The sequence below is a fragment of the Lolium perenne genome, chromosome 4 (assembly GCF_019359855.2).
Source record: "Lolium perenne isolate Kyuss_39 chromosome 4, Kyuss_2.0, whole genome shotgun sequence".
NCBI lineage: Eukaryota > Viridiplantae > Streptophyta > Magnoliopsida > Poales > Poaceae > Lolium > Lolium perenne.
In genome coordinates this window covers 283,135,270-283,207,358 of record NC_067247.2, presented here as the reverse complement: position 1 = coordinate 283,207,358, position 72,089 = coordinate 283,135,270, and the positions used below count along the sequence as shown (strand labels likewise).

Below are 72,089 nucleotides of genomic sequence, written 5' to 3'. Positions count from 1 at the left end.
TTTCTGATTTGCAATCTCAGCAACCATATAAAATGGACAACCTTTCTTAGTGCAGTTAACAATTACTCTATCACCGAATTTTCGGTGATATGAAATTCCTCAAATAGGATACATTGGAAGCTCTAAGAGCTCTCCTGAATTGGTAGACATCAATGAATCGCACCTTGTTGCAAAGTTTCTAAAGTGGGACAACCCTTGCCTCATCAGACCGAATCCTTCAATGCCTCTTCTTTCTCATCCTTATGCAAATTGTCCTTGATGATCGTCTCCATCACTGTCACCCAAATCAGCATGTTTGTTGTAGATGTGATGGCATAAATTAGGCGCACTACCAACCAATTGATCATAATGTGATCTAATTGTTGGGTATTTTCTCTCTGGCTTGAAGTTCTTTCCAAAGTAGTCACGTTTAGACACACAATTAGATTGGGAATTTTCTTTATCATCATACATCTCTTTCACGTTTGTATGCCTTTCATAGTGCAGAAAATTATCGTCTCTATCCCTCTTGAAATCTTTAATATCCCGAATTAGCTCGAGTTGTTCTTCAATCCCTGTTGTCATGCTTGGAATGTTTGTAAGACCAAATTTCATAATCAAAGTTTTCTTCTTCAATATGATCTTCTGAGGGGTAGTTTCTCATTTGGTTGATGGGGGCTTATCTATCCTTCAATACGCCGATGACACAATTCTATTTATGGATCATGACTTGGACAACACAAGAAATCTGAAGTTAATTATCTCAGCATTAGAGCAGTTGTCAGGTCTTAAGATTAATTTCCATAAAAGTGAATTGTTCTGTTTCGGGGGAAGCCAAAAACGATGCTAACCTATATGCCGAGTTATTCGGATGTGGGCTCGGGAGTTTTCCAATTAGCTATCTAGGCATTCTGATCCATTATCGGAGGCTCGCATTGGCTGAATGGAAAATCGTTGAGGAAAGACTCCAAAATCGCCTGAGTAATTGGAAAGGAAAATTATTATCCCTCGGGGGAAGGTTAGTTCTCATAAATTTAGTACTTACAAACATAGTACTGTATATGATTTCTTTCTTCCAGTTTCCCAAAGAAGTCTTGCATAGATTGGATTATTTTCGATCAAGATTCTTCTGGCTAAGGGATAATGAGAAGAAAAAATATCGGTTGATGAAATAGAGTGTTGTTTGCAGTCTAAAAGAGCAAGGTGGACTAGGAGTTCATGATCTTGAAGTTAAAAATAGATCCTTGCTAGGAAAATGGCTGGCCAGGTTCTTAACTAAGGAGGGCCGATGGTAGCAACTATTGCGGAAAAAGTATGTGGGCTCAAATGCATTATCTCAAGGGAAACCAGGAGATTCACACTGTTGGGTTGGCATTATGGCTACTAAGAAGCACTTTTTCCCATTTGGTTTCTTCTCTGTTAGGAATGGGTCTGAGATAAGATTCTGGGAGGATAGGTGGTTGGGTACAACTAATCTTCGACAACAATATCCGGCTTTGTACAATATTGTTCGGCATAAGGGTGAAACCTTACATAAGGTGATGGAAATTTATCCACCCTCTATGTCGTTTAGGCGTGATCTTATTGGTCCCAGGCTAGCTTCATGGACTGAATTGCTACAGAAATTAGCTTCAATCCAGCTGGGTCAGGGAGTCGATTAATTCCGTTGGAGCCTTACAAAAAATGGTAAATTCTCGGTCAACTTCATGTACACACTTTAATTATACCCAGCCAACCAGTTGTTAATAATAAATTCATTTAGAATATGAAGATACCTCTGAAAACAAACATCTTTGCATGGTATCTTTGCCGGGGCATTTTTCTAAATAAAGATAACCTTGCCAAACGCAACTGATATGGTTGTACGAAATGTGTTTTCTATCATGAACAAGAGACAATAAAACACCTTTTCTTTAGCTGTCGGCTTGCATGGTTTATATGGTCAATCATTCAGATAGGTTCTACCTTATATCCACCTCGCAGCATTGCAAATATTTCTGGCAATTGGCTAAATGGGATCGAGTCTAGGTATAAAACGGTTATCAGGGTGGGAGCGATTGTTGTTGTTTGATCGCTTTGGCTATGTAGAAATGATAAGGTTTTAATGATAAAAATTCTTCTCTATTGCAGGTTGTTACCGTGCTACGGATTTGCTCCGTTCATGGTCGCCGCTCCAACGTTTGGAGGATCGCGACCTCTTTATAAAGGTGTCTACACGGTTGGAGAATACATCCAATGAGTTTATTTCCCAACATGGATAGTTGCATACTAGGCAGAAACTCAATTCGGCTCCCGGGTGCATATGATCCCTCTACCATAAAAATATATTTCCAAGTGTTAAAAAATTTTGACAAAAATTTTTACATGTACATCTCCATAATATATGTGTATTCGGTCAAGTTTCACGAAAAAATGATATTTTTTGTAGTCTAAGCAAAAAAGAGAAAATTTATCTTGTGATAAGTCTTTGTTTCAGCACCGAATTTTGTCTTTTTTACACACGCCACATGACATGTCGATTTTTCATGAAACGACTTTGTGAGCGCGTAGCACATGAAGATGTACGTGCAAAATTTTTGTTTCAATTTTTTTGAAATTTTAAAATGTGTCTAACATGTATTTCAAAATAAAGGGAGCATATGCTCCCATGTGCCAAAACATCACTCCCCATACTAGGTGTATTGAGTACCATGTTAAAGGATATTGATACTTGAATGGCTGTGTGCATCTTAGTTATGCAGAGGTTGTGTGTAATGCTTAAAACTTTTAAGTAAAAAAGTAGCCTTTATCGAAAAAATATGATCTTCTGAAAAATGTTCGACAACTTTTCCCTTCTATAAAGTGGTGCTCTGTTGTGTTCCAAGGTGAAGTACCTCCGAATAGTCAATAGCTTGTTGATAAAGTTCATGTTCACTATGTTCATTAGCAAAAAAATAGCATGCCATTAACATCAACCGTGTACATTAAAGGGTTACTACTTCACTAATAGGAACCTGCTCTTCACAAGTGTCCTTGTCTAAATCAGATGGCAGTGTTGCATTGTGCTTTAGAACAGTCCAATTCAGTACTTCAGCATGCTCAAATCTTCTATGCACCTGCTCCACCTTTGCCATGCTATCAAGTAGCTCCAGTTGTTTTAGGCCAGGAAAACAAAAACCGGTGGTGTTTGGTGAATTCGACACTATCCCAAGGAAAAAAAATTGGACTTTTTTGCGAAGTATTTTAAACGTCAGCAATGCTGGTCTTACAAACATTACCTCCATTACAAGGCTTAAAGCTTATATATTTTTTTGAAAAGTCAAACAAAGTAAAATTTGACCAAATTTTTAGAACAATCAATGAACAAATATGATATTTTGTAGATACCATATAAAAATATATTTCATTATCTATCTAATGATATTGATTTTGTACTTTTCATATTAATAGTTTTTGATAAAAACTTGGTCAAACTTGACATAGTTTGACTTTCTGAAAAATAATACATAGGCCTTAAGCTTTAGGATGGAGGTAGTAGATATTTCGCGGAGCTTCTGTAATCGTCAGCAGCTTCACATTTGCAGATCTGAATTCCAATGTATTTTTCCTATGATGAGAATTTTTGAATGATCTCTCTAAGTGTGCAGACACCATCATCCTCTATCCCCATCTACCCCAACTTGAGTTGGTCTCAGTCTCACAAAGTTTGCAACACAACTCAATTGGATAAGTCTTGCACCCACACCTCCTGCTCAGTACAAATTTAAGACGCCGCTAGCACGGCACCGTATCAGTTCATCAAAGAAAATGAGGCGCAAGTCACAACTCACGAGTAACTGCATCCAAACAGTGCGTGAAACATCAGCAGATCGCTTGCTCACTGAACCCACTGCTCTATGAATTGAATTTGCCTGCGCCAAAACGATGCAAAGCCCACCTGCGATTGGTCCTTTGGCTGGCCACCTCGTTGCTCTATTCGTGCATCAACCTCTCAACCTCTTCCGAGGAAAACAAAAGCCGATGATATCCTCGAGAACAGCTGAACGGATGATATTTCGTGCCAGCCTGACTTACCTTCAGAGTGACACGCATCCATTTATCATGGCGCAACTTGTGTCCATCCATCACGAGACCGATCGACCCTCATGCCGTGACGACACAGTGAATACCGTGACCCTAAAATGGCAACGATCTCTGCAAGATCCTGGTCTCTGTATCTGTGACTCCGTGGCGCGTTTGAGTTCCAAGGGAAGAGGTAAATGCAGTTGCAGCCTTCGACCTGCGACAGATACATTCAGTCAGAACTCATGCTGAGACTTGAGACGTTTCCTGGTACGATATGAATTCTCCTGTGTCCTGCCCTCGTACTGTGGATCAGATCGAATGCCATTCGCTGTACTCTGCGTCTCTGCCTGAAATGCAGGAGGATCTGTGGCTGGGCAGGGAGGGATTGGTCTCCCTTCCGGTGCCAAAGGTTCACGGGTAGCCGTAAGCCATGGGAGCTTGATAAACGAGTAACCATTCAATGCCAAGTGCAAGTGTATACAAACAACAATGTCATGTGAGGATTTTATATGTATCGCCGCAACAACCTTCACATACTGCTACCCGATCTTCTCTCGTTATTCTTGCTTCCTGCTGCTTTATTGCCCTTTCTACTCTCAGTAGATTCTACTGCTACCTCAATTATATAAGTAGGCAAAGGTTCTCTTGCCTCAGCATCCTCCTTGTGCAACACAGCATCTATAGCAGCACCGTCTCACGAGTGATCTGTTTGCACAAGATTTGTTTGCCCTCATATCTTGTCAGTTGAGAGTTGAGATTTTCCCAGTCCCAGTGTTGGCATCCTCTCAGACATGATCGCTTCACACGAGTGGCAATCGGAAATGGCATCTCATTTTACTCTATTAGCGTGCCTCGCCGTGCTGTTTACCAGCTCATGCCTAGCCGGTGCCGATGCTGTCCCGCCGGCGACATTCGTCTTCGGTGACTCGCTCGTCGACGCCGGCAACAACAACTACCTCGTCACCTTGTCCCGGGCCAACTATCCCCCCAACGGCATCGATTTCGACGGCCACCTGGCGACCGGCCGGTACACCAATGGCCGGACCATCATCGACATATTAGGTGAGTAAAAAGTAGGTTGTCGAACACACACACACACACATTGGTTGCTTACCTGAACTTCACTGTCACATTGCCTCGATGTTTCATCAAGAGCTTTGATGTTTCAGGGCAAGAGCTGGGGCTAGGAGGGTTTGTGCCTCCGTACATGGACCCAAACACCACCGGCGACGTCCTGTTCAGAGGCGTGAACTACGCATCCGGGGGCGGAGGCATCCTAAACCAGACCGGCAGCATCTTCGTCAGTACACTAAATTGCTCTTTTTTTTTTGTGTGTGTTCAGAGATCCTTCTCTGTTCTTCTTTTTTATCAGCCTGTTATCGAGTAATAAGATGAGAGTGAGATGATCGTCATTGCTTCTGCGTGTAGCTGTTTTCCCATAGCTTGTCTTTCGCGTGAGCGTCCAGCTAGTAGTAGAGGCTTGCTTCTAGTTTAGCCTCAAAGTTCCATTATCTGCGAGCCGATCGTGTTGTGAACTGGTCTTGCTGCAGGGTGGGCGTATAAACCTGGACGCGCAGATCGACGACTACGCGAGCAACCGGCGCGACATGATCACGCTGCAGGGGGAGGTGGCGGCGGTGAGCGTGCTGAGGGGAGCGCTCTTCTCGGTCACGATGGGCTCCAACGACTTCATCAACAACTACCTGGTGCCCATCCTGTCCGCGCCGGAGCGCGCCGTGACACCACCGGAGGCCTTCATCAACGGCATGATCGCCAAGTACCGGCAGCAGCTCATAGTAAGCCTAGCTAGCTAGTGCCATTCCAGCGCTCGTAGTGATCGGTGTTGACGACGGCACTATTAATTGTAGAGTTTGCGTTAATCGCAGAGGCTGTACCTTCTGGATGCCCGCAAGATCGTGGTGGTGAACGTCGGGCCCATCGGCTGCATCCCGTACCTGAGGGACATCATGACCACCGGGGCCGGCGCCGGCGCCGGCACGCCGTGCGCCGAGCTCCCGAACCAGCTCGCCCAGTCCTTCAACCGCAAGCTGCGTGCGCTGGTGAGCGAGCTGGGCGCCAGCCTCGGCGGCTCCCGCTTCCTCTACGCCGACGTCTACCGCATCTTCTCCGACATCATCGCCAACTACAAATCTCATGGTACCGCTCGCCCGCGTACATCAGCAGTCGTCGCATCGGCCCCGTGCGAGCTTATAACCAGATGGAGGATAAAATGTGTGTGATTCGTTGTGCGTTCTTGATGTTTCATGTAGGATTCGAGGTGATGGACTCGGCGTGCTGCTACGTAGGCGGGCGGTTCGGAGGGCTGGTTCCGTGCGGGCCGACGGCGCGGTACTGCGTGGACAGGTCCAAGTACGTGTTCTGGGACGCCTACCACCCCAGCGACGCCACCAACGCGCTCATAGCTCGCCGGATCCTCGACGGCGACCCGGAGGATATCTCCCCTGTAAACGTGCGCCAGCTCATCACGGATACTTAATAAAAAAAGGGCGTGACAGTTGAGAACTTAGTCGTCGTCAAATCTCAGTGCAACTCTCATTACTAGCACGAATCATGAAGCAAATCTAACGGTCTGAATAATTTTTCTTAGTTGCATTCCCACTTGCAACTGAGAAAGGATTTCAGTTGCAAATGAGAAAAACCAGTTCCAACTCAACTTACAACTTATATGCATGAATCACGAAGCAAACTAAACGGTGTAAGACTTATCGGAACACGAACTTAGCTCTCAGCTAGCTGAGAACTAAAAATCTCTAATAAAAATGACCCTAAACGGCAGGAGCTCTGCTTATATTTATTTAAAGAAGAGGAAATTTTGTACATGACTAAGGAAGACTGAGAGCGAACAAAAAAAAATCCTGACCACAAAAAGGAGAAAGGAAAGAGCCACTAACTGACCCCTATTTACAACAGATAGGCACTTGCAACCAAAAACCAAAGTGATATCGTCTCTAAATCCACAAGCCAGAAGCTCCTTGCCTTCAAAAATTCTTCTCCCTCGCTCCTTCCAAATATGCCACACAGTGTAGCAGGCCAGCCGGGTAGTTTTGCTTTTCTGCGCTTTAAGGATGTAGTTTGGAATCTTATTCCACCAAGTCAAAACCGACAAGGCCTGAGAGCTGAGCCGTACTAGAGGTGCATTTGATGTCGAGAATAAATCCCACACCTCTTTAGAGTAAGAGCATCCCACTGTCAGATGAGCAGCTGTCTCCGCGTTGCTCATTTCCCACCGCTATCTTTGTGCAACCTGCAAACAACTATATGTCTCTCTCGTCACACGACAACGCCATTCCCTTACATGGACAATCAGCCTCATCCCAAGCGCACCACGGCCAACAAAGTCAAAACGCTCGGCCATATATGCTTAAATCCTTAATTCCCAAGCCTCCATTTTTTTTTGGAGTGCAAACTGATTTCACTTGACCAAACAGTGCCCTCCTTTGGCTTCTTAATCTCCCCTCCACAAAAAATTCATTCGTATCTTATCAATCATTTTAATCTCCTAGGATGTGAGGTCGAATCTCGTGAGAAAGTAAGTTAAAGTTGAGGTGAGGACTGAGTTTATGAGAATCAACCGCCCCATCCTAGTCATCATTTTTCCCTTCCATGGTTTAAGCTTGCTGATGATTTTGTTGATGAGACTCTACTGATCAGCTTTCGTTGGCTTTCTGAGACCAAGGGGAAGGTCAAGGGAAAGCTTCCAGCTAGCATACCCACCAAACTCATTTAGAACCTCCAAAATATCGATGATACTGCATTGGATAGGGTATACCACACACTTGTTCTAATTCACTTTCAGCCCCGAAATGCCCCGTGAGAGTGAGGATGCTATGTGTGACAATCATATCCTCTCTTTTTTAAGGAATACGGTAGGGGAAGCCCCTACAATAATTTTGTTTTTAAATAATAAGAACCCAAATGTGCGGGTCCCTTAGAACTTGAACCTAGGTGGCTGGCTTGTACATCCACTTCCCTAACTAAGTGAGCTAGGCTCACTTCTTCATATGATCCTTTATTGGATTGAGGAAGATATTCACGTCATCATCATAAAATCTGCTCTAGTCTTAGCCGAACGATGCCCCATAGCGGAGAACATCCCTATTTCATTTTCCTTGAGGAGAAACTTATGCAGCGGCTCAATCATAAGAACAAAAGGGTCTCCCTGCCACAACCCACGATTATGCTTCAAAGGCCTACCGGGGATGCCATTTCGTAGCACCTTCGAAGAGGAGGTCACAAATAGAAGTGACACCAGATCACACCAACGTTGCCCAAATCTAACACCCTTCAAAACCACCAAGATATAACTCCAATGAATAGAGTCAAAAGAAAAGCCTTTGCAATATAAAGCTTGAAAAACAACAAAGGAGTCTTCTTGCAATGAGCCTCCTTGATCACATTCCTAACAGACGGAAAATTATCCTGGATAACTTGTGTCTTCACAAAGGCACTCTAATTAGCTGACACCATTTTCTTCAACTCTGGCCCAAGTCGAGCAACGAGTAACTTGCAGGCAATCATTGTAATACTATGCATAAGACTAACTAGCATGTAGTGATGTGCATAATTAGCCTCATTTATTTGGAAGCAACACAATGTGGGATGAATTTAGGAGATGCCCTTATATCCTATGCAACTCCTAAAAAGTCTGCACGAGATCATCTTTAGGAATAGACCAACAATGTTTGAAAAACGCCCTAGAAAACCATCAGGGCAAGGAGCCTTTTCTCCATGCGTATCCATGATCGCATATTTGATCTCTTCCTCAGAAAACTGGCATGCAGGAGGGACAGATCCCCCGTAGGCAGCCCTAGGAAATCCCAGTTTAGACCCAAGCTTCTATGCTCCTTTTTACCGATCAGATTCTCGAAATGAGAACAAACAACCCCGCCCTTTGCTGCATGCTCGCTTACATCTCCAGAGTTTCTAGCCAGAGTGGGGATATGGTTTTTTGGCGTCTAGCATTGGCTTGCAAATGAAAAAAATTGGAGTTTGTGACCCCTGCTTTTATCCAAAGCATTCTTGACCTATGCCTTTTAACTTGTCAATAGCGGCAAACCCCGACAGCCTTTCCTTCAAAATGGTTCTCAGTTGATGTTCCTCGGTAGAAAGTTTATGACTTCCTTGGGAAACATCGAGTTGGAAAATGACCTCATGGACCACATTAGATTTGAGCCTAATTTCTTCGGTTCTTTTCCTGTCCATTTTGTTTAGCTCCTTGTCTATTCTTCTTAGCTTGATATGCAAATGTTTGATTGCATCTTGAGATTGCACAGGCTTGTCCCATGCCTTCTGCACCTCAGACAACCCCTCAACCTTTGTCCAAAAAAAAATCAAACCTAAAGCCTTTGTAAAACTCAAGTTGCATCTTTTTGAGGAAAAGAGGCAGTGATCTGAGATACAGGTCGAAGCTAGAGACATATAATATTGCGGATACTGCAGCTCCCACTCTTTTGACATGAAAATTCGGACAATTCTAGTATGAGTAGCAGCCTCTCTTTCATTACACCATGTGAACCGGTGCCCATTCTGTTGGAGATATGCCCAAGAGGCAATAATAAAATGGTTATTATAATATATCTTTGTGTTTATGATAATGTTTATATATCATGCTATAATTGTATTAACCGAAACATTGATACATGTGTGTTATGTAAACAACAAGGAGTCCCTAGTAAGCCTCTTGTATAACTAGCTTGTTGATTAATAGATGATCATAGTTTCATGATCATGAACATTGGATGTTATTAATAACAAGGTTATGTCATTATGTGAATGATGTAATGGACACACCCAATTAAGCGTAGCATAAGATCACGTCATTAAGTTCATTTGCTATAAGCTTTCGATACATAGTTACCTAGTCCTTTCGACCATGAGATCATATAAATCACTTATGCCGGAAGGGTACTTTGATTACATCAAACACCACTGCGTAAATGGGTGGTTATAAAGGTGGGATTAGGTATCCGGAAAGTATGAGTTGAGGCATATGGATCAACAGTGGGATTTGTCCATCCTGATGACGGATAGATATACTCTGGGCCCTCTTGGTGGAATGTCGTCTAATTGGCTTGTGATGTCTACGCACGCTTCTATTCCTGTAGACAGTGTTGGGCCTCCAAGAGCAGAGGTTTGAAGAACAGCAGCAAGTTTCCCTTAAGTGAATCACCCAAGGTTTATCGAACTCAGGGAGGTAGAGGTCAGAGATATTCCTCTCAAGCAACCCTGCAATTACGATACAAGAAGTCTCTTGTGTCCCCAACACACCTAATACACTTGTCAGATGTATAGGTGCACTAGTTCGGCGAAGAGATAGTGAAATACAAGTAATATGGATGAATATGAGTGGTAATAGCAATCTGAAATAAAGATGGCAGCAAGCAAACGTGTAACAGAACTTGTTGGAAACGGTGTTTCAATGCTTAGAAACAAGGCCTAGGGATCATACTTTCACTAGTGGACACTCTCAACAACGATCACATAAATAAATAAGTTCTCTTCTCTTATGCTACTTTCGAAGACTCTATTGTTGGATAACAAACACCATTCATTCTGTAGGGCTACGAGAGCACCCTCAAGCCGGAGTAAACAAGCTCCACAACGTCATAAAGGAATCACACAAGATGCAAACACTGTCACTGTCACACCATAGAGAGTAATTCCGGAGTTCATATAAAGTAACTCTAGAGTGCATAGTAATAGTTAACTTCACAATCTACAAGAGATCACGATCATAACCTACGCCAAGTACTACATGATGCACACACTGTCCACATTACATCATGAAGGAGGAATAGACTACTTTAATAACATCACTAGAGTAGCACATATATTAATAGTGATACAAAGCTCATGATCACATAAAGATCACATGGGAGAGAGAGATGAACCACATAGCTACCGGTACAGCCCTTAGCCTCGAGGGAGAACTACTCCCTCCTCATCATGGGAGACAGCAGCGGCGATGAAGATGGCGATGGAGTCGATGGAGATGCCTTCCGGGGGCAATTCCCCGTCCCGGCGGCGTGCCGGAACAGAGACTTCTGTCCCCCGAATCTTGGCTTCGCGATGGCGGCGGCTCTGGAAGGTTTTTCGTATCGTGGCTTATTCGTATCGAAGATTTAGGTCAGGGAGGCTTATATAGGCGAAGAGTCGGAATCGGAAGGGCCACGGGGCCCCCTCACAGTAGGTGGGCGTGATACGTCTCAAACGTATCTATAATTTCTTATGTTCCATGCTAGTTTTATGACAATACCTACATGTTTTGTTCACACTTTATATCGTTTTGATGCGTTTTCCGGAACTAACCTATTGACGAGATGCCGAAGTGCCAGTTCCTGTTTTCTGCTGTTTTTGGTTTCAGAAATCCTAGTAAGGAAATATTCTCGGAATTGGACGAAATCAACGTCCAGCATCTTATAATTCCACGAAGCTTCCAGAACACCGGAGAGGGGCCAGAGGAGAGCCAGGTGGGCCCCACACATGGTGGCGGCGCGGCCAGGCTAGGGCCCGCGCCCCCCTATTGTGTGGCGGCTCCGTACCCCCTCTGACTCCGCCTCTTCGCCTATAAGAAGCTCCCTGACCTAAATCTTCGAGACGGAAAAGCCACGGTACGAGAAACCTTCCAGAGCCGCCGACATCGCGAAGCCAAGATCTGGGGGACAGGAGTCTCTGTTCCGGCACGCCGCCGGGATGGGGAAGTGCCCCCGGAAGGCTTCTCCATCGACACCACCGCCAACTTCATCACCGCTGCTGTCTCCCATGAGGAGGGAGTAGTTCTCCATCGAGGCTAAGGGCTGTACCGGTAGCTATGTGGTTAATCTCTCTCCTATGTACTTCAATACAATGATCTCATGAGCTGCCTTACATGATTGAGATTCATATGAGCTTTGTATCACTATTAGTCTATGTGCTACTCTTGTGATGTTATTAAAGTAGTCTATTCCTCCTTCACGGTGTAATGGTGACAGTGTGTGCATCGTGTAGTACTTGGCGTAGGTTATGATCATAATCTCTTGTAGGTTATGGAGTTAATTATTACTATGATAGTATTGATGTGATTTATTCCCCCTTCATAGTGTAAAGGTGACAGTGTGTATGCTATGTTAGTACTCGGTTTAAATTGCAAAGATCTATTATGCTCTAAAGGTTACTTAAATATGAATGCCGAATGTTGTGGAGCTTGTTAACTCCGGCATTGAGGTGCTCTTGTAGCCCTACACAACGAATGGTGTTCATTATCAAACAAGAGTATATGTAGCACAAAGGAAGAGAACTTATTTATTTATGTGATCAATGTTGAGAGTGTCCACTAGTGAAAGTATGATCCCTAGGCCTTGTTTCCAAATACTGCAATCATCGCTTGTTTACTATTTTAGTGCATCTTTACTTCCTGCAATATTACTACCATCAACTGCACGCCAGCAAGCACTTTTCTGGCGCCGTTACTACTGCTCATATACATCCATACTACTTGTATTTCACTATCTCTTCGCCGAACTAGTGCACCTATACATCTGACAAGTGTATTAGGTGTGTTGGGGACACAAGAGACTTCTTGTATCGTGATTGCAGGGTTGCTTGAGAGGGATATCTTTAACCTCTTCCTCCCTGAGTTCGATAAACCTTGGGTGATCCACTTAAGGGAAACTTGCTGCTGTTCTACAAACCTCTGCTCTTGGAGGCCCAACACTGTCTACAAGAATAGAAGCACCCGTAGACATCAAGCACTTTTCTGGCGCCGTTGCCGGGGAGGAAAGGTATAAGGCACTCATACTCCGGTCCCAGGTAACTAAGTGCTTTTCTGTTGCCGTTGTGTGTGTGTGCTCGAAGCTATTTCCTTTAGATCCTGCAATTGCATCTTTTTGTCTCTTGTTTTACACTAGTAAGGCTTAATGGAAGACAACAACAAAATGAGAGATCTTTATGAACTTTATCTTGACTTAGGACATGATGTGTTTGAAGAGAAAATTAAAAAACCCATGGAACTTATGCATGCTAATGGGAATGTTATTAGTATGAATGCTTTGAACACCATTGTTGCTAATGCTATGGAAGAATTTAAGCTTGGGGAGGTCAGTTTTGATGAAAATGATCTCTTTAGTCCTCCGGGTATTGAGGAGAAAGTTTACGTTGATTATGATATGCCTCCCATATATGATGATTATAATGATAGTGGTCTTCTGGTGCCGCCTACTATGGAGGATAAAGTTTATTATGATTATACTATGCCTCCTACACTTGATGAGAATAATTGTCGTTGCCTAATCGACGGTACCTCGGAGGAGGGATCCTCACGAGGGGGAGAAGAAGTAGGGGCCATAGGGCGGAGTGCACACGGGACGGTGGTACGTGATACGTCTCCGACGTATCGATAATTTCTTATGTTCCATGCCACATTATTGATGTTATCTACATGTTTTATGCACACTTTATGTCATATTCGTGCATTTTCTGGAACTAACCTATTAACAAGATGCCGAAGTGCCGCTCTGTTTCTGCTGTTTTTGGTTTCAGAAATCCTAGTAAAGAAATATTCTCGGAATTGGACGAAATCAACGCCCAGGTCCCTATTTTCCCGGAACCTTCCGTAACACCCGAGAGCCGCCAGGGAAGCCCTGGGGCCCCACACCACACCCCGGCGCGGCCGTAGGGGGCCGCGCCGCCCTATGGTGTGGTGGCCCCAGGCCCCCTCCGAGGCTGCCCTTCCGCCTATTTAAAGCCTCCGTCGCGAAAACCCTATCACGTTCGACGAAACCAGAGAAAACCTTCCAGAGCCGCCGCCATCGCGAAGCCAAGATCTGGGGGACAGGAGTCTCTGTTCCGGCACCCCGCCGGAACGGGGAAGTGCCCCCGGAAGGCTTCTCCATCGACATCGCTGCCATCTCCACCGCCATCTTCATCACCGCTGCTGCTCCCATGAGGAGGGAGTAGTTCTCCATCGAGGCTCGGGGCTGTACCGGTAGCTATGTGGTTCATCTCTCTCCTATGTACTTCAATACAATAATCTCATGAGCTGCCTTACATGATTGAGATTCATATGATGATGCTTGTAATCTAGATGTCGTTATGCTAGTCAAGTGAATTTTACTTATGTGATCTCCGGAGACTCCTTGTCCCACGTGTGTAAAGGTGACAGTGTGTGCACCGTGTGGGTCTCTTAGGCTATATTTCACAGAATACTTATTCACTGTTATGAATGGCATAGTGAAGTGCTTATTTATATCTCTTTATGATTGCAATGTATTTTGTATCACAATTTATCTATGTGCTACTCTAGCAATGTTATTAAAGTAGTTTTATTCCTCCTGCACGATGTAATGGTGACAGTGTGTGCATCCGTGTTAGTACTTGGTTTATGCTATGATTATGATCTCTTGTAGATTATGAAGTTAACTATTGCTATGATAGTATTGATGTGTATTATTCCTCCTACATAGCGTGAAGGTGACAGTGTGCATGCTATGCTAGTACTTGGTTTAGTCGAATTGATCTTTCATGCACTCTAAGGTTATTTAAATATGAACATTGAATTGTGGAGCTTGTTAACTCCGGCATTGAGGGTTCGTGTAATCCTACGCAATGTGTTCATCATCCAATAAGAGTGTAGAGTATGCATTTATCTATTCTGTTATGTGATCAATGTTGAGAGTGTCCACTAGTGAAAGTGTAATCCCTAGGCCTTGTTCCTAAATATCGCTATCGCTGCTTGTTTCTTGTTTTACTGCGTTACTACTGCTGCAATACTACCACCATCAACTACACGCCAGCAAGCTATTTTCTGGCACCGTTGCTACTGCTCATATATATTCATACCACCTGTATTTCACTATCTCTTCGCCGAACTAGTCCACCTATTAGGTGTGTTGGGGACACAAGAGACTTCTTGCTTTGTGGTTTCAGGGTTGCATGAGAGGGATATCTTTGACCTCTTCCACCCTGAGTTCGATAAGCCTTGGGTGATCCACTTAAGGGAAAACTTGCTGCTGTTCTACAAACCTCTGCTCTTGGAGGCCCAACACTGTCTACAGGAAAAGGAGGGGGCGTAGACATCAAGCTATTTTCTGGCGCCGTTGCCGGGGAGGAAAGGTAAAAGGTACTCACACTCCGGATCTCGGCTACTAAGCTATTTTCGCCGTTGTAAGTACTCGAAGCTATTTCCTTTAGATCCTGCAATTGCATCTTTTTGTTTCTTGTTTACACTAGTTTGGCATAATGGACAAGAATGATCTTCTTATTCTATTTCCTGATTTAAAACATGGATTGTTTGATGCGAAAATTAAAAAACCTATGGAATCTTATTTGCATGCTGGTAGTAATATTAGTATGAACGCTTTGAACACCATTGTTGATAATAATATAGAAAGTTCTAAGCTTGGGGAAGCTGGTTTTCATGATCTTTTTATTCCCCCAAGCATTGAGGAGAAAATTTACTTTGATGATACTTTGCCTCCTATTTATGATGACGATAGTAGTCTTTTGTTACCACCTGTTATGGAGGATAAATTTGATTATGATTACAATATGCCTCCTATATTTGATGATGAGAATAATAATGATAGCTACTTTGTTGAATTTGCTCCTACTACAATTAATAAGAATAACTATGCTTATGTTGGGAGTAGTACTAATTTTATGCATGAGACCCATGATAAGAATGCTTTATGTGATGGTTATATTGTTGAGTTTTCTCATGACACTACTGAAAGTTATTATGAGAGAGGAAAATATGGTGGTAGAAATTTTCATGTTACTAAAACACCTCTCTACATGCTTAAAATCTTGAAGTTGAGCTTGTCTAGTTTTTCTATGCTTGTTGCATTATGCTTCTTGAACTTGTTTATTTACAAGATTCCTATGCATAGGAAGCATGTTAGACTTAAATGTGTTTTGAATTTGCCTCTTGATGCTCTCTTTTGCTTCAACTACTATTTCTTGCGAGTGCATCATTAAAACTGCTGAGCCCATCTTAATGGCTATAAAGAAAGAACTTCTTGGGAGATAACCCATGTGTTATTTTGCTACAGTACTTTGTTTTATATTTGTGTCTTGGAAGTTGTTTACTACTGTAGCAACCTCTCCTTATCTTAGTTTTGTGTTTTGTTGTGCCAAGTGAAGCCTCTAATCGAAGGTTGATACTAGATTTGGATTTCTGCGCAGAAACAGATTTATATCTGTCACGAATCTGGGCTGTTTTCTCTTTATAAAAATCAGAAAAATATGCCAATTTACGTGCGTGTTCCTCAGATATGTACGCAACTTTCATTAGTTTTGAGTTTTCTGATCTGAGCAACGGAAGTATTTATTAAAAATTCGTCTTTACGGACTGTTCTGTTTTGACAGAATCTGCCTTTTATTTCGCATTGCTTCTTTCGCTGTGTTGGGTGGATTTCTTTGTTCCATTACCTTCCAGTAGCTTTGAGCAATGTCCAGAAGTGTTAAGAATGATTGTGTCACCTCTGAACATGTGAGTTTTTGATTATGTACTAACCCCTCTAATGAAGTTTATGAGAAGTTTGGTGTGAAGGAAGTTTTCAAGGGTCAAGAGAGGAGGATGATATACTATGATCAAGAAAAGTGAAAGCTCTAAGCTTGGGGATGCCCCGGTGGTTCACCCCTGCATATTTCAAGAAGACTCAAGCATCTAAGCTTGGGGATGCCTTGGGCATCCCCTTCTTCATCGACAACATTATCAGGTTCCTCCCCTGAAACTATATTTTTATTCCGTCACATCTTATGTGCTTTGCTTGGAGCGTCGGTTTGTTTTTGTTTTTGTTTTGTTTGAATAAAATGGATCCTAGCATTCTTTGTTTGGGAGAGAGACACGCTCCGCTGTTGCATATGGACAAGTATGTCCTTAGGTTCTACTCATAGTATTCATGGCGAAGTTTCTTCTTCGTTAAATTGTTATATGGTTGGAATTGGAAAATGATACATGTAGTAATTGCTATAATGTCTTGGATAATGTGATACTTGGCAATTGTTGTGCTCATGTTTAAGCTCTTGCATCATATGCTTTGCAACCATTAATGAAGAAATACATAGAGCATGCTAAAATTTGGTTTGCATATTTGGTCTCTCTAAAGTCTAGATAATATCTAGTATTGAGTTTGAACAACAAGGAAGACGGTGTAGAGTCTTATAATGTTTTCAATATGTCTTTTATGTGAGTTTTGCTACACCGTTCATCCTTGTGTTTGTTTCAAATAAGCCTTGCTAGCCTAAACCTTGTATCGAGAGGGAATACTTCTCATGCATCCAAAATACTTGAGCCAACCACTATGCCATTTGTGTCCACCATACCTACCTACTACATGGTATTTTCCGCCATTCCAAAGTAAATTGCTTGAGTGCTACCTTTAAAATTCCATCATTCACCTTTGCAATATATAGCTCATGGGACAAATAGCTTAAAAACTATTGTGGTATTGAATATGTACTTATGCACTTTATCTCTTATTAAGTTGCTTGTTGTGCGATAACCATGTTCACTGGGGACGCCATCAACTACTCTTTGTTGAATTTCATGTGAGTTGCTATGCATGTTCGTCTTGTCTGAAGTAAGAGCGATCTACCACCTTATGGTTATGCATGCATATTGTTAGAGAAGAACATTGGGCCGCTAACTAAAGCCATGATCCATGGTGGAAGTTTCAGTTTTGGACATATATCCTCAATCTCATATGAGAAAATTATTAATTGTTGTTACATGCTTATGCATAAAAGAGGAGTCCATTATCTGTTGTCTATGTTGTCCCGGTATGGATGTCTAAGTTGAGAATAATCAATAGCGAGAAATCCAATGCGAGCTTTCTCCTTAGACCTTTGTACAGGCGGCATGGAGGTACCCCATTGTGACACTTGGTTAAAACATGTGCATTGCGATGATCCGGTAGTCCAAGCTAATTAGGACAAGGTGCGGGCACTATTAGTATACTATGCATGAGGCTTGCAACTTGTAAGATATAATTTACATGATACATATGCTTTATTACTACCGTTGACAAAATTGTTTCATGTTTTCAAAATCAAAGCTCTAGCACAAATATAGCAATCGATGCTTTTCCTCTATGGAGGACCATTCTTTTACTTTCATTGTTGAGTCAGTTCACCTATTTCTCTCCACCTCAAGAAGCAAACACTTGTGTGAACTGTGCATTGATTCCTACATACTTGCATATTGCACTTATTATATTACTCTATGTTGACAATATCCATGAGATATACATGTTACAAGTTGAAAGCAACCGCTGAAACTTAATCTTCCCTTGTGTTGCTTCAATGCCTTTACTTTGAATTATTGCTTTATGAGTTAACTCTTATGCAAGACTTATTGATGCTTGTCTTGAAGTACTATTCATGAAAAGTCTTTGCTATATGATTCACTTGTTTACTCATGTCATATACATTGTTTTGATCGCTGCATTCATTACATATGTTTACAAATAGTATGATCAAGGTTATGATGGCATGTCACTCCAGAAATTATCTTTGTTATCGTTTTACCTGCTCGGGACGAGCAGAACTAAGCTTGGGGATGCTGATACGTCTCCGATGTATCGATAATTTCTTATGTTCCATGCCACATTATTGATGTTATCTACATGTTTTATGCACACTTTATGTCATATTCGTGCATTTTCTGGAACTAACCTATTAACAAGATGCCGAAGTGCCAGTTCCTGTTTTCTGCTGTTTTTGGTTTCAGAAATCCTAGTAAAGAAATATTCTCGGAATTGGACGAAATCAACGCCCAGGTCCCTATTTTTCCCGGAACCTTCCAGAACACCCGAGAGCCGCCAGAGGGAAGCCCTGGGGGCCCCACACCACACCCTGGCGCGGCCAGAGGGGGGGGGCCGCGCCGCCCTATGGTGTGGTGGCCCCAGGCCCCCTCCGAGGCTGCCCTTCCGCCTATTTAAAGCCTCCGTCGCGAAAACCCTATCACGTTCGACGAAACCAGAGAAAACCTTCCAGAGCCGCCGCCATCACGAAGCCAAGATCTGGGGACAGAGTCTCTGTTCCGCACCCCGCCGGAACGGGGAAGTGCCCCTAAGGCTTCTCCATCGACACCGCTGCCATCTCCACCGCCATCTTCATCACCGCTGCTGCTCCCATGAGGAGGGAGTAGTTCTCCATCGAGGCTCGGGGCTGTACCGGTAGCTATGTGGTTCATCTCTCTCCTATGTACTTCAATACAATAATCTCATGAGCTGCCTTACATGATTGAGATTCATATGATGATGCTTGTAATCTAGATGTCGTTATGCTAGTCAAGTGAATTTTACTTATGTGATCTCCGGAGACTCCTTGTCCCACGTGTGTAAAGGTGACAGTGTGTGCACCGTGTGGGTCTCTTAGGCTATATTTCACAGAATACTTATTCACTGTTATGAATGGCATAGTGAAGTGCTTATTTATATCTCTTTATGATTGCAATGTATTTTGTATCACAATTTATCTATGTGCTACTCTAGCAATGTTATTAAAGTAGTTTTATTCCTCCTGCACGATGTAATGGTGACAGTGTGTGCATCCGTGTTAGTACTTGGTTTATGCTATGATTATGATCTCTTGTAGATTATGAAGTTAACTATTGCTATGATAGTATTGATGTGTATTATTCCTCCTACATAGCGTGAAGGTGACAGTGTGCATGCTATGCTAGTACTTGGTTTAGTCGAATTGATCTTTCATGCACTCTAAGGTTATTTAAATATGAACATTGAATTGTGGAGCTTGTTAACTCCGGCATTGAGGGTTCGTGTAATCCTACGCAATGTGTTCATCATCCAACAAGAGTGTAGAGTATGCATTTATCTATTCTGTTATGTGATCAATGTTGAGAGTGTCCACTAGTGAAAGTGTAATCCCTAGGCCTTGTTCCTAAATACTGCTATCGCTGCTTGTTTACTGTTTTACTGCGTTACTACTGCTGCAATACTACCACCATCAACTACACGCCAGCAAGCTATTTTCTAGCACCGTTGCTACTGCTCATATATATTCATACCACCTGTATTTCACTATCTCTTCGCCGAACTAGTGCACCTATTAGGTGTGTTGGGGACACAAGAGACTTCTTGCTTTGTGGTTGCAGGGTTGCATGAGAGGGATATCTTTGACCTCTTCCTCCCTGAGTTCGATAAACCTTGGGTGATCCACTTAAGGGAAAACTTGCTGCTGTTCTACAAACCTCTGCTCTTGGAGGCCCAACACTGTCTACAGGAAAAGGAGGGGGCGTAGACATCAGTACGCGATTTACCCAGCTTCGGAACACCTGCACGATGACAGGGCCTACTGCTGCTTGTCTGGAATTATCTGGGCGCTTTCACGTTGTTACAATGAGTTGTGGTTGTCCCTCTAGGGCTCCCGGGATCCGGCTTATATAGGCGCACGGATCTAGGGTTTACATGGAGAGTCCTAGCCGGAATACAAGTTGCTTAACTACGGTACAATGTCTTGCCGTGTACGTCAAGGATCCGCCTTCCTTCAAGTACTGCTGGATCCGGATACTTTATGGGCCTCCACGGATCCGGCCTCCTTCGTAGGTCGGTTAGGATCCGGCTCCTCGTTCCTGGGCTGGACTTCATCCTTCATGATCTACAGCAACTGGGCCGCCCGATGGGCCACATGCCTCACCAACAACTATGGGCCACCCGGGCTTGCCGGATCTAGGCCATGCCGTTGATATACCCATAAAGTATACCCACAACAGTAGCCCCCGAAGTTCTCCGAGATTCATCATTCCTCCGACTTCATTCAACTCGGATCCGAAGAGAATCTTGAAGAGCTTCAAAACTTTTACTTGATTCCGGGTTCATTCACTCGGAAGTCCTTCATCTTCAGATCACATATAACAACAGAGACTCCGCTTTTCCCGCGCACAACCTCCTTATTTCCCGCGCTATTTTCGCAGATGCAAATCTTTAGCCGGAATTTTCGGGAGTGCATGGTTAAGTTACCTCCACGTCGTTTTACCGCACTTGACCTAAAACACGTGTCGTCCATCCAACGGTGTGACCGTTCCGTTTCCACCGTCGGATCCGAATCCCGAATCTCCGCGCGTGGCCTATAAATACCCCGCGGCTCGGTAATTTTTCATTCTTTCACCTCTCCTCACCACTTCATCTTCCTCCTCGCGCCGCGCCGCCCGACGGATCTCATCTCCGGCGAACCTCGCCACGGTAAACTCCGCGTGCCGCCAGTCCAAGCCTCTCCTCGTGCCAAGATCCCTTCGGTTGAACGGGAAATCCTTCCCGCCACCGATTCGTGGTCACGCGAGGCGATTTCTTGCAAGTCCGGCGACCTCAACTTCACCGGAGCTCCGTCGAGCCACCGCGCCATTAGCGGTAAGTGCGCCGGCCTTGTAGAAGACAAACGTAGTGTAGATCCGGGTACTCAAACAATTTGCATGGGCGCAACCGGAAGCATGCAACTTGATTCATCGCACTGTACTGGTAGCTCTCCGAGTAGCCCGGATCCCAATCCATTAGAACCAATATGTCCGGATCCCATAGCATACCTGCCACCATATGTTTCCGACATTAGACTAGCTCAACCGTTTTCCGCATCTTCCAGCACCGCTCCAGGCCGGATCCCCTCCCTCAAAGAGCTTCAAGAAGAACTCGAGGGACAAGCTAGGATGGCAGCCAAAGTACAGGAGGCGGAAAACAAGAGGGCGTCCAAGGCCCGGATCCGCGAAGGAGAGCGGGGTCAGTGGTGGCCCTGCGCAACTACTGATGTGGAGCTTAGAGAACTCCAGAACGAGGGTATGATCTCCACTCACTGGAGCTTCACACGTGATTCCGACGTCCCCAAGCCCGAAGCCGGAGAAATTGTCATGACTAAGGCTTGGGTGGAACGCGGACTATCACTCCCTTGCTCGGAGTTTTTTCTCTCCGTCCTCAACACATACGGGCTCCAGCCCCACAACATCTGCCCAAACTCATATCTCCTCCTTTCCAACTTCGTAACTCTTTGCGAAGGGCACCTTGGGATCCGACCAGATGTCAAATTATGGCAGTTCTTCTTCCGGGTGAAGAAGGAAACGAAAGACAAAGCAATGGTGAACTGCGGGAGTATGACGTTCATGCTCCGACCTAGCCGCATGTATCCTCCCCACGATTCGCACGAATCCGTCCGGTACTGGAACGCCGGATGGTTCTATGAGAAGAACGCCTCAGTTCCGGACATCCACGATGGCTTGCCCAAGTTCATCAACGAGCCTCCGGAAGAGCTCGCAAGCTGGAGCTTTGTTCCTTCGCTCGCCCAAACTCCCATTTTAGAGAAGGCAGCGCGGAGAATCTCCTGGCTAGTCCATGACGGACTGACCGGAGCCCAGCTCACTCTCAGCTGGTTTTCCCGGAGAATCCAGCCCCTGCGCTACAACGCACGCCTGATGTGCGCTTATACTGGGGCGGACGATCTCCTCCGAGTCACCCGCCATGATCTTCCGGCCGACTCCCTCAAGAGAAGGTTCAAGACGTTGGTGAAGATTCCTAGGGGCCAACAAGTCCCGGAACTGATCAAGGATATCTACACAAACGACCAGTGTCCTCCGGTAAGCTCTGTTCTTTTCGTTGCTTCAAACTTCACAAGTTTTTGGATGTTAACTCTAACTTTTATTCATATTCCTTCCAGCTCAACACTTTGGCGGAGGAAAACTTCCGCACCATTCTTCGTGTCCTGTCAGCGGCGACGCGGCGGAGGAGGTTCCGGAAGACGAAGAGGAGGAAGAGGAACAGGCACCCCGCAAGGCAGCCCCTCGACCTTCGAAGCGTCCCCGCGCCAAAGCTTCCGGCTCAGAAGCCGGAGCTAGCGGCGAGGCCTCCGCCAAGAAGTCCAAGACCGTAAAGCCACCTCCGCTAGACTCGAGGAAAGCGGAACGTGCTCGCCTGAAGATGCTTTCAACAGTTGGCAAACGCTCGCGCCCCATCATCCCCGGCGCCCCGTAAGTTTCCGAATATGGTGCACATCTATCTTGGCGAAATTATTTCTTATTCAATCCCTTTCACTTGTTTGCAGGAATCCGAGTACCACTGCCACGCGGACCATCAGCCAAGAGCCTATCACTAAATACATGAAAAAGTCTCCGGCTGTTGGTCCTACTACTCCAGCTCCGCCAAGTACCTCCCACCCTACTCCTCGGCCGTCTCCCCCTCAGGCTGATCAATCTCCCCTTCCTGTCGCAAACACTCCACCGGAAATAATTCCGGTTAGCAGCGAGAAAGTGGGCGGAGAAGATCCTAAGGCCAAAGGCCCTGCCCAAGAAGATGCAGAAGAACAAGGCCAAGGAGAGGCTGAAGTCACTTCTTCTGAGAAGGCCGGAGACGGCGCTGGCGACATCGTCGTTTTTCCGAAAAACTTTGGAGATCCGGCTGACACCACTTCCACCCCCAAGGCATATGCTACCAAGTTTTTCAACAAGTTAACCGAGGCGGAGAAATGGGAGCTTGAACAAGACTTGCTCAACGCCATGCTGAACAACGCCTGGGGGAAGCCTGACTCCGCGACATCGGAAATCCAGGACTTCAAGAAGAATGTCGGCCAGTTCTTCGACAAACTCATCTGCAAGCAAAAGGTACTCCCCAGTAGCCCCCAAGCATGTAGGCGGAAACTCAAATAATAGTTAGCGCTTAGATGCTTAGAGAAAGATTACTTCCGGGAAAGTTTTTAAATTGGATCAGTAGCCCCCAAGCATTACAGCGGAAAGGTTCCGGCAATAATGCTTTGGAGGAAACCACTGTTACAGGCCGAATTTTTACTCCTACTCTGTCTATGTTTTACAGGAACAGCAGGCGCTGCATTATGAGCTGCACAAGAACATTGCCCTTCAGCGCCGCGTTACTCTGAATCAGGCGGAAAATATCCGAACTCTGAAAGATGCGAATGTGGAACTGAACAAACAACTGGCGGACGCCCAAGGTTGGTTCCGTCTTTTTTGTCATTAGTTCACATTCCGACTTTGAACTTGTTTTTGACTTATGCTATTATAGGCGCATCCTCTTCCCTTGCTACAGCCTCGTCGGAACTTGAGAACCTGCGCTCCTCGTACCAAGAATTGGAAACGAAACTAAAGGAGGCGGAACTGAAGAGGGAGCAGGCCGAGAAACAGCTGGCGGAGAAAAACTCCGAGCACATCAGGGAACAGGGCGAATTCATATTGAAAAGAAATGCTGACAGCGAGACCATCAAGAGGCAGCAGAAAGAGCTCAATGGACTCCGAAAATATATGGAGACCGCGGAACATCACTGGGACTTGCTCAACGATAACATCTTGGGTATTATGCTGAAACCTTGTCTAGATGTTTGCTCCAACTTTTTTTTTGTGCTCAAATCGCATGCTTATATCCTGATTATCTTTATGCAGAGCCGCTTGGGTATCCGGAAAAGCGTCGGAATTTGTTCCCACGAGACGACCTTCTTCAACTTGCAGGCGATGATTGCAAAGATCTCATCTCCGCCTCCCGCAAGATATGCTACAACTTATCCATCAAGAGGAGTCGCACTTGCAACGTTCGCAAACTTGTTGGAAAAATGGACGTTCTTCCGGAGCTGGTGACGGATCTACAAGCATCATCAGCCCGAGGCGCAGCTGCAATGACCTTAACTATGTGCTTAGCACATAATCCGGAGCTTGATCTTGAGCAGGTAACCGTGGGCGTTCCTCCGGATGCGGATGTTAACGCGCTCCTGGATGCAGTGAGCGGCTACGACACCCGTATCGCGCGCAGGATCCGACATGATGAATTCTACGACAAGGTCGTTCTTCCTGCGGACGAGCCCTTGGAAGCCGAACTTCAGAAGGAGCGTGACGCGGAGGCGCGACCTGCGGAATCCGGAACCCAATTTACCTGGACCAGCTCCAAGGACGCTCCCCAAGAGGAACCCAAGACCAGCGCTGCAGCTTCTGAAGAAGAGGAAGAAAGTGATGAAGACGTGTCATCTCCGGCCGAAGACGCCAAAGGAAAAGATCCATAGGGCAAGACTTCTCCGGCTAAGGGGGAGTGAAAACTTTTATTCCTGCGGGAGAAACAATGCATCATTTTGGCCCCAGCGAGGGTTTGTAATATAACTTTAAATTCTTAAGTATCTAGGGACGAAATAATTATGCGTGGGCGGAAAACTTATCCTGCTATCCGTTAGAATTATTTGCATGTTTCGTTTGTTAAAAGCAAGTGCTGGTTTGTTAATTTTCCGGCTTACTCATTTGACCTTCCACGAGCCGGAAAACCTTTGGCCGGAAACGCTCGCCTGCGGCGACGAAGCCCAATGGCGTCCGTCCATAACCGCGGAAACAAGCCCCCAGCCTAGGTGCCGGAAGTCGCTACCAGGAATCCACGAGTTCGCAACGAAAAAAAATTTCCACCAGAAAACTTAAGCTTACGTCCTAAAGGACGATTTTGAAAATCACAACTTTCATACACGCCTAGGCGGAAACATCCAGCTCTGCGGTTTTAGCCGGAAAAAACATACACGATCTAAAATGAACAAGTAAAGGAGGTAAAAGACTCAAAGAGTGAACCATAAGCTTTATTTCATTGATCATGTATAACTATTACAGAGTTTTGTAACTCGGAAAAAATATGCTAAGTGTAGAAAGGACGTAGCTGTGCGATGTTCCAAGGGCGATCTGTCTCGTCGTAGATATCATCCGGATCCTCACGCTTGCGTTTCTGGTGCCAGTTAGCAGGTCTATCCTTTAGCTCACGAAAATCAACAAGGTAGTACGACCCGTTATGAAGCACTTTGCTAACAACGAAGGGTCCTTCCCATGGAGATTGCAGCTTATGGTCATTCACCTGCCGAAGGCGGAGGACCAGGTCTCCTACCATGAAGGAGCGATTCCGAACTCGACGACTGTGATAATGTCGGAGCTTCTGCTGGTAGATGGCGGAGCGCTGGTCAGCTAGGTTCCGAGCTTCCTCGATCAGGTCCACAGATAGCTGTCTGGCCTCGTCAGCTGTTTCTTCATTGTAGGCGGAAACTCGCGGTGAATCGTGGATGATGTCGGAGGGAAGCACGGCTTCGGATCCGTATACCAGGAAAAATGGGGTAAACCCTGTTGATCTGTTAGGGGTAGTTCGTAAACTCCACAAAACAGCTTCCAACTCATCAGCCCAAGCTCCAGCTGCTCGTCGCAGCGGTTCTTCAAGGCGCGGTTTAATTCCTGATAATATTAGGCCGTTAGCCCTTTCAACCTGACCGTTGGATTGTGGGTGAGCCACAGATGCAAGGTCCAATCGAATCCCTACTGTCTCACAATAATCCCTCAACTCTCCTTGAGTGAAGTTTGTGCCATTATCTGTGATTATGCTGTGTGGGATGCCGAATCTCATCACGAGGCTGTAGACAAATTTTAGTGCCGTAGCACCATCGGCTTTTCTCACTGGCTTTGCCTCGATCCACTTGCTGAATTTGTCAACAGCGACCAGAAGGTATTTAAAACCGCCAGGAGATGATCTTTTTAACTTACCAACCATATCGAGCCCCCAGACCGCAAATGGCCAGGTGATAGGTATGGTCTTCAGCTCTTGGGCTGGAGCGTTTGGTTGAGTAGCGTAGTACTGACAACCTCGGCAGGTCTTGACTATTTTGTCAGCATCTTCTTTAGCTGTGAGCCAGTAAAAACCTAGCCGAAAAGCTTTTGCAACGAGTGACCTGGGGGCGGCATGATGCCCGCAGTCCCCTGCATGGATCTCTCTAAGGATTTCAATGCCATCTTGATTGGAGACGCATTTGAGAAATACCCCTGCTGCACTTCGTTTGTAGAGCTGTCCATCAACAATTGTGTAGGATCTCGCTCGTCTGACGATCTGTCGCGCAAGGACCTCGTCCTCTGGCAACTTCTGATTGATGAGGTAGTCCAGGAAAGGCTGTGTCCAAGCCGGAATGATGGCCATCACTTCCCTAGCCGGAGACACTGCCACTTCTGGGTTTTCCGGGTTAGAGCCCTTCACCGAGGGTATCCGGAGATGCTCCAGGAAAATGCCAGGCGGAATTTGCTTCCTGCCAGATCTGAGCTTGGATAGCATGTCTGCCGCTGTGTTATCGTCTCTCCTGACGTACTTGACTTCGTATCCGAGGAAGCACTTGGCGATCACGTAAACTTCGTCTCTGTAGGCCGCCATGACGGAATTTCTGGCGTTCCAGGTTCCGGCTACTTGTTGTGCCACCAGGTCGGAATCTCCACAGCATATGATGTGCTTGATCCCGATTTCCTTAGCGATGCGCAGACCATGTAGTAGAGCCTCGTATTCCGCCATGTTGTTTGTAGCTTCGAAGTGGATCTGCAGAACATACTGCAGTTCTTCTCCGGTGGGGGACTTCAGGGTGACTCCGGCTCCTGAGCCTTGATGCTGCTTGGATCCATCGAAGTGCATGACCCATGTTTCTGGTTCCGGCTCCAGACTTGCATCCGGAGCTTCTGTCCAATCTGCGACGAAATCTGCCAAGACTTGGGATTTAACCGCAGTCCTAGGCTTGTAAGCGATGTCGAAGGCGGATAATTCGATGCCCCATTTAGCCGTACGTCCTGTTGCGTCAGCGTTGTTGAGAATTGTTGACAGCGGAGCCTTGCTCACAACTGTTACTGGGTGCTCTTGGAAGTAATGTCTCAGCTTCCGGCTGCCTAGGAACACTCCATAAGCTAGCTTCTGAAAGTGAGGGTATCTTTGCTTTGACTCCGTCAGTACCTCGCTAATGTAATAGACTGGCCTTTGGACGTCATATTCATGACCTTCTTCCTTTCGCTCCACCACGATGACGAGGCTGATGACTTTGTTGGTAGCTGCCAGATAAAGGAGCATTGGCTCTGACTCTGCTGGGGCTGCCAAGATAGGTGGGGAGGTGAGTATTTCCTTCAACCCCCGAAGAGCTGCGTCGGCTGCGTCGTCCTGCATTTAATTTGTCTGTTTTCTTCAGCAACTTGTACAAAGGTAGCGCCTTCTCGCCAAGACGGCTAACAAACCTGCGATTGCTGCGACGCAACCGAAGAAGTCGTTGCACATCTTTGAGACAAGTTGGCTGTTTGATACACAGGATTGCCTTGATCTTTTCCGGGTTAACCTCAATGCCTCTGTGAGAGACTATGAAGCCAAGGAGTTTTCCGGCTGGCACGCCAAAGACGCACTTCAGCGGATTCAACATCATCTTGTACCTGCGGAGGTTGTCGAAGGTTTCTGTGAGGTCGATGATCAAGTCGGATCCTTTCCGGGTCATGACCGCGATGTCGTCGACGTAAGCGTGCACGTTCCGGCCGATTTGGTCCTTCAGGCACCGCTGCATCGTACGTTGGTAGGTGGCACCTGCATTTTTCAAACCAAAAGGCATAGTAACATAGCAGTAAGTACCAAACGGGGTAATGAATGAAGTCGCCTTTTGGTCGGATTCCTTCATCCGGATCTGATGATACCCGGAATACGCATCAAGAAAACACGAAGTTCCGCCCATTGCCGAATCAATGACTTGGTCAATGCGCGGCAAGGGGAACGGATCCTTCGGGCAATGCTTGTTCAAGCCGGAGTAATCGATGCACATTCTTAGTATTTCAGTGTTCTTTTTGGGTACAAGGACGGGATTTGCGACCCAATCGGTGTGGATAACTTCTATTACAAAACCTGCTTCTAGTAACTTTGCTAGTTCCATTCCTATGGCGCGGCGCTTCTTATCTCCAAAGCGTCGCATAGCTTGCTTCACCGGTTTAGCCCCCGGATTTATGTTGAGGTAGTGCTCAAGAGTTCCCTAGGTACTCCGGACATGTCAGAAGGTTGCCATGCGAAGATATCCATGTTAGCGCGGAGGAACTCGACGAGCGCGTCTTCCTATTTGGGGTCCATGTTGGCTCCGACTGAAACCTGCTTGGAAGGGTCGCCTTTGATGAGGTCGTGCTTCTTGGTTTCTATCGCGGCCTTGAAGGAGTTTTTTTGCTCGGAGATCTGCTTCTTGGTGGTCTGCATCTCAGTCGGATCCACCGCGGCTCTGTAGCCTTTCAGCTCCTCTCCAGATATCACAGACTCTGCGAAGGCGGCTTCACCTAACTCGCACTCATGAGCCTTTTTGTAGTCTCCGGATACGGTAATTATACCTTTAGGACCCGGAATCTTGAGCTTGTTGTAGATGTAGCACGCTCTTGCGTGGAATTTGTGGTAGGTGGGCCTGCCGAAGATGACGTGGTAGGAGCTCTTGAAGGGCACAACTTCAAACGTGATCTTCTCTTCGCGGAAATTATGAACATCGCCAAAAGCCACGGGAAGTGTGATGCTGCCGAGGGAATTCGCCTTCTTACCCGGAACCACGCCATGAAACTCATTGTTGCTGTGTTTGAGCTGTTCCTTGGTGAGGTTCATCCGCTCTAGAGTCTCCAGGTACATGATGTTCAGGCTAGCTCCGCCATCCATGAGGCACTTGGAGAAGTCATACCCGTCTATGCGGGGACTTACAACCAAGGCGTAGCATTCTTTTGGCACAATGGCAGGGTGATCCTTCCTATCAAATGTGCACGGGATTTCCGACCACCTGACGTACTGCGGCACAGCCGGAACTGTGGCGTTCAGGATCCGGGTAGCTGACTTGGCAGCGCGTACTGTTGGGGTCCCGAGGAAAGTGTGGTAAGCCCCCACGATCTTTTTATCGAATGGGTTGGATTTACCTGCGGATCCTGCCTTGGGATCCGGCGAGTTATCATCCTCATCCATCGCCTCGGAACTATCTTCCTCTTTGTCCTTGTTCTTGCCCTTGCCTCCCTTGCCGCGTGGGCGGTGCTTCCGGGCTCGCTTGTATCCTGCCTCCGGGTCGTTCTTTAGATCATTGGCCCACTTGCAGTTGCGGTTGGTGTGAGTTGACTTCCCTGTAACCGGATCCAGGTGGGCCAGGCAGGGCATGTCTCTGTACTCCTCGTAGGTTTGCGGGGCGCGGGATCCGCCAGCTGTGACCTCAGTGGCATGCTGCTGACCCCTGCCGGCTCCGCCTCCACGTCCACGTCCTCTTCCGCCTCCTGAACCTCCGCGTTGAAACGCCATGGCGACCATCTCGGATCCGCCACTCTTCTGGTCATCAGGGTTCTTGCGCTTATGGCTGCTGCTGTTGCCGTTATCACGGTTCTTCTTTTGTTGATGCAGGGGGATTGTCAGAGCTGCGAGATCACCGCCTGCATCATCATCGGCGGCAGTATGATCACTGGCAATGGAGATCATTTCATCCAAAGTCAGCTTGGTTGAGTTAGCCAAACGAGTGAGCGTATGCCTCAGCAATCCTCCCCTCTGCAGTCCACCAATGAAAGCGTACATGGCGGTGGTGTGGTCGACGTTTTCGCACTCGTTCCTGCATGCCAACCATCGCGTGAGGTAGTTTCTTGAGGTTTCTCCCTTCTTCTGGATGCAGGCTTGCAGGTCGCTTGCCGTGGCAGGTCTTTTGTAGGTGCCTCTGAAGTGTTTCTCGAAAGCGGTCTTCAGGTCGAACCAGCAAAAGATGGAATTCTTCTCGAGGTCGCTGAGCCACATCCGGGCTGGACCTACAAGGTACAACTGGAGCATGCGGCAGGTGATGTTAGGGGTTCCTCCGGCAAAGGTTACTGCATTATAGTAATCCTCAATCCAGGTATCCGGCCTTTCAGTGCCATCATAATGCTTCAGGTTTCCGGGTAGCTTGAGGTTCATCCTTGGCTTTGGTTCCTCTCGAATCATCCTGCCAAAGCACTTCGGACTAATGTAGTCGGTTCTGTATTCGTTAAGGCGATCCCGCGCGTCGCGCGGGCCGTGGCGAGGAGATTGTGAGCGAGAGCGAGATCTCCGGCCGTCGCCTCCGCCTCCACCTCCGCCGCCATCGCTAGGTGGTGGTGAGGGAGACCTGCGAGGTGGTCGGTCCGATTTCTTGCTTCCGCCAGCTGATTCTCCTCGGCCTTCCCGGTGCTGGCTCCGGCTCCTGTGGCTGCCTTCGCCATGGCGCTGGCTGCCCTGGTCGTTCCGGCTCCGGCGAGGCTCCGGGTCGCGGCTCCGGCGAGGCTCTGGGTCGTGCTCCTCATTCTGACTCCTCCTGGGCTCGGGCTCACGAACATTGATCTGGTTCCGGTGTGGTTCCGGCGAGCGCTCCCTGTTTCTGTTTCTTGGCAGCACGTTGTCGCGGATAACAATCCCACCATGCCCTGGGGGCCTGGTGTTTCCGGCTGGACTACGGCGGCGAGGGGGTCGCGGGTAACCGTTAGGCGGAGGAGAGGGGTTGTGATATTTGTCTCATCCAGAGTACATTGCATCCTTTCCCTTTCTTGGATCTGACGAAGGCGTCTTTGACGGAACGGGGATCGGATTTGGGTGTTCCCTGGTTCTTCTTCTGCGCTCCGAGGATCCGGTGTGTGATTCATCATCGGGATGCCGATCGGCGCGAGCGTCCTTCTGCGCGGTGGATACACAGTTATCCGGATTGGATTCCAACCTGCGCGAAGTATCCGCCTTGCTTTGCTGCTGCATTGCTGAAGCGACAAGTTTGCGGAGGTAGTTGATATCGACCTCTTCATCCTTCTTCTTCAACAGCTCCGTAGCTTTTAGCATGTTGTCCTTTGGGGTTTCCAGCGGCTGCTGCTCTGCGGGGGTGGCGAAGTTGATTCTGCGAGGCGGAATTGCTTCTCTAACAATTCGATCAGCTTCCGCCTGCGCATAGGTCATCTTTACTTCCCACTCTCGCGCCATGCTCTTGACCTGCTCGAGTGTGGCAGCAATTTCGCGATCCTGTCTGTCGAATTGGTCCGCCAAACCTGCAGCTTCTGCCCTTTCTTCCCTTAATGCGGCTTCGGTACCGGCGAGCTTCTTGGCTGTGGCCAGCATTTCCTTTCTAGTGGCCTCTAGAGCCTCCGGATCTGCGGCGTCACCCGGGGTTATAGGTTTGTTAAGAACTGCTCGTGCAACCATCTCTTCAGCTGACAGGAGTTCCTCCGAGGAAGAATCCCTGCGGGGTCGCTCCCATGACAGTGGAGATCCTTGGCAGGATGGCTGAGGGTCGGATTGGTTGGTCGCCTCTTCAGATCCAGTTTGTCCCAGCGCTGCTACAGTTGTGAGAACCTGCTTAGGCTGGGCGGAGTCGACTTCAGGCTCATCACCGAAACCGTACTCCCCTAGCTTGCGGTTAAACTCGTCAGTATCCATGGAGGGGGTATCTCCGGAAATTGGGCTCAGATTGCCCAAAATCGACTCTTCAGCCGGAGTTTCGCTTTCTCCGACAGGCTCAGCCTGATCCGGATCCGCGCCGTTTTCCGGTGCCTCTACCTGCTCAGGGCCAGCTCCTTCTTCTTGAGGGGCGGTTCCGGCGGTATGGGCCAAGAAGTGTACGAAGTGGCACCTCTGCTTTTCTAACACCTGGGAGACCCAGGCGGATCTGCATTGGTCTTCCACCGTTGTTTCCTGCTCAGGGGTGGATTGGGTGGGCTTTGAAAATTCCAGATCCGAGGCGGAATCTTCCTTGGGAAGCTCCTGCATCTCAGATCGGATCTTCGCGACAGCATCCAGCTCTGCGGCGGTCGCGTCTGCGTTACTTACCAATGGGTTTCCGTCGGAATCGACGGTTTCCCCGATGAAGATGTGTATGCCGCCAATTGGGACGATGGAGAGCTTGACGGGGTTTGTCCTAGCCGGAATCCAACACTCATCTGGAGGGACGATCGGCAGATTTCCGGCGTAGAGGACGCGTCCCACAGCGATGGTGTCGTCATAGCTTCCCATGGCGGAACCCTCCCGGTTCCGGCCTCCAGACGCCACAGGCCCCACGGTGGGCGCCAACTGTCGTTGCCTAATCGACGGTACCTCGGAGGAGGGATCCTCACGAGGGGGAGAAGAAGTAGGGGCCATAGGGCGGAGTGCACACGGGACGGTGGTACGCGATTTACCCAGCTTCGGAACACCTGCACGATGACAGGGCCTACTGCTGCTTGTCTGGAATTATCTGGGCGCTTTCGCGTTGTTACAATGAGTTGTGGTTGTCCCTCTAGGGCTCCCGGGATCCGGCTTATATAGGCGCACGGATCTAGGGTTTACATGGAGAGTCCTAGCCGGAATACAAGTTGCTTAACTACGGTACAATGTCTTGCCGTGTACGTCAAGGATCCGCCTTCCTTCAAGTACTGCTGGATCCGGATACTTTATGGGCCTCCACGGATCCGGCCTCCTTCGTAGGTCGGTTAGGATCCGGCTCCTCGTTCCTGGGCTGGACTTCATCCTTCATGATCTACAGCAACTGGGCCGCCCGATGGGCCACATGCCTCACCACCAACTATGGGCCACCCGGGCTTGCCGGATCTAGGCCATGCCGTTGATATACCCATAAAGTATACCCACAACAATAATAATGATAGCTACTTTGTTGAATTTGCTCCCACTACAACTAATAAAATTGATTATGCTTATGTGGAGAGTAATGATACTTTTATGCATGTGAATAAGAATGCTTTATGTGATACTTATACTGTTGAGTTTGTTCATGATGCCTCTGAAAATTATTATGAGAGAGGAAAATATGGTTGTAGAAATTTTCATGTTACTAAAACACCTCTCTATATGCTGAAATTTTTGAAGTTACACTGGTTTTATCTTCATATGCTTGTTGCATTATGCTTCATGAATTTGTTTATTTACAAGATTCCTATGCATAGGAAGCATGTTAGACTTAAATGTGTTTTGAATTTGCTTCTTGATGCTCTCTTTTGCTTCAACTCTTATTTCTTGCGCGAGCATCGTTAAAATTACTGAGCCCATCTTAATGGCTATAAAGAAAGAACTTCTTGGGAGATAACCCATGTCTTTATTGTGCTACTGTTTTGTTGTGTCTTGGAAGTTGTTACTACTGTAGCAACCTCTCCTTATCTTATTTTATTTCATTGTTGTGCCAAGTAAAGTCTTTGATAGCAAGGTTCATACTAGATTTGGATTATTGCGCAGAAACAGATTTCTGTCTGTCACGAATTTGGGTATGGTTCTCTGTAGGTAACTCAGAAAAATCTGCCAATTTACGTGCGTGATCCTCAGATATGTACGCAACTTTCATTCAATTTGGGCATTTTCATCTGAGCAAGTCTGGTACCTCTAAAAAATTCGTCTTTACGGACTGTTCTGTTTTGACAGATTCTGCCTTTTATTTCGCATTGCCTGTTTTGCTATGTTTGATGGATTTCTTTGTTTCATTAACTTTCAGTAGCTTTGTGCAATGTCCAGAAGTGTTAAGAATTATTATGTCACCTCTGAATATATGAATTATGCACTGACCCTCTAATGAGTTTGTTTCGAGTTTGGTGTGGAGGAAGTTTTCAAGGGTCAAGAGAGGATGATGATACAATATGATCAAGAAGAGTGAAGAGTCAAAGCTTGGGGATGCACCCGTGGTTCATCCCTGCATATTTTAAGAAGACTCAAGCGTCTAAGCTTGGGGATGCCCAAGGCATCCCCTTCTTCATCGACAACTTATCAGGTTTCTTCTCTTGAAACTATATTTTTATTCGGTCACATCTTATGTACTTTACTTGGAACGTCTGTTTGTTTTTGTTTTGTTTGAATAAATTCATGCTTGTGTGGGAGAGAGACACGCTCCGCTTTTTCATATGAACACTGGTGTTCTTAGTTCTATCTTTAATGTTCATGGCGGAGTTGAAAACCGCTTCGTTAATTGCTATTTGGTTGGAAACAGAAAATGCTTCATGTGGTAATTGGTATAATGTCTTGAATAATTTGATACTTGGCAATTGTTGTGCTCATATAGATCATGTTTAAGCTCTTGCATCATGTACTTTGCGCCCATTAATGAAGAACTACATAGAGCTTGTTAAAATTTGGTTTGCATGATTGGTCTCTAGAGTCTAGATATTTTCTGGTTAAGGTGTTTGAACAACAAGGAAGGCTATGTAAAGTCTTATAATGCTTACAATCTGTTCATATGTGAGTCTTGCTGCACCGTTTTATACTTGAGTTTGCTTCAAACAACCTTGCTAGCCTAGCCTTGTATTGAGAGGAATTCTTCTCGTGCATCCAAATCCTTGAGCCAAAAACTATGCCATTTGTGTCCACCATACCTACCTACTACATGGTATTTCTCTGCCATTCCAAAGTAAATTACTTGAGTGCTACCTTTAAAATTTCATTTCTTATCTTTGCAATATATAGCTCATGGGAAAATAGCTTAAAAACTATTGTGGTATTGAATATGTTGCTATGTATCTTATTTCTTATAAGTTGCTTGTTGAGCGGTAACCATGTTTCTGGGGACGCCATCAACTTTTACCTTTGTTGAATATCATGTGAGTTGCTATGCATGTTCGTCTTGTCTGAAGTAAGGGCGATTTTCATGATCAAATGGTTTGAGTATGCATATTGTTAGAGAAGAACATTGGGCCGCTAACTAAAGCCATGAATCATGGTGGAAGTTTCAGTTTGGACGCAAATCCTCAATCTCTTATGAGAATATTATCTGTTGTTAAATGCTTATGCATTAAAGAGGAGTCCATTATCTGTTGTCTATGTTGTCCCGGTATGGATGTCTAAGTTGAGAATAATCAATAGCGAGAAATCCAATGCGAGCTTTCTCCTTAGACCTTTGTAAAGGCGGCATGGAGGTACCCCATTGTGACACTTGGTTAAAACATGTGCATTGCGATGATCCGGTAGTCCAAGCTAATTAGGACAAGGTGCGGGCACTATTAGTATACTATGCATGAGGCTTGCAACTTGTAAGATATAATTTACATGATACATATGCTTTATTACTACCGTTGACAAAATTGTTTCATGTTTTCAAAATCAAAGCTCAAGCACAAATATAGCAATCGATGCTTTTCCTCTATGGAGGACCATTCTTTTACTTTCATTGTTGAGTCAGTTCACCTATTTCTCTCCACCTCAAGAAGCAAACACTTGTGTGAACTGTGCATTGATTCCTACATACTTGCATATTGCACTTATTATATTACTCTATGTTGACAATATCCATGAGATATACATGTTACAAGTTGAAAGCAACCGCTGAAACTTAATCTTCCCTTGTGTTGCTTCAATGCCTTTACTTTGAATTATTGCTTTATGAGTTAACTCTTATGCAAGACTTATTGATGCTTGTCTTGAAGTACTATTCATGAAAAGTCTTTGCTATATGATTCACTTGTTTACTCATGTCATATACATTGTTTTGATCGCTGCATTCATTACATATGTTTACAAATAGTATGATCAAGGTTATGATGGCATGTCACTCCAGAAATTATCTTTGTTATCGTTTTACCTGCTCGGGACAATATCCAGAAGTTTCAGTTTTGGACAATATCCTCAATCTCATATGAGAAAAATAATTGTTGCTATATGCTTATGCATAAAAGAGGAGTCCATTATCTGTTGTCTATGTTGTCCCGGTATGGATGTCTAAGTTGAGAATAATCAAAAGCGAGAAATCCAATGCGAACTTTCTCCTTAGACCTCTGTACAGGCAGCATAGAGGTACCCCTTTGTGACACTTGGTTGAAACATATGGTATGCAATGATAATCCGTGTTAATCCAAGCTAATTAGGACAAGGTGCGAGCACTATTGGTATTCTATGCATGAGGTTTGCAACTTATAGGATATCTTATACATAACGCATATGCTTTATTACTACCGTTGACAAGATTGCCTCTATGTTTTCAAAATAAAACCTCTAGCACAAAAATAGTAATCCATGCTTCCCTCTGCGAAGGGCCATTCTTCTACTTTATTGTTGAGTCAGTTTACCTATTCTTTCTATCTTAGAAGCAAACACTTGTGCCAACTGTGCATTGATTCTTACATGTTTACTTATTGCACTTGTTATATTGCTTTATGTTGACAACTATCATCCTTTGTGTTGCTTCAATACCTTCTACTTTGAATCTATTGCTTTATGAGTTAACTCTTATGCAAGACTTATTGATGCTTGTCTTGAAAGTACTATTCATGAAAAGTCTTTGCTATATGATTCAGTTATTTAATCATTGTCTTTACCATTGCTTTGAATCACTCCATTCATCTCATATGCTTTACAATAGTATGATCAAGATTATATAAGTAGCATGTCACTTAAGAAATTATCATTGTTATCGTTTACCTACTCGAGGGCGAGTAGGAACTAAGCTTGGGGATGCTTGATACGTCTCAAACGTATCTATAATTTCTTATGTTCCATGCTAGTTTTATGACAATACCTACATGTTTTGTTCACACTTTATATCGTTCTGATGCGTTTTCCGGAACTAACCTATTGACGAGATGCCGAAGTGCCAGTTCCTGTTTTCTGCTGTTTTTGGTTTCAGAAATCCTAGTAAGGAAATATTCTCGGAATTGGACGAAATCAACGTCCAGCATCTTATAATTCCACGAAGCTTCCAGAACACCGGAGAGGGGCCAGAGGAGAGCCAGGTGGGCCCCACACATGGTGGCGGCGCGGCCAGGCTAGGGCCCGCGCCCCCCTATTGTGTGGCGGCTCTGTACCCCCTCCGACTCCGCCTCTTCGCCTATAAGAAGCTCCCTGACCTAAATCTTCGAGACGGAAAAGCCACGGTACGAGAAACCTTCCAGGGCCGCCGCCATCGCGAAGCCAAGATCTGGGGGGACAGGAGTCTCTGTTCCGGCACGCCGCCGGGACGGGGAAGTGCCCCCGGAAGGCTTCTCCATCGACACCACCGCCATCTTCATCACCGCTGCTGTCTCCCATGAGGAGGGAGTAGTTCTCCATCGAGGCTAAGGGCTGTACCGGTAGCTATGTGGTTAATCTCTCTCCTATGTACTTCAATACAATGATCTCATGAGCTGCCTTACATGACTGAGATTCATATGAGCTTTGTATCACTATTAGTCTATGTGCTACTCTTGTGATGTTATTAAAGTAGTCTATTCCTCCTTCACGGTGTAATGGTGACAGTGTGTGCATCGTGTAGTACTTGGCGTAGGTTATGATCATAATCTCTTGTAGGTTATGGAGTTAATTATTACTATGATAGTATTGATGTGATTTATTCCCCCTTCATAGTGCAAAGGTGACAGTGTGTATGCTATGTTAGTACCCGGTTTAAATTGCAAAGATCTATTATGCTCTAAAGGTTACTTAAATATGAATGCCGAATGTTGTGGAGCTTGTTAACTCCGGCATTGAGGTGCTCTTGTAGCCCTACACAACGAATGGTGTTCATTATCAAACAAGAGTATATGTAGCACAAAGGAAGAGAACTTATTTATTTATGTGATCAATGTTGAGAGTGTCCACTAGTGAAAGTATGATCCCTAGGCCTTGTTTCCAAATCTTGCCAATCATCGCTTGTTTACTGTTTTACTGCATCTTTACTTCCTGCAATATTACTACCATCAACTGCACGCCAGCAAGCACTTTTCTGGCGCCGTTACTACTGCTCATATACATCCATACTACTTGTATTTCACTATCTCTTCGCCGAACTAGTGCACCTATACATCTGACAAGTGTATTAGGTGTGTTGGGGACACAAGAGACTTCTTGTATCGTGATTGCAGGGTTGCTTGAGAGGGATATCTTTAACCTCTTCCTCCCTGAGTTCGATAAACCTTGGGTGATCCACTTAAGGGAAACTTGCTGCTGTTCTACAAACCTCTGCTCTTGGAGGCCCAACACTGTCTACAAGAATAGAAGCACCCGTAGACATCAGGGCACCCCCCCTTTGGCCGCGCCGCCATGTGGGGTGGGCCCCTGGCTCTCCTCTGGCCCCTCTTCGGTGCTCTGGAAGCTTCCTTGAAATATAAGATCGTTGGCTTTAATTTCGTCCAATTCCGAGAATATTTCCTTACTAGGATTTCTGAAACCAAAAACAGCAGAAAACAGGAACTGGCACTTCGGCATCTCGTTAATAGTTTAGTTCCGGAAAATGCATCAAAACGATATAAACTATGAACAAAACATGTAGGTATTGTCATAAAACTAGCATGGAACATAAGAAATTATAGATACGTTGGAGACGTATCAGCTTGCAAGCATATGAATGGTTCATAAGAGACCACATACCACGGTACGAGTAAAGAGTACTTGTCGGAGACGAGGTTGAATGAGGTATAGAGATACCGATGATCAAACCTCGGACAAGTAAAATATCACGTGACAAAGGGAATTGGTATCGTTTGTAAATGGTTCATTCGATCACTAAAGTCATCGTTGAATATGTGGGAGCCATTATGGATCTCCAGATCCCGCTATTGGTTATTGGTCGGAGAGAAGTCTCAACCATGTCTGCATATTTCAGAACCGTAGGGTGACACACTTAAGGTTTGATGTCGTTTAAGTAGATATGGAATATGGAATGGAGTTCGAAGTTTTGTTCGGAGTCTCGGATGGGATCCAGGACATCACGAGGAGTTCCGGAATGGTCCGGAGAATAAGATTCATATATAGGAAGTCACTTTCCAAGTTTGAAAATGATCCGGTGCATTTATGGAAGGTTCTAGAAGGTTCTAGAAAAGTCCGGAAGAAATCACTATGGAAGGCGGAGTCCCGGAGGGACTCCACTTGCATGGCCGGCCAAACCCTAAAGGGGAGGAGTCCCAGGTGGGCTCCACCTTGGTGGCCGGCCAACCCACCTCAAGGAAAGGTGGGAGCCCCACCTTGAGTAGGACTCCCCCCTTGAGTAGGTTTCCCACTTTTGGGAGGTTTTGTTGTTGGGGTCTTATTCGAAGACTTGGACTACAACTCTTGGGGTTTTCCACCTATATAATGAGGAGCATAGGGGAGGGGCCGGCCACACCTTGCCACCCTTGGCCGCAGCCCCTAGTTGGCCGGCGCCCAAGCCCCCTCTCCCCAAACCCTAGCTACCTCTCCTCCACATACAACTCCCGCATACGCTTAGGCGAAGCCCTGCCGGAGTTCTCCACCACCACCGCCACCACGCCGTCGTGCTGCCGGGATTCCAAGGAGGATCTACTACTTCCGCTGCCCTCTAGAACAGGGAGGAGGACGTCGTCTTCATCAACACCGTACGTGTGACCGAGTACGGAGGTGCTGCCCGATTGTGGCACCGTCAAGATCTTCTACGCGCTTTTGCAAGCGGTCAAGATCTTCTACGCGCTTTTGCAAGCGGCAAGTGATCGACTACATCCACCACGAGATCTAATCTCGTTAGGCTTTGGAAATCTTCGAGGGTTAGTCTCATGATCTTCTCGTTGCTACCGTCTACTAGATTAGATCTTGGCTTGTGTTTTTCGTTCTTGCGGTAGGAAATTTTTTGTTTTCTATGCTACGAATCCCATCACATTCAATTGAAACTCTCTTAGCTCCAAGTCATCAATAGCAACCCTGAAAACAACACATCAGTCTCATTAAGGTTATTGTTGCTCGAGTCCTTTGCCTTTTTTCAGATTAAAATCTCCTAGCAGCAGCCATTCCTCAGCAACCAATGGCTTGATGACCCTTAATTACTGCGCAAAAAGGTACTTATCGACATACTCTTGGGGCCCATAAACTCCTGTTAACGACAAAGGCTTGCCATTGGACATGTTTGTAACCTTACAGTCAGCAAGAAAGTACACGACATAGAAGGCAGCAAAGAGACAGAGAAATATGTAGAGCAAGCAATCAAAATTCCCCCTCTAGTTACCTTCCTCATTGGCTACGACAATTTCCTCAATAATCTGAGCAACAAGGCCAGCCCTGAGAAAGGTTTGTCAACTTCTAATTCTAGTCCTTTATCTGATACTGGTTGCTCGAAGGTTATGTCCTCCAGGAGTGTCCACAACAAGGCTGATGCTTGGTATCGTCCAAGACTTGGCGAGATGAAGATGAATGTGGACGCAGCCTTTTGTGCTTCATCGCACGAATCTACTGCTAGTGTTGTCATCCGTGATCACCTAGGTTATGTAATCATCACGCCGAGTATCGCAAGGACAAGATGCAGTAATGCTGAAGAGGCGGAAGCCTTCGCGATCTGGCAAGGACTGAAGATTGTTGTCGACCACAACTTGAACCCTGCTACCTTGGAATCTGATTGTGCGGTGGCAGTGTCTACCGTAAACAACCCTGCTCCCAGTGCATCCAGGAACTGACATATCTACAACAACATCAGCGAAGCTAGATGCATGCTACCAAACTGCACTGTTTCTAAAATAACTAGGAATTGTAATACAGTTTCTCATAATTTAGCTCAACTACATAGGAAATCTAGCCGCAAGATTGTGTGGCTAGCCCCTGTCCCAGAAGTTGTTAAGGAAATGTGTAATCATAAGAGTATACGTTTGTCTGAGAAATGATTAATGTGTCTCCCTTAAAAAAAGAACTCCTCCTAATTCCTCCTCTAGTTCCATCAGCTGGCTTGCACACAAAATTATCCTCAAACAGGCACCCCAAGGTTTCCCTCACAATTTGCTTGTCAATAAGCTCAAGCTTTGTTTCTTGCAAACATATCAGATTCGAGTGTTTATCAGCAAGAAAATCGAGAATCACTTTTCTCTTGGCCGAGTTGTTTAAATCCCTCGCATTCCACATAACAATTAGCAGCTCCATTTAATAAACCTAAAGAACTCACATCTAACAACATGACAACACAACCAAAACCCCATCTAGGGGCTCACGCAACTCCGAACATATAACTGATGCTGCTCCACAAAAATAGCAGCAACCCAACACGAGTGCACACAATAACAGCAGGTAGGCCTAACATGGAGAAACAAGGGGATCTCACACATACCATCAACCAACAGATCTGTACGCGGCGACAATCGGAGTGGTCCACACAACCTCCTTCCTCTTCCTGGGAACGAAGACATCAAACAGAGAAGAAACCTCCGAGATGAAGAAGGGCGGTAGGCTCCTAGTGTAAATTCCCATGTACTTATGCAGATGTCCGGAGGTGGGAGTCTCATTCTCTGCCACCACGCCACTTTTCTAGAGAAATACTAGCTTGTCCTCATCGAGGGAAGAGAGTCCGCTCGTCGGCTTTGCCGCTAGCCTCCCACTGGTTCTAATGGAGTTCTTCGCAGTGGAGGCGGGTGCGTTCTTCGGGGAGAGGGGCTGGTGATGGAGATGGCAGGGGTAGGGGAGGGGACGCGAGAAGGGGAGGAGGACTTTTTAGCAGCGCCGGCAAGGAAGACACTGGGAATCGGGAAGGATTGTCTCGTTGCACCGAGTTCATGTTAGCCTCGGAGCTAACAATGTGCTGTAGCATGGGCCCTTCGCGTTCCTCCTCCATGGGATCTTCGCACTCCTTTTGGGCCTCGACGGTACTAACTCCCGCGCTAGCCTCCAGGTGTCCTTCTAGGATGGCATGATCCCTTCAACAAGAAATGGCCCTCTTCCGCAACTTGCCCTGTTGTAGCGGTAGATATAGGCGAAAGGTTCTCCATGGCTTGGATTTGAACCACTAGGCCCAGCAGGCCCATCTCCGCGTCTAGACTAGCTAAAGTAGGATGCAATTCCCTGATCATTGTTGGCGATCCAAACAACACATCGACCAAAGGTGTAAGGTTGTTCCCAGCAGGCAGGCATGGGCAAGGACTGCTATCTTGGGAGCTGGCAGCCACTTGCAAGCCCTTTGTCCCTGGAACAACCAAGAGTTTCACGAGAACGGCAATCAGCGTTCCCGACAACATCGACCAACAAAGGGGAAGAAGCTTCAATTGTCGCGATCAAATTAAGCTTCAAATGTCGAGGTAAAAGCTGGCTGTGACTACACCTCCATGTGGCCCTCTACCTCCCCATGCACGTGTTGGGTCCCATTAGGAAGGTATGTACGAGTCTATGGCTCGGTGGCTTGTTGGCGGCCACCGCCACCATTGCCACTACCAGAAGACATTGATGAGGAGCCTGAGGTCAGCAATGAATGGTCCCTCTGAGGCTTCCTGTGGATCCACCGCTTCCTTCCGTCCGTTCGTGGGCTACACCACCACCACCACCACCTCTCGTGGAGAACTGCATCCTAGAATGCACAAAACCTCTCACAGGAGGCGTGGGGAATTGCTGATACTCCAGCCCCAACACCAAATGGTATCAACACGTAGTCTTTTCTTCACTTGAAGAGGATCCAATACTTTTGGCCATATGGATGCCATGATCTATGACCTTAACACGTAGTCTTTTCTTCACTTGAAGAGGATCCAATACTTTTGGCCATATGGATGCCATGATCTATGACCTTTTCTGGGTGGATGAGGACCGGTGGTCCACCAGCTTGAGCAGGCCAATATGAGCAGGTGCATCGGCGAAGATGCCATCCTCCGGGAAGTGAATTAGAGGTGAAGCCACACCTCCAGATTGAGAAAACCACAGGAGGCCAACGCGTCGATGTTTTACATCCACATCCACAGGAGGAAGCATGCATAATCCTTATAAGAGAAATCTAGCTTGTCGATGGAGTCAATCAGCGCCTACCCATTGAACAGTGACTTGACCGACACCACGTTCCAAGCATGATCAGGTATGCCCTCGAGGAAAACCATCACCTTGAACAACAGTGACAAGGCCGACACACAATGAAGTCGTGACCATCGAATAAGGATGAAGGAGACCGATCCCATCTGCAACATGCCCTGAACTGGCAAGGCATCTTTCTTCACTTAAGGATATGTAAAGAATAGCAGAAAGTCCCTTTGCGCGTGTATCATGATCCTGATCTGCTCCTCATCGATGCGGAACTGCAGGGCGATCGCCCGCTTTACCTCAAACAACTCCAATTACGACATGAAACTCACCACCACAGCCACCATGACATGCCTAAGCATGCGCTGCTTTGCGTTCGCTACTGCCGTGACAAAAGCCTTCTTGTTCCGCCTAGCGCTTCCAAGCTAGCCGGAGCCTACGGCGAGGAGGTGACCACGAATTGGTTGGGAGGACAGTCCGAGCCTTTCACCTAGCTTACAGGAGGAGCCTCCATGCCAAAAGGAGCTCGAGGAGAGCGCTCTAGAGGCACATGTTGTTTGCCTCTCTTCCCAGCAGATCTTCCCTCTGCTACCGAAACCTGGGGCCCGTTCGGTAGCCTGGGCCAGTTTTGCGTCACATTGTGCTAGTGAGTTGGAATGCTCTGCACGTTCCTTACGGGCCACGTGCCAGAATTGGCGTGTCGTTTGGTTGCTTGCGATGAGTTTTTTCGGCCCGTGGAGATTTGGGCTTTGGCTGATTGGTTGGCCGGTGTTAAGCCATGTAGCATCCCAAAACAAGAATGTTGTTGTTTGGTTGCAACCCAAAATTAGGTTCTAGTTACCTCTTCCATTGAGTGGTGAGGTTAACAATGATCTATCAATAGCGCACAAGCAAGCACATAAGGCAATATCAGACTACAAAGATCATAGACGATACGAATTAGGTTCAGTTGACTCGACACGACAAGTGTTCACAGACCAGAGTTCAGACACAACACGCTAGAACAGTTGAGACACAATACCAGCAGAGCTTCAGACTTCTTCTTCCATGATGATACACCTAGTGGCATCGCCATGGTCCGGGCACCTGGTCATCACCTCAGTGCAGGTGTGGTCGAAGATGACCACACTGAACTCGCTAGCGGACACCTTCTTGAAGGTGAGGAATTGGCATATCTGTAACTGATGGGCGATGGCGAAGGCTGCCCACCCATGGTCGATGAATGCTTCGGCACCGACTTTCTTGGTAGTCATCCTCTAGCTCCAACCAGTGTTGATGCAGACGATGATGTTGGAAGGGATGGGTCCGAACCACTTTATGATCTAGGAAGGGACTGCCTAAAGGTTGGCTTGAAGATGATCCTCGGGAAGTGTTTTGGCCCTACGTCGCCGTGGAAGTGGCCGATAGTATCCTTTCTTCCTCGACGCTTCTGGGAAGGACCCTCGTCAGGAACCTCCGTAGGTGCCCCAAGGTGGATCCACTTACTCTGCACAAAAAAACACATGCCATTAGAGGGGTGGCTGCTCACAACGAGGAAGTGCATAATAGATAAACAAGGATATAAAACAACATTAGCGAGGCCTCATAAATTGGGTCACACGGCAGACAAATAGACTATCCTCAAACTAAGTCTTGTGTGCAAGGAATGTGGCACACACGACTAAGTTTAAGGACATCACCTTGCCTTCCATAGTGCCATATTTGAACCATTGGCCAATGCACAACTGATGCACACGGTTGGATAACACCATTGAAGAAGCAGAAACATGCAAAGAAAGGTAACATAGGCCTCATAGTATGAGGACATATGGAAGAGATGTTTGATCATAACCTATGGCATGGTCATGTTCACTCATTCTATAGGTTCCGATCAATTATCTCATCCATAGTATGATCCCTGGATATAATCATTGGCCTAGTTCACTCACAAACAACACAAGTAACAGTTCAAATAGAGGTTTACTTAGTTCAAACATTAGCAGAATCTCCCAATACTATACATTACAAATGCCACTTAGTTCAACCATTAGCATAATCTCATGTATTACATCTCTAACACATTCATCACTCTTCACAAATAGCCCCGACCCTCTTGAGCTTTTCCTTGTTTTCAAAATTCAGTTTGAACAGACCGTATATGTGATACTCTAACTTTCTATTTTCAGATTGAAGACCCTGTTTTTCAACGAGCAACACCTTTCTTTCTGCCTCCCATTCATGTTTCTTAGACCTCATAACTTGTGTTTGAGTTCTCTGCACATTCTTCAACATATATAGCAACCTCATTCTTCAACTCGTTTTGCGCTCGGGTCTGAACAAACTAGGGCTGCTTGATGTCTACGGGTGCTTCTATTCTTGGATTACCGGGATTGTCATCGCAATACACATGTTTTAACCAAGTGTCACAAAGGGGTACCTCTATGCCGCCTGTACAAGGTCTAAGGAGAAAGCTCGTATTTGGATTTCTCGCTTTTGATTATTCTCAACTTAGACATCCATACCGGGACAACATAGACAACAGATAATGGACTCCTCTTTAATGCATAAGCATGTAGCAACAATTAATGTTCTCATATGAGATTGAGGATATATGTCCAAAACTGAAACTTCCACCATGATTCATGGCTTTAGTTAGCAGCCCAATGTTCTTCTCTAACAGTATGCATGCTCTAACCATTAAATGAGTGGTAAATCTCCCTTACTTCAGACAAGACGGACATGCATAGAAACTCACATGATATTCAACAAAGAGTAGTTGATGGTGTCCCCAGGAACATGGTTATCGCACAACAAACAACTTAATAATAGATAAAGTGCATAAGTACATATTCAATACCACAATAGTTTTTAAGCTATTTGTCCCATGAGCTATATATCGCAAAGGTAAAGAATGGAAATTTTAAAGGTAGCACTCAAGCAATTAACTTTGGAATGGCGGAGAAATACCATGTAGTGGGTAGGTATGGTGGACACAAATGGCATAGTGGTTGGCTCAAGGATTTTGGATGCATGAGAAGTATTCCCTCTCGATACAAGGTTTAGGCTAGCAAGGTTATTTGAAACAAACACAAGGATGAACCGGTGCAGCAAAACTTACATAAAAGACATATTGTAAACATTATAAGACTCTACACCGTCTTCCTTGTTGTTCAAAACTCAATACTAGAAATTATCTAGACTTTAGAGAGACCAATTATGCAAACCAAATTTTAGCAAGCTCTATGTATTTCTTCATTAATAGGTGCAAAGTATATGATGCAAGAGCTTAAACATGAGCACAACAATTACCAAGTATCACATTATCCAAGACATTTTACCAATTACTACATGTAGCATTTTCTGTTTCCAACCAAATAGCAATGAACGAAGCAGTTTCAACCTTCGCCATGAAAATTAAAAGCTAAGAACACATGTGTTCATATGAACCAGCAGAGCGTGTCTCTCTCCCACACAAGCATTTATTCAAACAAAAACAGAAACAAAAACAAACAGACGCTCCAAGTAAAGTACATAAGATGTGACCGAATAAAAATATAGTTTCAAGAGAAGGAACCTGATAATTTTGTCGATGAAGAAGGGGATGCCTTGGGCATCTCCAAGCTTAGATTCTTGGGTCTTCTTGAAATATGCAGGGATGAACCACCGGGGCATCCCCAAGCTTAGACTTTTCACTCTTCTTGATCATAGTATATCATCCTCCTCTCTTGACCCTTGAAAACTTCCTCCACACCAAACTCGAAACAAACTCATTAGAGGGTTAGTGCATAATAAAAATTCACATGTTCAGAGGTGACACAATCATTCTTAACACTTCTGGACATTTCCCAAAGCTACTGGAAGTTAATGGAACAAAGAAATCCACCCAACACAGCGAAAGAAGCAATGCGAAATAAAAGGCAGAATCTGTCAAAACAGAACAGTCCGTAAAGACGAATTTTAAAGTGGCACCAGACTTGCTCAGATGAAAATGCTCAAATTGAATGAAAGTTGCGTACATATCTGAGGATCACTCACGTAAATTGGCATAATTTTCTGAGTTACCTACAGAGAGACCTGCCCAAATTCGTGACAGACAGAAATCAGTTTCTACGCAGTAATCCAAATCTAGTATGAACCTTGCTATCAAAGACTTTACTTGGCACAACAATGCAATAAAATAAGATAAGGAGAGGTTGCTACAGTAGTAAACAACTTCCAAGACTCAAATATAAAATAAAAGTGCTGTAGTAAAATAAACACATGGGTTATCTCCCAAGAAGTTCTTTCTTTATAGCCATTAAGATGGGCTCATCAGTTTTAATGATGCTCACATAAGAAATAAGAATTGAAGCAAAAGAGAGCATCAAGAAGCAAATTCAAAACAAATTTAAGCCTAACATGCTTCCTATGAAAAGGAATCTTGTACACAAATGAATTCATGAAGAACAAAGTAACAAGCATAGGAAGATAAAACAAGAGTAACTTCAAAAATTTCAGCATATAGAGAGGTGTTTTAGTAATATGAAAACTTCTACAACCATATTTTCCTCTCTCATAATAATTTCCAGTGGCATCATGAATAAACTCAACAATGTAACTATCACATAAAGCATTCTTATCATGAGTCTCATGCATAAAATTATTACTCTCCACATAAGCATAATCAATTTTATTAGTTGTAGTGGGAGCAAATTCAACAAAGTAGCTATCATTATTATTCTCATCATCAAATATAGGAGGCATATTGTAATCATAATCAAATTTATCCTCCATAACAGGCGGTACTAAAATACCAATATCATTATAATCATCATAAATAGGAGGCAAAGTATCATCAAAGTAAATTTTCTCCTCAATGTTTGGGGGACTAAAAATATCATGCTCATCAAAACCGACCTCCCCAAGCTTAAATTCTTCCATAGCATTAGCAACAATGGTGTTCAAAGCACTCATACTAATAACATTCCCATTAGCATGCATAAGTTCCATGGGTTTTTTAATTTTCTCTTCAAACACATCATGTCCTAATTCAAGATAAAGTTCATAAAGATCTCTCATTTTGTTGTTGTCTTCCATTAAGCCTTACTAGTGTAAACAAGAAACAAAAAGATGCAATTGCAGGATCTAAAGGAAATAGCTTCGAGCGCACACACAACGGCAACAGAAAAGTACTTAGTTACCTAGGACCGGAGTATGAGTGCCTTTTACCTTTCCTCTCCGGCAACGGCGCCAGAAAAGTGCTTGATGTCTACGGGTGCTTCTATTCTTGTAGATAGTGTTGGGCCTCCAAGAGCAGAGGTTTGTAGAACAGCAGCAAGTTTCCCTTAAGTGGATCACCCAAGGTTTATCGAACTCAGGGAGGAAGAGGTCAAAGATACCCCTCTCATGCAACCCTGCAACCACAAAGCAAGAAGTCTCTTGTGTCCCCAACACACCTAATAGGTGCACTAGTTCGGCGAAGAGATAGTGAAATACAAGTGGTATGAATGAATATGAGCAGTAGTACGGCGCCAGAAAAGTGCTTGTCAAGCGTGCGATTGATGGTAGTAATATTGCAGGAAGTAAAGATGCAGTAAAACAGTAAACAAGCAGCGATAGCAGTATTTAGGAACAAGGCCTAGGGATCATACTTTCACTAGTGGACACTCTCAACATTGATCACATAACAGAATAAATAAATAGATGCTAGACTCTACACCCTCTTGTTGGATGATGCACACCACTAACTGTGTAGGATTACACGAACCCTCAATGCCGAAGTTAACAAGCTCCACAATATTCAGTGTTCATATTTAAATAACCTTAGAGTGCATAACAGATCAACATAACCAAACCAAGTACTAACATAGCATGCACACTGTCACCTTCACACTACGAAAGGAGGAATAGATCACATCAATACTATCATAGCAATAGTTAACTTCATAATCTACAAGAGATCACAATCATAGCCTACGCCAAGTACTACACGATGCACACACTGTCACCATTACACCGTGCAGGAGGAATAAACTACTTTAATAACATCACTAGAGTAGCACACAGATATATTGCGATACAAAACACATTGCAATCATAAAGAGATATAAATAAGCACTTCACTATGCCATTCATAACAGTGAATAAGTATTCTGTGAAATATAGCCTAAGAGACCCACACGGTGCACACACTGTCACCTTTACACATGTGGGACAAGGAGTCTCCGGAGATCACATAAGTAAAATCCACTTGACTAGCATAATGACATCTAGATTACAAGCATCATCATATGAATCTCAATCATGTAAGGCAGCTCATGAGATTATTGTATTGAAGCACATAGGAGAGAGATGAACCACATAGCTACCCCGAGCCTCGATGGAGAACTACTCCCTCCTCATGGGAGACAGCAGCGTTGATGAAGATGGCGGTGGTGTCGATGGAGAAGCCTTCCGGGGGCACTTCCCCGTCCCGGCAGCGTGCCGGAACAGAGACTCCTGTCCCCGCATCTTGGCTTCGCGATGGCGGCGGCTCTGGAAGGTTTTCTCTGGTTTCGTCGAACGTGGTAGGGTTTTCGCGACGGAGACTTTAAGTAGGCGGAAGGGCAAGGTCGGTGGAGTCCTGGTGGGGCCACACACTAGGCCGGCGCGGCCAGGGCTTGGGCCGCGCCACCCTACTGTGTCCCCACCTCGTGGCCCCACTTCGTTTCCCCTTCGGACTTCTGGAAGCTTCGTGGAAAAATAGGACCCTGGGCGTTGATTTCGTCTGATTCCGAGAATATTTCCTTACTAGGATTTCTGAAACCAAAAACAGCAGAAAACAGCAACTGGCCCTTCGGCATCTCGTCAATAGGTTAGTTCCGGAAAACGCATAATAATGACATAAAGTATGCATAAAACATGTAGATATCATCAATAATGTGGCATGGAACATAAGAAATTATCGATACGTCGGAGACGTATCAGCATCCCCAAGCTTAGTTTCTGCTCGTCCCGAGCAGGTAAACGATAACAAAGATAATTTCTGGAGTGACATGCCATCATAACCTTGATCATACTATTGTAAGCATATGTAATGAATGCAGCGATCAAAACAATGGTAATGACATGAGTAAACAAATGAATCATAAAGCAAAGACTTTTCATGAATAGTACTTTCAAGACAAGCATCAATAAGTCTTGCATAAGAGTTAACTCATAAGGCAATAAATCAAAGTAAAGGTATTGAAGCAACACAAAGGAAGATTAAGTTTCAGCGGTTGATTTCAACTTATAACATGTATATCTCATGGATAGTGTCAATGTAAAGTAATATAATAAGTGCAATATGCAAGTATGTAGGAATCAATGCACAGTTCACACAAGTGTTTGCTTCTTGAGGTGGAAAGAAATAGGTGAACTGACTCAACATAAAAGTAAAAGAAAGGTCCTTCGCAGAGGGAAGCATTGATTTCTATATTTGTGCTAGAGCTTTGGTTTTGAAAACAAGAAACAATTTTGTCAACGGTAGTAATAAAGCATATGTATCATGTAAATTATATCTTACAAGTTGCAAGCCTCATGCATAGTATACTAATAGTGCCCGCACCTTGTCCTAATTAGCTTGGATTACCGGGATTGTCATCGCAATACACATGTTTTAACCAAGTGTCACAAAGGGGTACCTCTATGCCGCCTGTACAAAGGTCTAAGGAGAAAGCTCGCATTTGGATTTCTCGCTTTTGATTATTCTCAACTTAGACATCCATACCGGGACAACATAGACAACAGATAATGGACTCCTCTTTAATGCATAAGCATGTAGCAACAATTAATGTTCTCATATGAGATTGAGGATATATGTCCAAAACTGAAACTTCCACCATGATTCATGGCTTTAGTTAGCAGCCCAATGTTCTTCTCTAACAGTATGCATGCTCTAACCATTAAATGAGTGGTAAATCTCCCTTACTTCAGACAAGACGGACATGCATAGCAACTCACATGATATTCAACAAAGAGTAGTTGATGGTGTCCCCAGGAACATGGTTATCGCACAACAAACAACTTAATAATAGATAAAGTGCATAAGTACATATTCAATACCACAATAGTTTTTAAGCTATTTGTCCCATGAGCTATATATCGCAAAGGTAAAGAATGGAAATTTTAAAGGTAGCACTCAAGCAATTTACTTTGGAATAGCGGAGAAATACCATGTAGTGGGTAGGTATGGTGGACACAAATGGCATAGTGGTTGGCTCAAGGATTTTGGATGCATGAGAAGTATTCCCCCTCGATACAAGGTTTAGGCTAGCAAGGTTATTTGAAACAAACACAAGGATGAACCCGTGCAGCAAAACTTACATAAAAGACATATTGTAAACATTATAAGACTCTACACCGTCTTCCTTGTTGTTCAAAACTCAATACTAGAAATTATCTAGACTTTAGAGAGACCAATTATGCAAACCAAATTTTAGCAAGCTCTATGTATTTCTTCATTAATAGGTGCAAAGTATATGATGCAAGAGCTTAAACATGAGCACAACAATTACCAAGTATCACATTATCCAAGACATTTTACCAATTACTACATGTAGCATTTTCTGTTTCCAACCAAATAGCAATGAACGAAGCAGTTTCAACCTTCGCCATGAAAATTAAAAGCTAAGAACACATGTGTTCATATGAACCAGCGGAGCGTGTCTCTCTCCCACACAAGCATTTATTCAAACAAAAACAGAAACAAAAACAAACATACGCTCCAAGTAAAGTACATAAGATGTGACCGAATAAAAATATAGTTTCAAGAGAAGGAACCTGATAATTTTGTCGATGAAGAAGGGGATGCCTTGGGCATCCCCAAGCTTAGATGCTTGGGTCTTCTTGAAATATGCAGGGATGAACCACCGGGGCCTCCCCAAGCTTAGACTTTTCACTCTTCTTGATCATAGTATATCATCCTCCTCTCTTGACCCTTGAAAACTTCCTCCACACCAAACTCGAAACAAACTCATTAGAGGGTTAGTGCATAATAAAAATTCACATGTTTAGAGGTGACACAATCATTCTTAACACTTCTGGACATTTCCCAAAGCTACTGGAAGTTAATGGAACAAAGTAATCCACCCAACACAGCGAAAGAAGCAATGCGAAATAAAAGGCAGAATCTGTTAAAACAGAACAGTCCGTAAAGACGAATTTTAAAGTGGCGCCAGATTTGCTCAGATGAAAATGCTCAAATTGAATGAAAGTTGCGTACATATCTGAGGATCACTCACGTAAATTGGCATAATTTTCTGAGTTACCTACAGAGAGCCCTGCCCAAATTCGTGACAGACAGAAATCTGTTTCTGCGCAGTAATCCAAATCTAGTATGAACCTTGCTATCAAAGACTTTACTTGGCACAACAATGCAATAAAATAAGATAAGGAGAGGTTGCTACAGTAGTAAACAACTTCCAAGACTCAAATATAAAACAAAAGTGCTGTAGTAAAATAAACACATGGGTTATCTCCCAAGAAGTTCTTTTTTTATAGCCATTAAGATGGGCTCAACAGTTTTAATGATGCTCACATAAGAAATAAGAATTGAAGCAAAAGAGAGCATCAAGAAGCAAATTCAAAACAAATTTAAGCCTAACATGCTTCCGATGAAAAGGAATCTTGTACACAAATGAATTCATGAAGAACAAAGTAACAAGCATAGGAAGATAAAACAAGAGTAACTTCAAAAATTTCAGCATATAGAGAGGTGTTTTAGTAACATGAAAACTTCTACAACCATATTTTCCTCTCTCATAATAATTTCAAGTGGCATCATGAATAAACTCAACAATGTAACTATCACATAAAGCATTCTTATCATGAGTCTCATGCATAAAATTATTACTCTCCACATAAGCATAATCAATTTTATTAGTTGTAGTGGGAGCAAATTCAACAAAGTAGCTATCATTATTATTCTCATCATCAAATATAGGAGGCATATTGTAATCATAATCAAATTTATCCTCCATAACAGGTGGTACTAAAATACCAATATCATTATAATCATCATAAATAGGAGGCAAAGTATCATCAAAGTAAATTTTCTCCTCAATGTTTGGGGGACTAAAAATATCATGCTCATCAAAACCGACCTCCCCAAGCTTAAATTCTTCCATAGCATTAGCAACAATGGTGTTCAAAGCATTCATACTAATAACATTCCCATTAGCATGCATAAGTTCCATGGGTTTTTTAATTTTCTCTTCAAACACATCATGTCCTAATTCAAGATAAAGTTCATAAAGATATCTCATTTTGTTGTTGTCTTCCATTAAGCCTTACTAGTGTGAACAAGAAACAAAAAGATGCAATTGCAGGATCTAAAGGAAATAGCTTCGAGCGTACACACAACGGCAACAGAAAAGTACTTAGTTACCTGGGACCGGAGTATGAGTGCCTTTTACCTTTCCTCTCCGGCAACGGCGCCAGAAAAGTGCTTGATGTCTACGGGTGCTTCTATTCTTGTAGACAGTGTTGGGCCTCCAAAAGCAGAGGTTTGTAGAATAGCAACAAGTTTCCCTTAAGTGGATCACCCAAGGTTTATCGAACTCAGGGAGGAAGAGGTCAAAGATATCCCTCTCATGCAACCCTGCAACCACAAAGCAAGAAGTCTCTTGTGTCCCCAACACACCTAATAGGTGCACTAGTTCGGCGAAGAGATAGTGAAATACAAGTGGTATGAATGAATATGAGCAGTTGTACGGCGCCAGAAAAGTGCTTTGTCATGGCAGTGCTGATGGTAGTAATATTGCAGGAAGTAAAGATGCAAGAAACAAGAAACAAGCAGCGATAGCAGTATTTAGGAACAAGGCCTAGGGATCATACTTTCACTAGTGGACACTCTCAACATTGATCACATAATGAATCAAATAAATAGATGCTAGACTCTACACCCTCTTGTTGGATGATGAACACCACTAACTGTGTAGGATTACACGAACCCTCAATGCCGGAGTTAACAAGCTCCACAATATTCAATGTTCATATTTAAATAACCTTAGAGTGCATAACAGATCAACATAACCAAACCAAGTACTAACATAGCAGGCACACTATCACCTTCACACTACGAAAGGAGGAATAGATCACATCAATACTATCATAGCAATAGTTAACTTCATAATCTACAAGAGATCACAATCATAGCCTACGCCAAGTACTACACGATGCACACACTGTCACCATTACACCGTGCAGGAGGAATAAACTACTTTAATAACATCACTAGAGTAGCACACAGATATATTGTGATACAAAACACATTGCAATCATAAAGAGATATAAATAAGCACTTCACTATGCCATTCATAACAGTGAATAAGTATTCTGTGAAATATAGCCTAAGAGACCCACACGGTGCACACACTGTCACCTTTACACACGTGGGACAAGGAGTCTCCGGAGATCACATAAGTAAAATCCACTTGACTAGCATAATGACATCTAGATTACAAGCATCATCATATGAATCTCAATCATGTAAGGCAGCTCATGAGATTATTGTATTGAAGCACATAGGAGAGAGATGAACCACATAGCTACCCCGAGCCTCGATGGAGAACTACTCCCTCCTCATGGGAGACAGCAGCGTTGATGAAGATGGCGGTGGTGTCGATGGAGAAGCCTTCCGGGGGCACTTCCCCGTCCCGGCAGCGTGCCGGAACAGAGACTCCTGTCCCCCAGATCTTGGCTTCGCGATGGCGGCGGCTCTGGAAGGTTTTCTCTGGTTTCGTCGAACGTGGTAGGGTTTTCGCGACGGAGACTTTAAGTAGGCGGAAGGGCAAGGTCGGTGGAGTCCTGGTGGGGCCACACACTAGGCCGGCGCGGCCAGGGCTTGGGCCGCGCCGCCCTACTGTGTCCCCACCTCGTGGCCCCACTTCGTTTCCCCTTCGGACTTCTGGAAACTTCGTGGAAAAATAGGACCCTGGGCGTTGATTTCGTCCGATTCCGAGAATATTTCCTTACTAGGATTTCTGAAACCAAAAACAGCAGAAAACAGTAACTGGCCCTTCGGCATCTCGTCAATAGGTTAGTTCCGGAAAACGCATAATAATGACATAAAGTATGCATAAAACATGTAGATATCATCAATAATGTGGCATGGAACATAAGAAATTATCGATACGTCAGAGACGTATCACTACTCAGCTTAATATTTGGCTCAACAATCACAACATGCTAAACTCTAGCACAAGAAAAACCCTTCCCCTCTTTACATGTACAGTAAAATCAGACAGTTTGACCAATCTCAATCCGATCTAGAATGGATCTACCGCGATTGCAAAGTATACTAACATATCTAAGCAAATCGCAACCATGAACAACAAACAATCATCTATTAGAACCCAATCCTAATGGAAACCCTAGCAGATCTAATCTGCATGTCGTAACAAATGGTGAAGCATGGTGTGTTGTCGTGGAATGAAGACGGAGATAAGAGGAAGAGGAGATTACCGCCATTGTTCAGGTCGAGGACGCGCCTGCGAACTCCAGATGCAAGTCCTGCGCGTGTTGCAGGTTGCGGACGAGGTCGCAGTCGTTGATGCGTGCAATTAACACACGTCCGTTGGGAACCCCAAGAGGAAGGTGTGATGCAGACAGTAGCAAGTTTTCCCTCAGAAAGAAACCAAGGTTTATCGAACCAGGAGGAGCCAAGAAGCACGTTGAAGGTTGTTGGTGGCGGGATGTAGTGCGGCACAACACCAGGGATTCCGGCGCCAACGTGGAACCTACACAACACAACCAAAGTACTTTGCCCCAACGAAACAGTGAGGTTGTCAATCTCACCGGCTTGCTGTAACAAAGGATTAGATGTATAGTGTGGATGATGATTGTTTGCAGAAAATAGTAAAGACCAAATATTGCAGTAGATTGTATTCGATGTAAAGAATAGGACCGGGGTCCACAGTTCACTAGAGGTGTCTCTCCCATAAGATAAATAGCATGTTGGGTGAACAAATTACAGTCGGGCAATTGACAAATAGAGAGGGCATGACAATGCACATACATGATATGATAAGTATAGTGAGATTTAATTGGGCATTACGACAAAGTACATAGACCGCTATCCAGCATTCATCTATGCCTAAAAAGTCCACCTTCAGGTTATCATCCGAACCCCTTCCAGTATTAAGTTGCAAAACAACAGACAATTGCATTAAGTATGGTGTGTAATGTAATCAATAACTACATCCTTAGACATAGCATCAATGTTTTATCCCTAGTGGCAACAGCACATCCACAACCTTAGAACTTACTGTCACTGTCCCAGATTCAATGGAGGCATGAACCCACTATCGAGCATAAATACTCCCTCTTGGCGTTAAGAGCAAAAACTTGGCCAGAGCCTCTACTAATAACGGAGAGCATACAAGATCATAAACAACACATAGGTAATAACTTGATAATTAACATAACATAGTATTCTCTATCCATCGGATCCCGACAAACACAACATATAGTATTACAGATAGATGATCTTGATCATGTTAGGCAGCTCACAAGATCCAACAATGAAGCACAATGAGGAGAAGACAACCATCTAGCTACTGCTATGGACCCATAGTCCAGGGGTGAACTACTCACTCATCACTCCGGAGGCGACCATGGCGGTGAAGAGTCCTCCGGGAGATGAATCCCCTCTCCGGCAGGGTGCCGGAGGAGATCTCCAGAATCCCCCGAGATGGGATTGGCGGCGGCGGCGTCTCGCAAGGTTTTCCGTATCGTGGCTCTCGATGCATCGGGGGTTTCGCGACGGAGGCTATTTGTAGGCGGAAGGGCAGGTAAAGAGGCGGCACGAGGCCCACACCATAGGTCGGCGCGGCCGTGGCACTGGGCCGCGCCGCCCTGGTGTCTGGCCACCTCGTGGCCCCACTTCGACTCTCCTTCGGTCTTCTGGAAGCTTCGTGGCAAAATAGGACCCTGGGCGTTGATTTCATCCAATTCCGAGAATATTTCGTTACTAGGATTTCTGAAACCAAAAACAGCAGAAACAAAGAATCGGCTCTTCGGTATCTTGTTAATAGGTTAGTTCCAGAAAATGCACGAATATGACATAAAGTGTGCATAAAACATGTAGATATCATCAATAATGTGGCATGGAACACAAGAAATTATTGATACGTCGGAGACGTATCAGCATCCCCAAGCTTAGTTCTGCTCGTCCCGAGCAGGTAAAACGATAACAAAGATAATTTCTGGAGTGACATGCCATCATAACCTTGATCATACTATTTGCAAACATATGTAATGAATGCAGCGATCAAAACAATGGTAATGACATGAGTAAACAAGTGAATCATAAAGCAAAGACTTTTCATGAATAGCACTTCAAGACAAGCATCAATAAGTCTTGCATAAGAGTTAACTCATAAAGCAATAAATCAAAGTAAAGGTATTGAAGCAACACAAAGGAAGATTAAGTTTCAGCGGTTGCTTTCAACTTATAACATGTATATCTCATGGATAATCGTCAACATAGAGTAATATAATAAGTGCAATATGCAAGTATGTAGGAATCAATGCACAGTTCACAGAAGTGTTTGCTTCTTGAGGTGGAGAGAAATAGGTGAACTGACTCAACATAAAAGTAAAAAGAATGGTCCTTCAAAGAGGAAAGCATCGATTGCTATATTTGTGCTAGAGCTTTTATTTTGAAAACATGAAACAATTTTGTCAACGGTAGTAATAAAGCATATGAGTTATGTAAATTATATTTTACAAGTTGCAAGCCTCATGCATAGTATACTAATAGTGCCCGCACCTTGTCCTAATTAGCTTGGACTACCGGATCATCGCAATACACATGTTTTAACCAAGTGTCACAATGGGGTACCTCCATGCCGCCTGTACAAAGGTCTAAGGAGAAAGCTCGCATTTTGGATTTCTCGCTTTTGATTATTCTCAACTTAGACATCCATACCGGGACAACATGGACAACAGATAATGGACTCCTCTTTAATGCATAAGCATGTGGCAACAATTAGTGTTCTCATATGAGATTGAGGATATATGTCCAAAACTGAAACTTCCACCATGAATCATGGCTTTAGTTAGCGGCCCAATGTTCTTCTCTAACAATATGTTTGCTCCAACCATTAAGGTGGTAGATCTCTCTTACTTCAGACAAGACGGACATGCATAGCAACTCACATGATATTCAACAAAGAATAGTTGATGGCGTCCCCAGAAACATGGTTATCGCACAACAAGCAACTTAATAAGAGATAAAGTGCATAAGTACATATTCAATACCACAATAGTTTTTAAGCTATTTGTCCCATGAGCTATATATTGCAAAGGTGAATGATGGAATTTTAAAGGTAGCACTCAAGCAATTTACTTTGGAATGGCGGAGAAATGGCATGTAGTAGGTAGGTATGGTGGACACAAATGGCATAGTGGTTGGCTCAAGGATTTTGGATGCATGAGAAGTATTCCCTCTCGATACAAGGTTTAGGCTAGCAAGGCTATTTGAAACAAACACAAGGATGAAGCAGTGCAGCAAAAATCACATAAAATACATATTGTAAACATTATAAGACTCTACACCGTCTTCCTTGTTGTTCAAAACTCAATACTAGATATTATCTAGACTTTAGAGAGACCAAATATGCAAACCAAATTAGCAAGCTCTAGGTGTTTCTTCATTAATGGGTGCAAAGTATATGATGCAAGAGCTTAAACATGAGCACAACAATTGCCAAGTATCAAATTATTCAAGAAATTTTAGAATTACTACATGTAGCATTTTCCAATTCCAACCATATAACAATTTAACGAAGAAGAAACTTCGCCATGAATACTATGAGTAAAGCCTAAGGACATACTTGTCCATATGCAACAGCGGAGCGTGTATCTCTCCCATACAGTGAATGCTAGGATCCATTTATTCAAGCAAAAACAAAAACAAAAACAAACCGACGCTCCAAGCAAAGCACATAAGATGTGACGGAATAAAAATATAGTTTCAGGGGAGGAACCTGATAATGTTGTCGATGAAGAAGGGGATGCCTTGGGCATCCCCAAGTTTAGACGCTTGAGTCTTCTTAGAATATGCAGGGGTGAACCACCGGGGCATCCCCAAGCTTAGAGCTTTCACTCTCCTTGATCATATTGCATCATACTCCTCTCTTGATCCTTGAAAACTTCCTCCACACCAAACTCGAAACAACTCATAAGAGGGTTAGTGCACAATAAAAATTAACATTTTCAGAGGTGACACAATAATTCTTAACACTTCTGGACATTGCATAAAGCTACTGGACATTAATGGATCAAAGAAATTCATCCAACATAGCAAAAGAGGCAATGCGAAATAAAAGGCAGAATCTGTCAAAACAGAACAGTTCGTAAAGACGAATTTTAAAATGGCACCATACTTGCTCAAATTAAAATGCCCAAATTGAATGAAAGTTGCGTACATATCTGAGGATCACGCACGTAAATTGGCTTAATTTTCTGAGCTACCTACAGGGAGACAGGTCGAAATTCGTGACAGCAAAGAAATCTGTTTCTGCGCAGTAATCCAAATCTAGTATTCACTTTACTATCAAAGACTTTACTTGGCACAAAAAAACACAAAACTAAGATAAGGAGAGGTTGCTACAGTAGTAAACAACTTCCAAGACTCAAATATAAAACAAAAATACTGTAGTAAAAACATGGGTTGTCTCCCATAAGCGCTTTTCTTTAACGCCTTTCAGCTAGGCGCAGAAAGTGTAAATCAAGTATTATCGAGAGACGGTGAATCTTCAGCGGGGTTTGGAGTTTTCTCAACCATGCATAGTATATTGGATACATAAGTTTCAGCGGCTCCCTTTTCATTAGTCTTGGGCTTGCTACTCTCATCAAACAAATTTTCAGGAACAAGCCAAGCATAGTTATTTTCTAACGCTTCATTCATTGCTAGGAGCTTACATGGTATTGGTGCTTTGATCTCCCCACCATAATTAATGTTATTAGTGTACCTTACTCTCTCCATGTCCATCTTTTCAAGGATACTAACAAAATTGGTATAAGAACCAAGCATCTTATATTTACTAAAGACCTTTCTAGCTTCTCTTGCTATACCACCAAATTCTCTAAGAAGGGTTTCTAAAACAAAATCTTTCTTTTCCCCTTCTTCCATATCACCGAGTGTAAGAAACATGTGTTGGATTATAGGATTGAGATTAACAAATTTAGTTTCCAACATGCGAACTAAAGCAAGCAAAGAGCAATTTCATAAGTAGGAGCAAGTTCTACCAAGTGTCTATCTTCAAAATCTTCAACGGTACTAACATGATTGAAAAATTCTTCTATATTATTTCTCCCAACTATAGACCCACGTCCTACCGGTATGTCTTTTGTGGTAAAATTAAAAGGAAATATGATAAATCAAGTAAAGTAAATGCAAGTAACTAATTTTTTTGTGTTTTTGATATAGAGAACAAGGCAGTAAATAAAGTAAAGCTAGCAACTATTTTTTTTTTGTGTTTTGATATAATGCAGCAAACAAAGTAGTAAATAAGATAAAGCAAGACAAAAACAAAGTAAAGAGATTGGGAACTGGAGACTCCCCTTGCAGCGTGTCTTGATCTCCCCGGCAACGGCGCCAGAAAAAGAGCTTGATGCGTGCAATTAACACACGTCCGTTGGGAACCCCAAGAGGAAGGTGTGATGCAGACAGTAGCAAGTTTTCCCTCAGAAAGAAACCAAGGTTTATCGAACCAGGAGGAGCCAAGAAGCACGTTGAAGGTTGTTGGTGGCGGGATGTAGGGCGGCGCAACACCAGGGATTCCGGCGCCAACGTGGAACCTACACAACACAACCAAAGTACTTTGCCCCAACGAAACAGTGAGGTTGTCAATCTCACCGGCTTGCTGTAACAAAGGATTAGATGTATAGTGTGGATGATGATTGTTTGCAGAAAATAGTAAAGAACAAATATTGCAGTAGATTGTATTCGATGTCAAGAATAGGACCGGGGTCCACAGTTCACTAGAGGTGTCTCTCCCATAAGATAAATAGCATGTTGGGTGAACAAATTACAGTTGGGCAATTGACAAATAGAGAGGGCATGACAATGCACATACATGATATGATAAGTATAGTGAGATTTAATTGGGCATTACGCCAAAGTACATAGACCGCTATCCAGCATGCATCTATGCCTAAAAAGTCCACCTTCAGGTTATCATCCGAACCCCTTCCAGTATTAAGTTGCAAAACAACAGACAATTGCATTAAGTATGGTGCGTAATGTAATCAATAACTACATCCTTAGACATAGCATCAATGTTTTATCCCTAGTGGCAACAGTACATCCACAAACTTAGAACTTTCTGTCACTGTCCCAGATTCAATGGAGGCATGAACCCACTATCGAGCATAAATACTCCCTCTTGGAGTTAAGAGCAAAAACTTGGCCAGAGCCTCTACTAATAACGGAGAGCATGCAAGATCATAAACAACACATAGGTAATAACTTGATAATTAACATAACATAGTATTCTCTATCCATCGGATCCCGACAAACACAACATATAGTATTACAGATAGATGATCTTGATCATGTTAGGCAGCTCACAAGATCCAACAATGAAGCACAATGAGGAGAAGACAACCATCTAGCTACTGCTATGGACCCATAGTCCAGGGGTGAACTACTCACTCATCACTCCGGAGGCGACCATGGCGGTGAAGAGTCCTCCGGGAGATGAATCCCCTCTCGGCAGGTGCCGGAGGAGATCTCCGTAATCCCCCGAGATGGGATTGGCGGCGGCGGCGTCTCGATAAGGTTTTCCGTATCGTGGCTCTCGATGCGGGGGTTTCGCGACGGAGGCTATTTGTAGGCGGAAGGGCAGGTAAAGAGGCGGCACGAGGGGCCCACACCATAGGTCGGCGCGGCCGTGGCCTCGGGCCGCGCCGCCCTGGTGTCTGGCCACCTCGTGGCCCCACTTCGACTCTCCTTCGGTCTTCTGGAAGCTTCGTGGCAAAATAGGACCCTGGGCGTTGATTTCGTCCAATTCCGAGAATATTTCGTTACTAGGATTTCTGAAATCAAAAACAGCAGAAACAAAGAATCGGCTCTTCGGCATCTTGTTAATAGGTTAGTTCCAGAAAATGCACGAATATGACATAAAGTGTGCATAAAACATGTAGATATCATCAATAATGTGGCATGGAACACAAGAAATTATCGATACGTCGGAGACGTATCAGTCGTTCTCGTCGTCGTCTCCTCCTCTAGTCTCGCTTATCCTCCTTGCGGCGGTGCAACGGATTTGTCAGCGGTAGAGCAACCGCCCCTGGTGATGTGACAGTTTGAGAGGGTGTGAGTGAAGAGGCGAGTGAGAGAAAGGAGATGAGGGTGGTGAGGCGAGTTATGGCGCGTGTTCCCGAGGGGGCGTGGCGTTTCGTATCCCTTCCTGACGCATGCAACCGTCTAAAGACAACGGGCCAGGATGAACAACAACTGCCTATTTGGGACTTTTTGCCGGGCCTGGCCCGGAGGTGCTTTAAAACCCAGTTCATGTAACAACAGGGGAGAGCCAGGAAACCAAACGGCCCGTTTTTCGTACCATCCCATGCAAAAAAGAGGACCACAAGCTACCAAACATGCCCTTGGTGCACGAGTGAGCCTTGTGCTCCATATCTCCGCAGAGGAGGCACTTCGCAGGGTTGTGGCAGTTGGCGATGCGATGGTCAGATGAAAGGTAGTGGAACAACATCCCGAATCCCTCCTTAAAGCACCTGCTTGAACCTGGAAGGAGGACGAGGAGGTCTGTTGCGCATTGAAGGTGTTGCCCTCTTTCGACCATCTACCATGATCCATCCTCCTCCATGAAAGCGATGGGTGCTTCCACGCTCGATCCCATCACCTTGCGCCAGAAATGCAACCATAGACTACAACGTAGGACGAGGGAGAGCCCCATCATGGACGCCATCCACCCTTGAAGATGACTCTTGCACCGTCGTCAGTACAACTTCCAAGAAAGAAGACGACCTCCATTAGAAGACAATACATGAAAGCCAGGGAGGCGAGCCGGTGAGAAACCGACAGGGATGCGAGGAGGAGGGGGAGAGGTGGGGAGCAACTTCCGACCATGGGAGGAGGACGGAGCACCATTGTCAAGGTGGCGACAACGAGCATATCGACCTCACATATGCTTAAATAGCTAGATACACTGCCGACAATAGCACCGGATCAGTACTACTCGGAGTGTGGCACATTGTGCTACCCTGTTAGGAGCGGCTCTAAAGCACTATATGTCCATGCACGTATCTGCCACTCATTCTATTATGTTTGCTTTGAGATTCACGCATCAGAGAATTTTGTATTTAGCCTATCCCACGCTGGTACCCTCTCATTTTCTACCACATTGACTTAATTTCTACTGTTGAAAAGGAGTCAAGGCTTTAGGTGTTGGCAGGCCCTAAAAGAATGAGTAATTTGATGTCGGGAGGTAGACCTTTGGCAAGTTGTAACCTTTTACTTTCTTGTAAACCTCTTTCTTAATCAATGAAATAGAGCAAAGCTTTTGCACTCATTTCAATGTTATTTTTTAAAAGAGCCATATTTATTGGATATATATCAGATTAATATTCTATTTAAAAGTGTGTATTTCTTTCGCTGATATTTTTAAGTCAGTCTATAGAGGTTTATTTTTTATAAAATTCAAAATTTAAATTTGAAACACAAGCAAACACAATGCCAAATATTTCCTAAGTCTGATAAACCAAGTTTGAAACATAATGCAACAAATTATTTCCAAGAAAAATACCATCGGGTTTCACTAAGTTTTATTGTGTTTAAAAATGATTTTCAAAAATTATCAAAATATATATTCAATATTAGTCTTGTTTTATAGCTCTTTCATCAGAAACTCAAATATTCAAACCCGCTTCATAACCTTAAATTGTGGTCCAAAAGTTACAGAGATTTTAAATTTTTAATCTAGGTCTAATAGGTGGCACGAGGGGGAATCAAGGAGCATCTCCACCAACGGACTCAATAGCAACCCAATAGACCTATGGGGGTGCCCGGCACGAAACGGGCTCTCGCTGACGCGCCTATAAAGTAGCTAGAACATTTTAGAGCCCAACAAAATAGCCAACAACCCCACGCAGGCCCCTTCGCGCGTCGGTCGGGTTGGGAACGCCAACACTCTAGTCCACGTCAAATATCGCCTACGGGTCCCTCATGGCAGCCGCATGTCCATTTCCCACCCCTTCCCGATCCGCCTCCCACCTCGTTGGATTGACATCGCCATTGTCGCCTCCCTGTGTTTTCCTCCCACCTTCCCACCCAGAATGCAAACCGCCGCCACCACCACGTCCAACCATCTCGCGTCATGGTTCGGTAGGAACATCCCACAGTGCCATCAGTCCCGTCTTCATCCTCTTTTGTTCACCCCACCCACAAGGTGTTCGGCGGTTTGACGCAATGGACAACGACGATGAGATGATGATGTCAATGATTAAAGCGAAGACTGATGGCACCGTCGACAAACCTCTGGATTTGGCATGGCAAGGACTCACAACGGTATCCACGTGTTTCAACACTCTCTGGTATTTGCAAGACTGGCTAAAGGACATGCTTCGGCCGTCAACTACGGCATCAGTGGCTACACATACCTAGACAATGGTATCTATCCACCATACGCTACATTTGTGAAGACAATCCCCACCCTGCTATAGAGAAGATAGCTTATTTTGCTCAATGTCACGAGGCAAGTTCAGAAGGATGTCGAGGGGGATTTTGACATTCTGCCATTGTTTGATACCCTGCTCTTACCTAGTCGAAGTCTCATATGTGGAAGGTGATGAGTTGTTGTGTGATCATGGACAACATGATCATCGAGAGTGAGCGGGAAGAACTAGTGGATGATGACCATCCATTTAATCATCAAGGACCTCTTGGCGAACTTGATCAGGTACCGGCCGAGTTTTCTACTTTGCTAGCCATGCATCAAGAAATCTCAGATGTACAAGTTCATACCAAGCTGCATAATGATCTAGTTGAATATTTACGGGATATGAGAGAAAACACAGCATGATTCTTGAACAAGTTAAATTGTAATTTATTTGAATTCTTGTATGAATAATTTAATTTCTATGTTCGAATTATTATGTGGAAATATTTACGCGTCTAAACAGTGTGATATTGTTTGAAACTGTTGTTCAAAACTATGCAAAATATTGTAATTTGATAAATAAAAAATTAAACTTTTAAGGCCGGTCGCATTGAGTTTGCCAGTGTGCGACTGACACTCCAATAACGTTGTACCAGCGGGAAAACGCGTGGTTGAACCGCTCGGCATTTGATCCCGGCGCATCTAAGGCTGTCAGCAATCCAAGATTCGTGCAGCTGAAGGACCACACGTTGTGTATAGTCATTTTATAGGTTGTATGTTTCTTGTATTGTATGGAGTCAACAGCCAAATCAGATGGTCCAGGGCCGACAGCGTCAGCTCCGTCAGCTGCATGGTGATCGGTACAGGCGACCGTTTTGTGTTGGACCAGCCGTGGTTACTGTATAATGGACAGAAACGGGCAAGTTTTACCGCGAGCACTATTTAAGCGCATGTAGAGGACAGATTTTGAACCACAGCTCCGCCATCATCTCCCGTCCGTCGCCATTGATTCAGTTCGCTGTAGTTCTTCGCCGCATGTGCCGATCATCTGTCGCCATGTCTCAGTCCTCTGCATCCTCTCGTCGCAACCGTGTTCCCCCTGGCCCTCTGCCATTGATCTTGTGCCCGATGTGCCGCAGCGTTAGGATTCGATGCTGGGTGTCAAACACGGATGCTAATCCAGGCATGCGTTTCTACAAGTGCCCCAATCTGTGTAAACAGTAAAAGCATTCACCTGTGCTCCCAGCCGATGCCTTCAGGTCGGGGGGGGGGGGGGGGGCAACTGTACGGAAGATGCGGCCGTGGTTTCTCCTGTGAGCTCCGAGTCTGCACCCCCAGGAGAAACTGGGCGTCCGACGTCCACCGCCGGCGAAGGCAGGTACATGCTCGACACATCATCAGTGGGTACTCGCGCCAGGCTTGGAGCTTCGGAAGGTGCGAGCTCCACCGGCTGTCCTCGAGTCGGGCTGAAAGATCCACTTCTCGAACCGCCACCTCCCTCTCCGGCCACCGGCTTTAGATCCATAACATCTGATGACGGAGGCAGTTCGATCTGTCCGTCCGCCATCCAAAGCGAAGCTCTTGCTCTTGATCTGTATGCCCTTTTTTTTATGGTGGTAATGAGCGGATCGGCGGCGGGCGGTGGGCGGCGAGCAGAGGCGCAGAGATTTGTGAATTTGGCCGGGGAAGAAGGTGACTAATGGTTTGTTGGAAGGGCCGTTGGTGGTCTTTAAAGCGAGCTGACCCTGGTAAATTTCAGTTTTTACTCCCGACATGCACTGTTTCGCGGTGGGCCGTCAGCGTTGCTTCTTACGCATATTTAAGACGTGTCGGTGGACATGATATAACTCACACAAAGTATAAAGTAGGAAAGGGTGAGAAGATGGGTCCATGATATAACCAATTTCTCCAGCGTCTCTCCCACCAACCCTGTCAATAAGTCTTTTTTTCTGAAATAATTCGTTTTCATGAATTTAAGAACAGACCGGCAAATTTTATCCAAATTCTTATGGAAATTTACAGATTTGAACGGAATGTAATTTCAACGGCGGCCGGCGGGTATATATCCAACTTAGCTGCGTCGCGTTCTTCTCACGGTCGCATGACACATCACCAACCTTATCAGCATGTGAAAACGAAAAACGAAGATTGAGGACCATCCCTGATTGTTCAGTTCCGTTCCGTTGGGTGCAGCGCATCTTCATCTTGGCCACCACTTCGCCATTAAAACACACACACACCACGCGTAGCCTCAAAGTCAAAAGGTCGCTTCTCGCTCGCTTGCTTGCGCAAACAGAAAGCCGCGAGCTATAGCTGCCCAACCAAATCGAGACGCGAATACCCACCCGATCCATCCGTCCACCCACACAGCTTAGCTCGATGGCCGCCGCAGCGCCGGACTCCGGCGACCTCATCCTGGTCGAGCCGGCGGGGCCGGGGTCCCAGGTAGCCGTGGTCACCATCAACCGCCCCGACGCGCTCAACGCGCTGACGCGGTCCATGATGATCTCCCTGGCCTCCGCGTTCCGGCGGCTGGACGCTGACGACGGCGTGGCCGCCGTGGTGCTCGCGGGGCGAGGACGCGCCTTCTGCTCCGGGGCCGACCTGCAGGCGGCGGAGGAGATCTTCAAGGGCGACGTCAACGACCCCGCAGCAGACCCCGTCAAGCAGATGGAGCGCTGCCGCAAGCCCATCGTCGGCGCCATCGCCGGGTTCGCCGTCACCGCGGGGTTCGAGATCGCACTCGCCTGCGACATCATCGTCGCTGGGCGCTCCGCCAAGTTCCTCGACACACACGCCAAGTGAGCTCTCTCCGAACTCGCTTCTGTCTCCCTTGTTCTGCGCGGCAGTAGGAGTAGCACACTGCGACACGATCGACTACACAAGTATTGACTTATTCTCACAGACAACAATCAAACCTGGCTCGTCTTGCGAGCAAGAATACAATCAAACAGACTACTCCCAGTACTACTACTGTAGGAGTACTAGTATGCTTCTGTCTCCCAGTACTACCTCAGTCGCATTTAATACCATGTACTAGTATGATTCGTGTGTGCTAGTGTGTGATCTACCCGAACACCTTAGCTTTCAGGTTGGGCCTTCCGTGCTCCTTTTGCTTGGAACGTACGGCGAATAACGCAATCTTGGAATGTTCAAATTCAAACATAAGATTAGCAGCAAATAATTTGTAGTCCTGTAATTCGGTCGAACACACTGAAATCCTCCATATGTGCACTGTCCTACAACATAGGAATCCTTCTTGGATTCATGCCATTTGCCATCTAATTTGTGCACTTTGGCCAATCTGATGCAGGTTTGGGATATTCCCTTCTTGGGGTCTTTCACAGAAGCTCTCTCGTCTCATTGGGCCAAATAGAGCACGGGAAGTGTCCCTAGCTTGCATGCCTATCACTGCTGAACTGGGGGAGAAGTGGGGACTTGTGAACCACATTGTGGATGATAGTCAGGTACTGACGAAGGCCATAGAGGTTGCTGAGGCCATTACGAGGAACAACCGCAACTTGGTGGTGCTGTACAAATCAGTTATAAATGATGGGCTTCAGCTGGACATGGAACACGCCCGAGTTCTTGAAAAGGTCCGGACTTATACATTGGTGGAGCATAATACTTATATGCAGTTTCGTGTTACTAGTTTACAATTAACACTATTTGTTTACTTTCTATATGGCGCTTAAAATATTTAACTTTGACTGGTTGTTGTGCAAAATTTTAACCACGACATGTTAGTGGAAAACTTGGCAGAATTAGAATAGTTTGGTGCACTAGAAGTATGATGTATAATATCTTTAACACTGGTTGTAGTCTTGAACTCTTGTTCCGTGTTAACAGGCAAACATTCTTGCTCAATGTTGTCTATTGCACTGGTTTTGATCCTCTGCCCGATATGGTTTATTGTAGTAGACCTTGTTGGCACTGGAAACATAAAAGTAAAAGTACAGTGACTCAGCCTTCTATATTCAGGGAATGCGCCCTTGTCGTTGTTTCGGAACAAAAATCTTGTATTACAAGTTTCTTCCACGAACAACTGAGGTAGTTTGTAAGCCGGTAGGGCAGAGATGGCAAACTTTAAGGTTAACCAACTTCCCATAGTATTAAATTAATAGGGAATTAGAGAACAATTGCATTCGTTTGTCAGTCAATAGCATCAAGGATAGGGAGATAGACATTATTTGGGAGCTTCCGTTACAAAGGGGCAATCTTAGATAAGTTTGAGGCAGTGGGGCATCCCAAAATCGAAGAGATAGAATCACTCCTTACTCTCTCGCCGTATCAGTGGGAAATCCAGTTGTAGCTGTAAATGCTCCAGTGACCTCTTTAAGAATCCTACCTTTTTTTACTTCAATAGAAAAATAACAGAGTTAGGATGATTTGTTACATCACCTGTAGTTTTATCTCTATTCAGTTATAACAGTCCGGTTGTGCTTGTCCGTATTGGGCACAAAGTTGGATTTAGGGATCCCATTACCTTTCAAGAGGTAAGACATCCTAGTGAGTCATGCAACGTTTCACTTATTTTTACTAAGTCAAGTTCAATTTTCACAGTAAAATATATGATGAGTCTAAGGTTCATTCATTTGTTGTGACCTGTTATTTTTTTTCTTGTCCTTGTATTTAAAAATACAGTATTAACACAAGTTATTAATATAATATATATTCCAAGTATGAAGTATAGTATTATCTTGGATGCTAAATACACCATACAAAGATGTCAGTGCCTATGGTAGGAGGTAAATTGGTCACCATGTTCAGTCTAGTCTTTGTATTTTAAAGACTGGACAGTCAATAGATTGGGGCTGTCTTACAATTTTCCTTAAGAAGTACTCCAGTTACAGTGTTAAACTCGTTTTCATATTTTAGGCAAGCTATGTAGCTGATTATTGTGCTTACTGGGGCTATGATCCTGGAAGTTGTACTGGTCCTTATTTGGACTGGAAACAGAAAGAAGAATCGAATTTGCTTTTATTGCTGTTGCTATACACAGTGAAGGCACCCATCTTATTGTACCATTGTCATGGTTTCAGGAAAGAGCTGTCAAATATTACAATGGCATGACAAAGGAGCAATTCGCAAATATGCAGAAGTTTATACGAGGACGAAGTTCTAAAGCACCATCTAAGCTGTAGATGCGGGTGCTCTGTAAGTACTTCTACTGAAAGAGGGTCCACGTCCAGTAACTTGAATAAAGATAAGCCCTGTCAATATGAGAATAAGCATACAGAGTAGGTACTTATTACTGAAAGAAGATCCACGTTCTTTTGCGTTCGAAATTTTCGGTCACCATGTTGCTTCACATTTCATAAAGAGCATAAACATGTGTTGCAATCAACTTGAAAAAGGTACGTGTGTTGCAATTAACACGTGTTTGGAGTCAAGTTTCAATAACTTTTCTTGTACTATGTGTCTATATGGTGGTTGGCATTTACGGATGATTCCATGTAGCCTGTTGTTCCGCCTGGTTTACAAAAGTACAAGATCTACTTGGACACATGCTAACATGATGGTGATGTACTTCTAATGAGCTTCCACGGGAAGACTTTGATCTTGGGAGGTACTCTCGTGCGCCAGACGTCCTTGAAGTCATCCACCGATGGGCCCTACGACTGGCTAAGGTATATCGACCTAGTAGAGCACACGCCCGAGGCTTCCAATGCCCAAGAAAGCCCATCCTCTTAAATGTCCGGTGGTAAGGCCTGGATATCTCGAGACATGTTCTCCCATTGTACTGTAATGAACGGTTCAGCACAACAGCTGAAAGGTAGTGGAAAACGTATTTGAAGGGGGGAGCTTCCCGACCACAAGTCCAGCCACAAAAGGTCTGCTTCACATTGCAGACCTTATGTTTGGCCCCAAGTTTTAAGTACCAGTACCACTTCAGCTTCTGGATGGTGTTCCAGAATTGGGAGCCTCATGCCGAAACCTCCTTAGAGAAGAGGTCCCTATACCTGAAGTACTTCACATAGATTAGGTCAGCCCACAATCCATGTGCGCTCTTATATAGCTTCCAAATCCATTTAAGGATCAACGCTATGTTCATGAATCTAGTATTGAGGATCCCAGACCCCCAAACCCTTGGGGTTTACACACCGTTGGTCAATCAACCATGTGATATTTCCATTTGTTTCCAACTCCTTCCCAAGAAGTGGGAGCGCAGCGTGTCCATGCCTTTGTGAGTCGCCTCGTGTAGGAGATAAACAGTCAATGCGAACATAGGTAGGCTGGACAAGCACAAGTTTGTGAGCTCGAGTTTCCCAGCTGAGGCTAAGAAGAGCCATTCCTAAGGGTCAACCCTATGACCCACTTTCTCCGATAGGAAATCCAAGTCCAACACTCGAAGAGGTCGATCACTCACATGGAGGCCAAGATATTTCATAGGGAGCTTTACTAGTTTGCAGTTAAGAATGTTCGAAATCCTGCGAGCCTCCATCTCCATGGCGGCTGTCACAATAGCTTCGCTTTTGTTGAAGTTGATTTTGAGCCCTGACATATTCTTGAAGCATAGCAGCAATAGCTTGAGATTTGTGATCCCCATATCCTCAGGCTCCACCAGCACCATCATGTCATCCGCATATTGCAGATGAGTCACTCCCCCCGGAATGAGGTGAGGTACCACCCCCTAGTATATGGACGGCACCGTTTGATGGACTTTATTTCTTGCATCCCATATACGCCAAAGAGTGACAATCATTGTTGCCTCTTCCATGTCAGAGCAGCGGTCTAGAAAATAAAGTGTCGAAACACATGAAGATATGAAGTGCTTACGCTGAAGATTAATCAGATGAACTGCTCGGACAAAATCCTAGAATTCATGAGCAAACTGAAAGAACAAAAGAAAATTATCAGTGGTCTCTTGTCGTCTGTAGAAAATTTAATTTGCCATTTCTAAAGTTGATGGCTACATGGGAGACAATCATGGGCGAAACACTATAGAGTTATCTTCATTTTCACTGACGCCTTTGCTGACCATAGAGTCTTCCAAAGCTTTGAGTCCCCATCCGTGTCAGACGACAAACCACAACCCTTTGTGCTTCGCTGATCACTAAAGTTGTCGGTTCGTCCAAGATTGCACCCTGACCCGAGA

The 72,089-nt window shown here is 44.8% G+C and overlaps 2 protein-coding genes across 2 annotated transcripts; both read left to right on the top strand.

Annotated features, from left to right (window-relative positions):
- Positions 1 to 4,644: 4,644 nt before the first annotated feature.
- Positions 4,645 to 6,550, top strand: LOC127348946 (GDSL esterase/lipase At4g16230). Its single transcript, XM_051374794.2, has 5 exons — positions 4,645 to 5,085; positions 5,193 to 5,323; positions 5,574 to 5,819; positions 5,910 to 6,180; positions 6,294 to 6,550. The coding sequence occupies exons 1-5, from the start codon at positions 4,815 to 4,817 to the stop codon at positions 6,518 to 6,520; spliced, it is 1,146 nt and encodes a 381-aa protein (XP_051230754.1). The 5' UTR covers positions 4,645 to 4,814; the 3' UTR covers positions 6,521 to 6,550.
- A 60,640-nt stretch (positions 6,551 to 67,190) lies between these two features.
- On the top strand, positions 67,191 to 70,393 carry LOC127295577 (probable enoyl-CoA hydratase 1, peroxisomal). The gene is made up of 3 exons (XM_051325545.2): positions 67,191 to 67,791; positions 68,304 to 68,586; positions 70,033 to 70,393. The coding sequence occupies exons 1-3, from the start codon at positions 67,370 to 67,372 to the stop codon at positions 70,132 to 70,134; spliced, it is 807 nt and encodes a 268-aa protein (XP_051181505.1). The 5' UTR covers positions 67,191 to 67,369; the 3' UTR covers positions 70,135 to 70,393.
- The last annotated feature ends 1,696 nt before the right edge of the window (positions 70,394 to 72,089 follow it).

Excerpts from the sequence above, each read along its gene's own strand:
- LOC127348946 (XM_051374794.2), top strand. The coding sequence starts at position 4,815 with ATGATCGCTTCACACGAGTGGCAATCGGAAATGGCATCTCATTTTACT. Across the intron at positions 5,086-5,192 it reads GACCATCATCGACATATTAG|GGCAAGAGCTGGGGCTAGGA; the intron begins GTGAGTAAAAAG and ends TTGATGTTTCAG. Across the intron at positions 5,324-5,573 it reads ACCAGACCGGCAGCATCTTC|GGTGGGCGTATAAACCTGGA; the intron begins GTCAGTACACTA and ends GTCTTGCTGCAG.
- LOC127295577 (XM_051325545.2), top strand. The coding sequence starts at position 67,370 with ATGGCCGCCGCAGCGCCGGACTCCGGCGACCTCATCCTGGTCGAGCCG. Across the intron at positions 67,792-68,303 it reads TTCCTCGACACACACGCCAA|GTTTGGGATATTCCCTTCTT; the intron begins GTGAGCTCTCTC and ends AATCTGATGCAG. Across the intron at positions 68,587-70,032 it reads ACGCCCGAGTTCTTGAAAAG|GAAAGAGCTGTCAAATATTA; the intron begins GTCCGGACTTAT and ends TCATGGTTTCAG.